At 35.9% G+C, this 72,089-nt stretch overlaps 3 protein-coding genes across 4 annotated transcripts; 2 read left to right on the forward strand and 1 right to left on the reverse strand.

Annotated features, from left to right (window-relative positions):
- The first annotated feature begins 298 nt into the window (after positions 1–298).
- LOC140813246 (ceramide synthase LOH2-like) lies at positions 299–5,810 on the forward strand. 2 transcript variants are annotated; one of them, XM_073171735.1, is made up of 7 exons: positions 299–492; positions 563–709; positions 1,874–2,082; positions 3,605–3,760; positions 4,373–4,558; positions 4,807–4,985; positions 5,403–5,810. In XM_073171735.1, the coding sequence occupies exons 2-7, from the start codon at positions 593–595 to the stop codon at positions 5,420–5,422; spliced, it is 867 nt and encodes a 288-aa protein (XP_073027836.1). In that variant the 5' UTR covers positions 299–492; positions 563–592; the 3' UTR covers positions 5,423–5,810. The 2 variants fall into 2 exon arrangements, with proteins under 2 accessions (XP_073027836.1, XP_073027835.1); XM_073171734.1 differs by having other exon boundaries at positions 299–709.
- Positions 5,811–11,849: 6,039 nt separating this feature from the next.
- Positions 11,850–12,398, forward strand: LOC140811086 (uncharacterized). The gene is made up of 2 exons (XM_073168960.1): positions 11,850–12,288; positions 12,379–12,398. The coding sequence occupies exons 1-2, from the start codon at positions 11,850–11,852 to the stop codon at positions 12,396–12,398; spliced, it is 459 nt and encodes a 152-aa protein (XP_073025061.1).
- A 1,636-nt stretch (positions 12,399–14,034) lies between these two features.
- Positions 14,035–26,126, reverse strand: LOC140811954 (autophagy-related protein 2-like). The gene is given in 15 exon segments (XM_073170091.1): positions 14,035–14,113; positions 14,226–14,422; positions 14,638–14,840; positions 15,058–15,190; positions 15,273–15,380; positions 17,561–17,674; positions 17,997–18,204; positions 18,991–19,103; positions 19,202–19,527; positions 19,530–21,141; positions 21,143–22,432; positions 22,644–22,819; positions 23,501–23,649; positions 24,120–25,171; positions 25,533–26,126. Coding segments are annotated over 15 exon segments (5,961 nt in total). The 5' UTR covers positions 25,737–26,126; the 3' UTR covers positions 14,035–14,037.
- Positions 26,127–72,089: the final 45,963 nt, after the last annotated feature.

Genomic DNA, 72,089 nt, shown 5'->3' on the forward strand with positions numbered 1-72,089 from the left:
ATTGTTTTTCCATCTAGAATTATATTTGAACGAAAATTATATTTGTTAATTTGAGATAACTGTCATTATTTCATAATAACGCGGATAAAAAAAGTCATATAAATAAATGAATATATATAATATATAGTTACGATGTATTTAGATTCATAAATGTTCATAAACAAGATGTTCAAACAATTTTAAACATCATCCAAATCTCGTGATTATATTTTTATTATTAATTATCCACGTGAACATCGTGAACATTGTATACAGGAAGGGGAAAAAATGGAAACTTTTTGAAAAAGCACACAAGGCAACTAGTAACCAAAAACAGCTAGATTTGTGAGGACTCCGATTAATTTATTCAAATACTTTGGGAATATTTCAAGATCTTCACTCTCACTCTCACTCACTCTCACTCTCACACTTACACTACTTAATTACTTATCCGCAATCGAGCTGGAACAAGATCGTCACTTGCTTTGCTGTCTACTGTTCTGCATAGTTATTGTGTGTAGATTTTGCTTCGATTGGTGTGCTGAAAAAATATGCTGTGATGATTGATTGATTGGTTAGTCAGTTCTCGTTTGGTGGAAGCGAGAATCATATTATGGAATCGATCTGGACGCAGAATGGCGTCCCCGGTGCTTATCATTTTGTCGTTGCTATCTATTTCGCTTTTGCATTTGTTACTGCGAGGTTTTTCCTTGACAGATTCATCTTTCGTGTAAGATTTCTCGATCTCGTCTAGCGGCTGCATTTTTTTGTCTGTTTCCTTTTTTTTATTGATACAAGTTGGCTCCTTCGTTCTCTCTTTTAGATAAAATCAGAGAAAAGATTTGGGATAGTGATTATATGGCAATGGTAATCATTTGCTTGGGTATGAGATTATGCGTCGTGAATTGTATGGTTCAGTGTTGTCTCACCAACCATGATTCTAGTTGAGCAATGACAAAGAGTTTAGGATATTCTTTTTTTTTTTTTTTTGTAGTAATCTTGGATATTTGCATAGTGCATTGTTATGCGCACCGACCGTCTGAGAAACTATTCCAACAAGATAAGGTTTGATGGATGGAGCAATTAGCATTTGCTTGCTTGCTTACGAAATTTTTATGACTTTCTGTCGGAGCATCTAGTTAGTACGATAATATATTCAGATTTAATAACTGTTGTCTGGTTCTAACAAAAATTGCAGTGTTTTCTGAAATGTTGCATGTTGGATGGAATGTCAGTTCTCACATCTGAAGTTGTTCCAAGATCCCAATTTAAGTCTTGAAACAAGCATACAAATGTTAAGGTAGTGTCGATAAACAGGAGGGTTCTGTTGGAAAATGTGAGGAATTATAATTTTTTAGATCTATCCCAACTACCCTTAGTGTCTCTGAATATGATTGAATGACGATGAATCAAGTACAGCCACTGCAGTTTGTGTTGGATGAGTTGTGAACCATTAAAAGTTTGGAAAGACCGTGGACTTTGCTGTTCTACTGATCATCTCAAAGATTTTGTTTTTCAGCCTAACTTCGGTTCTTCGAGTCATTTTAGTAGTCCTGTATCCTCTTTTACTACTCTAATAAGATATATACAGAACTATATGTTATTTAGCTTTTGATCACATAAATAATATGCTGTTTGCACTGAGCTTTTTGGACAAAGAGGAAAACATATCGTGTTGATTAATAAATGCTTGTCTTGGTTGTACTTAATCTACTTGTATGCCAAAGGTCGATACATGTCAAATTTGGGTACCAATAGCATTGTTATGAGCATACTAGCATCATACAATCTGGGTTGGACTAATTCTGGTAATCGCAGATAATTCTTGATGATGTTGACATCACTGCTCATTGAAAAAATGTTTCTGGTTCACGATTGATTCCATCTATTTCAGCATCTGGCGTTCTGGTTGTTGAGTAGAGGAACCCCCATGCTAAAAATAAATGAGGCTGCAAAGGCAAAAATAATGAAATGTTCAGAGTCCATGTGGAAACTAACCTATTATGCCACCGTTGAGTTTTGTATTTTGTCAAGTATCTATCAGGAATCCTGGTTCCGCGATGCAAGGGAGTACTTTAGAGGCTGGCCCGATCAAGAGCTGAAGTAAGTGATAATGTTTCATCATGGATACTGTAGCCATCTGTAGGCATTTCGCTTTCTTGTTTTAGTGATAAGAATGATAAATTTTCTGTCTTTAAAATTCTTCATGCTTTGTAAAAGGATTTTTTGTATGACATCTGCTTGATCGCAAAACGATGCATCTCTCCAGTGGTGTTATGCATGGTTCGCCAGAACGGAACGTGAACGGTGACCACCGTTCCAAAGTTCCAGGGCAAAGCGGTGATTGTTTTGTAGCGCCGTTTTTCGACGTTTTATCGGCGCTTTAACGGGAAAGCGGAACGGTTCGGTGTTTAAAAAATATGATTATGAGATATTTATGGTTCATTACGGTGTATGGTAATGGTTATTGTAGATGGTTCATTTATGGTTATGGTTATGGATTGGGGGGACATCGACAAATTCAAATGACAGATAATTATGGATCGATGAGTTACAATTGGGACTCTCAGCATGTTGGGTATGATCCGACTGGATATCAATCAGGTAGATATGGATATCAGGGTAATTATAATTCTACACACGATTCTTTTGATAGATCATTTGATTTTTCAACATCTGGTACACATGGAATTAGACATCGTGGATTTGATTATGGGTCGTCTCAGTATATTGGTGATAGATATAATGAATTTTCATCATCTATATGGCGTGGTGTTGGACGTCATGGTCCCGAGTATAGATCTTCAAGTACAGCTGATAGTTCTACTGTGCATCGTGGATTCGGATACTATAATCGTCGTGACGAAACACTATTACAAAATTAGTCATCACATTCTAATGATTTTTCGTCATCTCAATCTAATCAATATCCCTATGAACAATCAAGTCAATATCCAAATGTTCGAAATCAATTTAATCTACGAGATAGTGATGAAGAATATAACAATGATCTCGCTCCTCCGCATCACACTTCATGGTATTAGCTTTGGTATGTTATAATTTTTAGTGTGTATTTCTTATTGTGCTATTATTGTAAAATAGTTTTGTATTGATATATTAATTTGTGATAGCTTCATATATTTTATTTTTTAGTATGATGTGATTTATATTTAAATTTTTTTAACAATTTTTTGAATTTATTAATTTTTTTATACAACCGTTCCGCAACATAACATTGGAACTGGAACGGTCGTTGCCGTTCCAAGTACCGCAACCGTTCCGGCGAACCATGGTGTTATGTGACCATACCATCTGTATTTTCTGTTAATTTTATGTGATTTATTGCATGTGTTTGTGTTTAGTCTTGAATCACTGAAGTGGAGTCCAGAGATTTTGCTGACGAAACTAGTTCTCCATCAGTCTGTGACCTTACATACAAAAACTCTTCTGATCCTTGCGTACATATTTCATGGGAAAAATGTTCCTAGTCATTGCTACAAATAATCTTCACAGGACCCTAGGATTGCATAAATGTCATGATTGTATTCCTTGAGCTACAGAAGCTATAAGCTATTAATAGCAATTGCCCATTGCATTTAGATTAAAAATGGATTGATTGTTTCAGGCGTTCCCTGAAACTCATTTACATGTGCCAATGTGGGTTCTATATCTGTGGTATTGCTGCCCTCCTTACTTGGGAAACACGTCGGAAGGATTTCTTTGTCATGATGTCTCATCATGTTGTCACTGTGATCCTGATAGCTTATTCATACGTCACGAGGTATTTTTTTTTATCTATCTGCTGCTTACGATTGCTGAGGTCCTGAAATAGGTTTTTAGTTTCTAGTAGAAGGCGTCCAACAGTAACCAACTAATCAGAGACTAGACAAATGGTCGTTTATATTTTGTCGTGATCTTTATGATTTTATTGTTGTGATACTTGTTTTGCACGAGCTATACATATTAGCCAAATCAATGCGGTGTAAATCTAGATCTCTGAAAATTGAAATTACTGTTAATACATATTAGCCAAATCAGTGTGATAAAGATATCAAACTTTGATATTAAACGATAACATTGAAAGTTATGAGAATGAGTCTGTAAAAGATTAATTTAATTATGCATATTAGAGTTATAGTATTGGTATTTATCCCTATTAAAATACTTTTAAACATGAAACATCTTGTGACATCACACAAGTTACTAAAAGAAATTAGTGCTTGGATATCTGAATGGAGCGTCCAGTTTATCACATTATTGTGGATTTCCTATGTAAAATGAACAGAAGAAAACTACTTTATTAGTTAACGACACACATATACACAGAGCTACGAATGCTGATGATTTATTCTTAAAAGGAAAATTTTGACTAATTTGATTCGCACTGTTTTAGGTTCTTTCGGATAGGAGCAGTCGTTCTGGCTCTGCATGATGTCAGTGATGTATTCCTTGAAGCTGCTAAAGTTTTAAAATATTCCGAGAACGATCTTGGAGCTAGTATATGCTTTGGTTTTTTTGCCTTGTCGTGGCTTGTACTGAGGCTCATCATCTTTCCATTTTGGGTCATCAGATCATCAAGGTTGATAATTAAATTCTCACTGCAATTTTTTCTTAACGATAAGTTGAGGTCTTCTGGTGAATGAATTGCATTTTGATGGCATGCGTGTTCATGAATCTCAGGATGGAATTGAAATTTATAATTTTTAGGAGAATCATATGTGATATTTAATATTTCTAATTCGGATAAGGTGACTGTTCTAGTTTGCCTTTGCTTGGTAAGTCCATGCCTCTTTCCTCTTACCAAATTTTTTGGTTGTCATTCCTCAGCTACTATTTATGCGAGTTCTTGAGACTATCGGAGCCTTACATGATGGTGATATACTATGTCTTCAATACAATGCTATTGACCCTGCTTGTGTTTCACATTTACTGGTGGATCCTCATCTGGTCAATGATCACACGACAGCTGAAAAATAAAGGAAAAGTCGGGGAAGATATACGATCTGGTAAGCATTACGGGAAGTTGATTCAAACATATATGAACTATTCACTCGCCTGCAAATTGCATGTGAGTCTTCCCTTTGTCCCAATGCTTCTGAATTTTCAAATCCTGTTATTAGGATAAACACAAATTTGACCCCAGAAACCTGTTAAAAATGCAAGTTCCCCTTCATAGATGATGATTTTTGTCACTTGGTTGAGTTTGATCCTTGAAGTATCTTGATCGTGTTATGACTTAGATCTTGCCTTTTGGTCACACTCGACGCGCTTGACTGTCAGAAATTGTTCATATATCTCTATATTCCTCCTTGATCATATACCTACCGGATTCTAGTGTGTAGCAGTCAGTTCTTGTTTGTTCTTTAGATAAAGATTATTCATGCATGAAGATCTACTAACACTAGTAGTATATCCTTGCGCAGATTCAGAAGACGAGGACTAGTTGGAAATCACGCTCTAAGACAAATGTGTATGCTTGGTAAAATCTGCTGCATATCTTGCAGTTTTGTCCTTCTGATTTATTGGTTAAAACAGTAAACTATCCCCGTCTAGTTTATTCGGATATTCAAATTCTTGTATCATTACATAGGTAGCAACACTTCCTAGTCTTTCAGTTTTCACGTATACAATGTTTTGCAGTCCATTGTTTGGCGAAATTCGGGGTTCCCTTGATTCTTAGAGTGATGGAATGTCCATTCATTTGAGTTTAAATTTGTATCCGTTGGAATTTCATCCTTTTTCCTGTTTTGGTCGATGTTTTCATATTTCATATAAATTTGGTGTAGAATGTAAGTAAGATAGTAAATTATCTATTGTTCTCTTTTTTTCGAGTAAGTTTATCGATAGTTACTATGCCTGAAATAAATAATTCAGACACTTGGGTTATAAAATTTATCAATATCCTTAAATATTGAAAATACATTGAACGAGTAATTTGACTTGGGCAGTGAGTTTGGTACGTGAATTCACAAGCCTTGGAAATTTTTTTATCACCAATTTCTATATATTGATATTCGATGCTGTAAATTCGGTTTAATCCTTCTCACGATGAAAGTTCATGACACCAAAAAGTTGATGAATATGTCTCTTGTGAGACGTTTTCACGAATCTTTATCTGTGAGACTGGTCAACTCTACCGATATTCACAATAAAAAGTAATATTCTTAGCATAAAAGTAATACTTTTTCATGGATGATTCAAATAAGATATATGTCTCACAAAATACGACTCGTGAAACCGTCTCGCACAAGTTTTTTACCAAAGTTGATTGGATAAACATATTCTATCTTTCTTTTGAATTTGACCAACCTTCGACTTTTGGTAAGGAATTTTTAATACAACAAAACAGGGGAAAATTAATTGGTGGCCTGAAACTTATCCATAACTTGTTATTCAAATATCAATCTGGAAAAGGGGCAAAATGCAAGGTACCCATCAATTATTTAATATTAAAAAAAAACCCTCTCAATACAAAAAATACACTAGAGAATAGCAAGAAAATTTGTTATAAATTTAGGAGTAAAAAGACAAAAAAGATTGTTCATTTAATGGGAGACCAAAAGAAACACAGTGCATGGTATCTTCCACCTTTCGATGGTCATTTTCTTCAAAATTAAGTTATTGTCTTTTAGTAAATTTAAATCTTGGGAATCATCCAACTGTTTTGAAACCATTTGACTAATCCAATGAATTGGATTAACCACGTGAGGTCCACCTATTAAAGTCGATTTTTTTTTTTAAAAAAAATGGTATTTGATTTAATTATAGACAAAATTGAATGTCGAGTAGGTGTACATGACATTTTATTGTAATATTACCTCTTTAATTCTGAGAATAAAAGAAATTTATGCATGAAATATGTAAAATTCAGTTAAGATAGTAAAAAAAAAGTTCAGCAAAAAATGTTTAAGATCTACTAATTTTATCCAAATTTCATTCTCGTATACTCCACCCGTCTCATATGTATTTTTCACACAGATTAAAAAATTATCGAAAAAACAAATTTACAAATAAAATTTTCATTTTACCTTTATTTAACGAATATTTTGAAATGATATATAAAATTATTGGAATTAACTATTTAATGAATAGATATAGGTTGATGGTAGAGAATAGAGAAAATAATACTAAATATAGTTATTTGACGGTATATTGAGACAAATAAAAAGAAATCGTAGTCTTTATATTTGAAATGTAGAGGTATAATTTATTGGACAAAGCTAAAGAAAGAAGGTTTATGGTTAGCTTCCTCCTGAAATAAATCGACCCACTTAATGTGTAATCTTTAAATTTGGGGTGATATACTGTACCGTACCGAAAATCTTATATCGTATAAAATTACGGTATAAGAAAATTCATACTGTTATCCTACAGAAAATCTCGGTAAATATAACTAACATACCGATTATACCGAAATTTTACGATATATCGAGATTTCGGTACGGTATTGGTATATATCGTTTTATACCGAAAAAACAATATATTTTAAATTTTTTATAAATATATTGTTTTAAAATATTATATATTTTAAAATTTTAGTATCTTTTTTCGGTATTTCCGTATTATCCCGATATATACCAAAATTTTCAAATTGAATACCGTTACCGTACCAAAAATTCTTTGTTGTTACCGACCGAATCGAAATCTCCGGTATACCGAAAATTCTGTAAATTCAACATTTTTCGGTATGGTAATCTCGATATACCGAAAATTCGATATTTTTTCTCACTCATACTTAAATAACCCAACAGTAAAAATTAAGAAATAGACAACTCAAAAATGAAAATCTTTCGATTTCATGTTTTTTTTTGTCTATTCTAATCAAGTTTAGCTTAAAACTGTGATAAATAATCTCAAGTGACAAGTGTGTGTGTGTGTGTGTATATATATATATATATATATATATATATATATATTGTAATTAAACCTGCCTGCATGTGCAAGTTTTTGCCAGTTTGGCCAAAAGACAACAAATTAATTAAATCTATCTATATTCCCTTATTCTACAAATCTTTGCAAAATGACAAACGAGTATGTCTCTAACATATTGAAAAAAATTACTTATTGATAAATCTCAAATTTACTAGTATAAGACCAACATTTAGACTGCATTATTGAAGGCAATTAATGTATAAAAAAATTGGTAGAGTGATTATTGAGTTCTTAATTATTTTCTCCTTTGCTCTACGTGTCCTATCACGGTTATCACTTATCACCACTATTTATAGACCAACTTTATTTATAAAAAAAATATTTTTTATGATAATTCATATATATTTTTTTACTCCATATAAAATTAAATTTGACAAAAACTTGTGTGAGACGATTTCATGAGTCATATTTTATGAGAAATATATCTTATTTAGTCATTCTTTAAAAATTATTATTTTTTATTGTGAATATCGATACGATTGACTTGTCTCACAGATAAAGATTCATGTGATCATCTCATAATAGATATATTTAATTAATTGTGTGGCACAACGATGTTGCTACTTTTTACTAGTCAAATAACTTTTGAAGATATCTATAAGGAGGCGATGAACAGTCAAATTATTTTCCAAGAAATTATGGATCTTCGAGCTCTAAAAAAATCGCATTAATTAATATCACAAGGCAAGGCCCTTTAATTTCACCACTACCTTTTGAAATTGTAAGGAAAAGGAAAATTTGTCTGCGTTTACAGCGGGAAATGAGATGTTATCTTTAGGATATATATATATATATATATATATATATATATATATATATATTCAGTAAACAACACATTGATAGAGAATAATTATTTACATTTAGATGTAACATTATGATAATATCCTAAGGATAGATTGAAACTTTCGTCGAAAATAAATATATATGATTCATGAAATTAAATATATTGACTTTCCTAAAAATATAATTTTTGATCTATTTATTGACTTTTTTTTTGCTCCTAATATTTTTCTTTAAATTATAATAATGATGTTTAATTATCCTAGCTAGGGTTGCATGCATAGATCAAAGATTGTTTGACTATTTAATTTTTGAAAATGGACTCTAAAGTGTATATGTGAGGCCAGAGGCCGAAGATGGTGGGGGTGATCACCGGTGTCATGAGGTTGCACAGACAATAAGCGGCTCCTGACAAGCTTCTAGGGGAAGGGAACATAAATTAACTGATCTTACACCGGAAAAAGAGATTCCAAAAACTGTTTAAGTATGAGACTGTGCAGTTGAGGAGGACTTAAAAGATTTGATAGGTACTCATATCAAGAAGATACATCTTTTTTTCGTTAACTCGTCACATAAGAACTACAGAGTTAAGCATGGTTGAGTTGGGGAAATTTTGGCACTGGTGACCTCCTGGGAAATTTCCTAGAGTGCGTGTGAGTGAGGACATAAGCGCGCAGAAAGACTCGTCTTAATATAGTGGAGACAGTCGTCGAATTTGGGGCGTTACAGTGTATCTGCCAAATTTTTTAATGTTATATACAATCGAATATTTTGTCACACAAATAGTTTAATGTATCCCCTTTATAGTGCGCTGTACGTATATAAACTTCATCTATAATTTTTTAACCTTTTGTAAAAAAAATTAAATTTCAAAGTGATTTCATGAATGGTTTTAATAATTTATCACATTTATATTGTATTTTATATTCATTTTTTACGATACAACACTATTGATTGTCATTAAAATATATAGAATCCAAATTATGTCTTATGTGAGATGGTCTCGCGGATCTTTATTCGTTAGACGAGCCAACTATGCTCATATTTACAATAAAAATAATATTTTTTCATGGACGAACCAAATAAAATATCTATCTCACAAAATTGACAATTGAAACCATCTCAAAAGAATGGATTGCTTACATTTTAATTGGACTTCCATTGCATGTTACCCTATCCATTATTTTATAATCAAGAAGAAAGACTGGTAAAGATTCACTGGCCTAAGTCAACATGTAGTGAATGAACATAGCTTAACCATAAAGACATTTTAAATGTACTCACATGCAGTCCAACTGTACTTACAAAATTTTAATGTTGAGCATAAATTGACTTAAAGGTGAAAATTAAAATCATATATATAAATATTTAAAAGTGGAATTCCAATAACAAAATCCATTCAGAAAATATAATTCGTCGCGGTTTGGTTTAGTCAAATAATTTTTAGTCTTTATGTCCTCATTTTTAATCATTTTTCACTGATATAGAACCTGATACTGGAATTGCTTATCTATCTAATGTTGTTGTCAGTAGTGTCGCAAAAATACGACGGTCTAAAACCAAATTCTGATGACTTACATGAAAAAAAAACAAAAGAAAACTAACTTGTAGAACAAAAATTAAATTTTTTTCCCCCAATATTATTAAACCATGACAAACATATGATGAAAATAAATAGTAATTATAAACTATTCATTCTTTAAATTCAAAACGACCGCAATACACCTACAATTGAGGCCACGCTTCGCATAATAAATAAAATAAGTGATTTAAGATTGGATCCATTAGGTGACGAGCAAAATATAACTATTTTCGAATATTTTTATGCTAAAAAATATACATTTTCACTTGGTTAATTTGTATAAAATAAAATTAATTATATTCTCATAAAAATTTACGATGGAGCTCGTGATATCTTTGAAATGTTAGAAAAATGATATGGGAATCCTCATGGAAAGCACCTCCACAATTTTCTAACAAATTATAATATATGTATTTAATTAACGTTTCCATCTCCAAAAGACAGCGATAATTGAGGTCGTGCATGTTATCTAGCTTTGAACAAATTTATAATCAATGATTGACCAATCTCATAAATGTCACTTTAATTCACAGCAAACTCACACGGGTGAGTGTAGGCAATGAAAATTTGTTAAATAATAATAATAATACTAACAATAATAATAATAATAATAAAAGTATTATTTTTAAGAGTGGGTCTCGTGTGAGACCATCTCACGGATCTTAATTTGTGAGGCGAGTCAACCCTACTCATATTCACAATAAAAAGTAATACTCTTAGCATAAAAGTAATACTTTTTCATGGATGACCCAAATAAGAGACTCGTCTCACAAATACGACCTGTGAGACTGTATCACACAAGTTTTTGTCTATTTTTAAAATGCTAATTTTGTTTTATTTTTATTTATCTTCACTCTAATAATAAATGTTGGATATTTCCGCAATGGACAGATACATATGATGTAATGATAATAATCGGTGATGCATGCAACTTCTACTTTGAATTTTTTAGGTTATTTGATGGAAAAAAAATGAAATGAATAAGTAATATTTAAAACGAACACAGTTCTTTGGGATTTGGATCATCTGTCGTGGCTGAAAACACAGCATCGATGTTGTGTTCTTTTTACACGATCTCGTTTTGTCTGACGATTTTTTAAATTTATCTGACATGTCAATCAGATGACCTCGTGTAAAAAGTGCACAACAGCAGGTGTTATGTTTTCAACCACAACAGATTATCCAAATCCGGTTCTTTGATATATTAATTTTAACGTTCATTACTCCATTTTCAAAAACAGGAAACTTAAATAAATAAATTAAAGAATTGATCCAATGTATGAATGTCACATAATGGGTATAAATGAAAAATGAAGGCCCTTATTTTTGTTTTTGGTTAAAATAATTAAACATTATATTAGCCAGAAAGCCTCCCAATATGTGGTTTTGTGTGTATATATATGTATGTATTATTATATAAATAATACATGAACATGAAAGAGTGCTATTTCCTGTATATAAAGGCTTATCACATTGCATGTGAAGTTCAAGAATAGACCAACATAACAAGAAAAAGGTCCGCCCCCTCAAGTTTGCCTTAACTTCTAGCTACTGTTATTTTATGGCATGTTTAAACATGTTCAACAATGATCCACAACAACAAAATCTCTACAACATCACACCAAGAATCTCATTTTCTAACGATTTTGCCGATCAACAGCCCCCGATCAAGCTCGAAAACATCTATAGAGAGGCCCCCGTTTCCTCGGATTTCGAGTTCTCAGTCCCAAAGTACTCTATGATCTCTGCTGATGAGCTTTTTTCCAAGGGAAAATTGGTGCCCTCGAAGGAAAATTGCATAATAGATAGCCCTACTACCCTTAGAGATGAGCTTCTTATTGGTGACGACGACTACGAAAACGTATCACCAAGAATAGCCAAAGGGACGAGCCGGTGGAAGGAGAGGTTCGGTTTTCATAGATCGAACGTCGTATCCAAGAAAATAGATAAGAATATGGATCGAGGATTAGAAAGAATCGATGAATTGAAGGCACATGATAATAATGTATTTAAAGGTGAGTGAGAATACATATTTTACCTCTAATAAGATATAGAACTATATAAAATAATGTGTTGAATTTAATCTTGTTTTTTTCTTGTTACAGGGGTGTTTAACTTTAACTGATGCATGTTCCTTGATCGATCATTGGGGACTGGGGAGGAATATTTTCAAATTTTGATTGTTTTCGGTAACATTAAATGTCAGGTCTGGGATTTCTGCAGAAATTGCAGATATGTATGTGTTGTATAAATGTCTGCAGTTCTATTACTGATCTCTACGTATTAATTTGCACCTGTACTTTGTTTTCCCTGTGTATTTAGTGGTATTTTATGAATATAAGTGTTAGTTTTCTCCCCTGGGATGCATCTTTTTGGGTGATTTTTCGTGTGCAGTCAAGGGGAAATGGATAATTCAAGTAAGTGGGGAAGATAAGATTAACCCATCCAATGGTGTTTCTTCATGAAATGGATGCGATTCTTGTAAAAGTGAAAAAAATCTGCCACCACACCTCAATGTTGTAATAATAATGAAAAAAAAGTTTGGCCAAATACCCCTTTTTCATGGATATTTAAGGGCTTCTTTCTCGTGCTATGAAATTTTTTTAATCATATATAAAAAAAAATAGGTCTCACGGTCTCACCGTCTCACGAATCTTTATCTGTGAGATGGGTCAACCCTATCGATATTCACAATAAAAATTAATATTCTTAGCATTAAAAGTAATATTTTTTTATTGATGACATAAATAAGAGATATGTCTCACAAAATACGACCCGTGAAACCGTCTCACACAAGTTTTTCCAATATAAAAAAGCCATGGCCTATGAATCTTTTTGGGCTGAAAATTTTTAGTTATACCGCAAACTGGCACTTAATAATTTCGATGAACATACAACTTCATGAAATTCGAAGAAATTTTTGAAAATTCAAAGTAAAAATTTTGTCATCAACTGGTTATGTGAACGTACCGCTAGTCCCATAAAGATCATGATTCGATTAAAAAACATTTGTATTTCATTGTATATCACCGGGCTTGGCATTAAAAAAAACACCTTTAAAAGTTATAATCCTGTGGGAAATTTATCCAAATAACTGAAATAAATAGCAATACAGTGATTAAAAAAAAATATAAATTGTTACAATTGTAATCGTCACAAGAAAGTAAAATAATATTATTACAAAGCTTTAATTGAATTGTGGTGCTAAAACCTATCAATCATCACATATTCACACTACCCACAAGATGCCTTTGACTAAAAAAATCCAATAAATTGGGTGTCCTGTCTGTACAATATTTTTACATATGTACACCTGGAAACAAGAATATATATGTTAAGAACAAGTTTTTGCTTAGTGTCGATAATGTAATTTTCCGAGTAACATCAAACGAACAAGACAAAGCTTTCTTAAACTTGATATTAGAAGAGTTACTAATGAGAAGCTAATATTTAGAAGGTATTTCTGTCAACTAACAAACTACTAAAATGTCGTTATTAGTTGCATAGCCACGGAACAGAGGAACTTGGGGGTAAAAGATAGGACAGGTTTAGAAATTAGTCATTACCTTTGTATATTAGATGGTGATCTATATCCCGAATGAACAGCATGCACGTTTTGCAAGAAAATCCTCGACTCGATGAACAGATCGTTGTTGATATGAATAGAATCTCTTTTTCATCTGCTTATGTATGAAACAGTTAGGAAAATATCCAGCCTCTCAATCCTGTCAATAAGAAACATTAGAATTGTGCTTTTGTGACACCTATTGAATAGATTCCCTGGGTGGGGCTCTGCCCAAGTACTTTTCGAGTGATTCTCTTTTACGCTCTGGGTCAAGGCTGCACATCCATAATGAATCGTTATAAGGCTTGATTAATGGGATGGTAATGCAATTATTGAAACAAAATTGGCAGGTAAAAATTTGGGAACCAACGAAGAGAGATTCCGGACCTGTTCCTAAAGCCAAGAAGAGCACAATGGACTGCATGTGCAGCAGCGGAAGCAGGGGCAATAGCTGCAGCTGGAGTAGCCTGCACAGCAGTTGCCAAAGCGGAACCCACGCCAGCACCACGCTGGATTTTTTTCAAGGGAGTTTGGACAAGGGCAGAAGCTGATTTTCCTAGGCCATCAGTAATGCTTTGGCAAGCCTGTCATCACGAAATTAGTCGTATCTTGCTCAATTATACATGAGGATTAGGGAACACTCAGATAATTTTCTTTTTCAAACTAAACTGTGGGAAAATGGTAAGAAGTTTTGTGCATCTATTAATGGACAATCAAGATTTACTTACATCTGTAGTAGGTTATTCTCTTGAAACTAGACTAATTTAAAAATAAATCTAGAAAAAGTTTGATTACTAACCTGATGAATTCCTTGTTGGGCATCCTTTGGCTGATTTGATCTCACAATTGTAGAGACTCTGCTTTCTACTTGCCATGGTACAGACGGTGGAATACTTGTGAGAATATGCTCTGCTTGAAGGAGGATGTTGTGAGCTCCCGCAGCCAAATGTACTCCTAGCCCAATGGCTTCAAGCGAAATACTCCTAAGAAATGCAATAGTACCTGAATTATTAGCAGGCACATAAGAGGTGGAACATATATATAAGTTGTCTTTGATTCGAAAGGTAATAAGGTAATAATAAGCCCTAGTTCTGGGCCAAAAAATTTAAGAGAAAAACATGTAGAAGACAGACGCATGTAAACAAAAGAAAACTCAAGTTAGCCTCTTGTCACCTTAACTCACATCACTAGTCGAAGAGATGTTTTTCACAGACTTTACCTCTCTGCATTCCTTTGATTAACCTATGATCTTTTCTGTAATTCATCACAGGCAAAGACACCAACTTTGCAGCACCAGAACCAACAGCAACCAGTGACTTGATTGGAGGGAGGCCTTTCAACAATTTATGAATCTAAGGAACATGTATATTATTAAGTCTCGGTGAATTCACCATATCAGAATTCATAGAAAGTGTAACAGAGATTTTATTCAACCTGGTTTTTAGAAATATCTTCCAACCACTCTCCTAATATTGTTTCACAGACACTGTTCCAGCCATAGAGGCCAACTCCTTGCACATGTTTGAGTTGCAACTCCACATCCTGCATCAGAAGCCATTGAAGATTAAAATTTTAATTGGAAAATAAAGTGGGATAAACAGTTGGCTCTCCAGCTCATTTAGCTTATTAGTCAAAGAAAAACTAGCATACCCGGGTCCACTTATTAAACTATGACACTGCTCAAGGAGAGAGAAAACTACTATGAAGATTATGACTTTATAATAAATTCCGTGCAAACAATCAGAGTGGCAAATCTATGCATAGTCCATTATTTAAATATGCAATAGTTGCACACGAGTATATCCATTACAACACAGAACTAACCTCAAGAACCCAGTCATTTAACCGCAGTTTTAGTAGAAGTTCAAAACCATACCAAGAAATATTATAGTTTTTGGTGATTGAAAACAAGTCAAAGGGCCGCTTCAGCACCGCATTAAACAGGAACTAGGGGTAGGATAGTAGATGTCCATTTGCACGTATCTATCACAAAACTAGCGCGTTTTTTAGAATAACTTTAAAGTAGGAATTAATATGAAGCTTGATCTCTCTGATATTTAAATGAATCCGAAAGTTCTGGAGGAAATATTGCACCTATAGTTGCAAACAAGATGTAAAGTGACCTGTTTTAAAGGAAACATATTTGAAATGTATGCACCCATAGTTGCAAACAAGATTCAAAAACACATACTTATCGACAGTACAGCATTTAGACACAAAAATGTGTAAATGTGGATAGTTAAAAACCAAACAGGTAAAATGAATATGCAGATCCACGGCATCTAGAAGTTCATAACTCAATGTTTGCTGCTCATTTCTATTCGCAGAAGCCCATTACAGAAATATAGGGATACTTAGACATGGGTGAATCACAATACAGAGCATGATACTGACTCATCAATGGCAACTATCAAAAAGTCCAATGGTCCTACTCCTATCTGGGAGTCATTGTGTTTTATTTTGTTTCTTTCTTCTACTTGTTGGAGAAACATTCTTTTTAAAGCTTTTTTGTGTAAGTAGACATCTATCTATCCGAGAGTTGAAAATGTTATTAATAAAACAAAGAAACATGTCCTTGTTTGGGAAAAAGACTTGAAAATTAATGAAATGGCTAAAGAGAACAAGTACTAGATAATGTTTTTTGTGCATATTACTTCTCATTTAAGTAAAAATAATCAGCAATATGTTAATATTCAAAATAATTAAATTTTTATGATAAATGCTAAATGTGAAATATAAAAAAATGAAATAAAAATAAATCAATCAATAATATCCAAATATTAATATTTAGAAAAATCACGTGAAAAATTAAAATTTATTAACTAGATTTACTTAAAATTATAATCTGTAAATATAACTCGCTTAGAGAAAAAGTAACATAATGCAAAAAAATTGGAAAAGTGGGGAAAAAATGAAGCAGGTTAGTAAAAACAGTGAAATTTTGGTTAGGATGAAAAACATAAAAAAGATATTTTATATGGTAAAACGATAAAAAATAATATATCAGATGAGGCAAGACATGTTTTAATGTCTACGAATTTTTCAGAAATTCGTTTACACAACTAATCTAGTTCTGAACTAATCCGGTTATGCTTACAAATTTTAAAACATTTACACAAAAATATAATTTGTAAAGATAAATCACATAGATTAAGGAAGTAAAATTAATATCAATAATAATAAAAAAGCAGAAAAGCATGGAATAAATGAAGTACGTAAAAATAACGAAATACAGTACTATGAGAAACATAAAAAAAAATATATGGTAAAAACAACAAAGAGTAATACATCAGAAAAAATAATTTGGTTATGTCTATTATTATCCTCGGACTAATTCCGGTCTTTGTTTCTGAAGAAAGGAAAAAAACTGTAACAACCTGTTTATGTAGCTCTAAAATAGGAACAATGAATGACACACATCTAGGGCACACAAAACTACACGTATGTGTTAATTGTTATCTCCCATTATCTTCTAAAGTTTAGACACACCCTAATCCATGTCAAATTAGTGCATTAGCCATGCGAACACCATATATTCATGTTTTCTGAATATCAGAAACTTCGTGGATTCCACCTTAACTATACCTCATAATCATAGTTTTTCAACATCATTAATCAATCAGTTTATCTATTCACTAATTCGTTGGCTTCTTTCAATTTTGGGTGGACCCTAAAAATTAAGCTGCGGATCATTATAGATTTGAAAGTAATAAATAAATTACCTTCCAAGGAACAAGGTTAACGAGTTCAACATACTTGCCACCACTCAGAGCAGTTAAGTCGACATGGCAAGGACTATAATCAACTCGAATCAGCAAAGGCCATATATCAAATTTCTGTAAGAAAGCAAAGAATGATGAGCAGAAGTACAGAAATCAAAGAATGATGAGCAAAAGTGGTCAACATGCACAAGGCAAAGACTTGAGACCCCTGAAAAAAAGAGCAACACTGTGACCAGTATGTCACAGCGATATCAAGAGCATTAGAATGACAGCAATCAACGATGCAACATCGATTTCAGCAGAGCATATATCACATAGAGAGGGTTAACACTGCCTTTTTCCTGAGAAATACAGACGCTCAATTGTGTGTCCAGATACCTAGCTATTAAGATATAAATTCAAACTAGGCCTACTCAGAAATTATACTCAAACTTGCCTGAAAGTAAGGAAGGAATGCCTCTACACTGATGGCTGAACCCAGCAAATTGCGACTCTTCTCTGCTTGCTCTCCTGATTGATCAGAAACGGAAGGAGTACTGGGGGAAGGTTCACTCGATGAATTATTATTTCCAAAGAAGTTGATGAGAAAATCAAGTTGACTCTGATGAAGATGCAGCCGCATGGGAAGTAAAGCAATGCGTAACCTGGCAAGGATATAATGATAAGGAAAGAAAGCACCATATATGAACAATAGAGATACACACATGATTAAGATACTGTCACTCAATGCAGTTAATTCGGTACGAAATCCTGTACAGATGATTTAATGAAAAAGGGGTGCATCATTATTCATTCATCAACATAAAAAATTCATAGAATGCCTTTTAATGATTGACACATTATTAAACAAATATACACAGGAAAAGGACACTTGAGAATAATATGCTTGTGTCATTTTCAAAAGTATAAACTTACGAGTCCAGCTATGGGACTGGAAGCACAACTATCGATTGAGCAGATAATCAATCCTCAACCACAAACATTTCAGATCAGAGGGAAAAACAACTGCTTGAACACAATTCACAAAACCAAGCATGAACTAAGAACGTTCAACTTATTACAAACAATGTGACTGTTATCTCTATTTTAGTTACACTTCTTTCTTACCCTTCTTCCTCCACATCCACTTCACAAATAATTTATGAAGTCGCTTCCTATTGAAATTATCTAATTCCATGAGCATGAACATACATTTGCAGATCACAACATGCAACTTACATTTCTAAGGAGCTTTAAAGCAAATTTGTTATAAGGTAGAACAATTAAAGTTGAATTTGGTGAGGGGATGCCACATCCTCCCCCATCCCAATCCTTCCCCTCCCTTCATCTTCCTTCTATCTTTACATTCATTGATTTAAAAATTTAAAGCAACAGCAGAGTACTCATCAAAGCCAAGAAAAAAAAACAAGGAAGCGAGGGACAAAGCATACCTATTCTCTTCTAGAGGAATTGAAGGGTCTGGTTTAACAGCATCTAAACTTAGCTTCACTGCTTTCGTAGAGAACTTTCTTGGATGCTTTTTAGATCGATAATAACCAAGAACCTTAATAATTAATGAGGTTAGTTACGAATCAGATAATAATGCTAACCAAATATTTGATCAGTAGTCAGTATAATGAATATCAGTAAATTTAGTAATACCAGCTTCCAAGGTGCGTGATCACTTTTGTCATTCAGGCAGAAATCGTGAACAGTAAGAGAGAGCCGGGATGCAGATATTTCACCATCAGGATAAAAGTTGTACTCAAATCCTATCCCAGACAGTGCAAGTTCAAAGCATTTGGTCGCATCCCTTCCAGAAGTCATCACTGCAGAAGGCCGAGAGATATTCTGAATGTTGTACCAGTCAGAACCACCATACATTCTCCAAAAAATGTTCATGTTCTTGAAAATTATGCAACCCTCTGCTTTACCCACATGACCATTTTTTGAATCACTTGAAGAAGCCTCATTCTCAAAAAGTTGCTGACATTAGGCTGCTCATTCACTTTTGAAGCATGATTCTCTAGAATTCTAAGTGAGGTATCCTTGTACCACCCGCAATTTCCTGTTTGAGCCACTCCAACAGCACCAGACTTGCAATAAAACATGTCAGATGACTGGCTCTTCAAAGCTAATTCCGAAAGGGGACGTAGATCAGACAAGAAATATTCTTCTATTAACTCGGGGATCTTTTCATCTAATGATGTAGCCATGCTAGCTTCGACTCCAAGAGCCGAAATATTCCTAGTATGAAGCAGATCTGCAGTGAGATGTTCTGGATCTCCAAAACATTGTTCGCCAAAAGAAATATCAGTTGACAACGACCGAAGATGTGGCTCAAAAAATTTAGCTTGGCCATCTGAGTTTCCATCCAGCTGAAAGACATCTTCACATATTTCATCCATCAAGTTGCCTGTCCTGGGTCTATTATCTACACTTGAAGTCTGAGTGTGAGAAACTGATGGAGGAGACTCGTTACCTAAGGTCCTCTCGTCCCTGTTCTCATGTATCTGTTGAGCATTTATCCACCTATTCTCCAAGTGCACAACATGTTCTTGCACATCAGGCGCAAATAGTTTTTGCAGTTGGGCACCCAATCTAACCAATCCCAACGTTGTATCATGGCACGTGCTCAACACGATGTGTGACTCGTCACATTCTAATTCCCATGCATGGCCATTCTCACAGTTTGTCCTTAGAAGTAATTCAACATGTGCCTCTTGGGCAACTTTGACATAACCAGCCTTCCTAAGATGTTCTGCACTGTAGGTACCACTGACTAACTTAGATTCAGAAACTGTGCATAAAAGCAAACCTAGATCTTGAAGTCTGATTTTGTGCACCCCTGCTGTGCAATCATCTACACTTGCACTAGAAAGTTTCAAGGAAGATGCTGCCAATAGACAACAAACGTACAGTTCATCCATAGCTTCATTGGCGTTCATTTCAGAAGATATGAAATCTGAACTTTCACTAGCCATCAGTTTCTTCAAGTATGGTTCATAGTTTAAACCAACATCCACCAAATTAAGAACAAAAGAAGATCCACAAATTTTATCCAGACTCTTGTCACCTGCTTGATCAGGTTCAGAAAATGGTAGACTAAAGAAACAAACTATTGAATTGAACCAATCCAGGCGCCCCCCGATGGCAATGAAAGTGGCACTTCTGACATTAACTGAAGTAAAATTATGAATACTCTCTGGATCCCACAAGTTTATAATTTCTGAACCTGAAAACTTAGATGACAAAACGTTTGAACCTTCTCCATTACCTCGCCCCGTCGTCGAATCATTGCATGATATCAAGAGAAACTCTCTTTGTAGACCCTTGGTGATTGAACCCCACAGACTGCCCTGACCATGGGACACCCAAAGGAAACTGGCACACCTTATTCCTCCGATATTTGACACAGAAAGTAATTCAAACTTGTCCACTTGGAGTATTAAACTATGCCAAAAACCAGGAAGTTCCTTAAGTTCAGAGTACTTAACATCACATGCTGGTTCTATGTTAACAGAAACTGTTACAGAGCTGCACTCCACTAAAAATGATGTTTGCGATGTAGAATCCTCTTCCCCTGTATGGACTGGATCAGGAAACAATGCATGCAAAATGCTCTATCACTTGAGTTAGTAGTCCACATATGTTCTCGTACTGATGTTTTCCTAGATCAATGGTGATAGGAGGTAATTGTGCATGGAAAAAAAATGCAGAGCTCGACCTAATCTCTTGTCGACAATGAGTATCAAAATCAGTAATATCCTTAACAGTGGTTACTGAGGCAAACTCAAAACCTTTTCCATCAGTGTTATCTTTACTCCTTGCATTCTCCGCTGGACAAGCCAAAAGCCTGGCCTTCTTTGCAATCCAAGGACCAGTCACAGCACCCTCCTGCCAAAACATACAAATGAGAGGCAGATGACCTGTTCCCTTCATACCAGAAGCGATCTTCTCAACAGCAAATCTGGGCTCCTGCCTGTAGGTTCCACTTCCAACACTCTTATCCATGAAACTTGAGGTGATGTAAAACAGATGTAAGTTACCTAAATACAAATACAAGGACCATGACGCAGCTATAACATCTCTCTTGTTTGGACTTGCCACAGGCTTTGGCCTAGCAGACTTATTCTCCTTCCCTCCAATATTTGATGAAACAATGTCAAAAGCAATAAACTGCTCACTACATAGGTAACTGCTAAAATCTTTATGCCCTCTGAGAGGGAAACAGAGAATAATTCTAGCATTTGGAAAGAATATATTACCCTCCACACTTTTCTTAGTCATAATGGATCCATGTTGAAGTGAAATCTTTCCTTGATCACCCAGAGGTGAAGGCCCGTATTTTTTACTTTCTGATTTCAACACAAAACCACTCTCCATGGCAGTTTGTTCGACACAATTTGCCATTTCATTAAGAAAATCTAACATCATATTGATTAAATCAAAGTTCACCCAGAAAATAAAAGGTGCCAGCTTTAAGGAAAAAGATGTTGGTCCCAGTAACAAGCCACCAGAAGAACCCGAGTTCACTGTGACATGGCACTGACTGATGCCAGAGGTCTGAAGCAACTTTACACTGGCGTCCTTGCCATGGACATTATTTCTATTTGATATGTGACTACAACTATTGCTGTCCTGGATACTCAATGAAATATCAACAAAACAACCACTGCAATGATCTAATCCTTGATCTTTGCTCGACTTTTCAAAAGTCCGGAGTGCACTTTGTACACCATCTTGTGTTTGTTGGATCAAGGAAATTTCACTTTTGGAGTTTTCATTACAACAACGGGCCTCAAGACTCACCGATTCATTCTTGGAATACAAGTGATCAATTAGTTGGATATGGTGCACAGTCGATTCAAATTTCATTTCCCGAGGACATACCTGTAAACCTTGCAATATATTTATGTTAAAGCGGTAAAATATTGAGAAATCAAGTTCATCACATATTATAACTAAAGTACAGCAAGAGAATTTCTCATAAAAATAAGTTAAAAATATTGCGATCCAAATGTAATTACCTGGAAGACAACCAAGAGGTCCACCAATTGGGCGCAAAAATAAGTTAAAAATATTGCGATCCAAATGTAATTACCTGGAAGACAACCAAGAGGTCCACCAATTGGGCGCACACACAACGAATATGAAAAGCACCATTGCCCTCATCATTCTTGATTTTTGAGGGCTCTTTCTGGTCTTCATCAGCAAAAGAAAAAAGAAGGGATAATTTTGAAATGCTTGCATTAAAATTCGTTTCAACATGTTGTTGCTCTGCACCAAGGTGGAGAGAAAGCTATATCAGTTTCTATGATAAATACAAAAATAACAAAGTAAAATTTAACAGGCATTTGCATATGAAGAAAATGTAAAGAAACTAAGGTACATACTTCAATTATGAAAACAAATTGGAAGGCACACTGGTAGAAGAAAAAAAAATCCAAACAAGGTGCACTCCACAACATAATCACTCCATAGCCTCATATGAGTGTGTATAAAACAACGAGTCACTTGCTTAATAAAGAGTTTGCAACAATAAGATGATCCAAGTGCCACTGTTTTTATAACCACCTATAGAAGAGTGCCTATTCACTCCACTTATATTCACGACATTAATGAGCAGAGCACAAATACGGAGAACCAATAGTGCTATCATCTCTATCATGAGTAATTAGTTGATAAGGGAATGCTTGGCAAAGTTAACACAATCATTCACTAAAATAAATTCACCAACTACAAACCCACCAAATATATAAATTAACATTATTCTTTTGTTCACCAAATGGCACACCACATTTCACTACCCGATTTCTTAGCTCACCCACTCAGCCACAAGAGGAGTAAGCGATAATGGAAAAAATGGTGAAATAAAGACTAGTTTTAAATTCTATAAAATTGTATCATATGAATTTAAAAAGTGTTAAAATATGAAGGTATGAAAAGTAAAGTGCATACCAAGAGCGACATGTAACGATCCAGACGCAAGGTTGGAAGCAGCAGTTATTGCACTAAACACAGAACAAGTCCAATTCCACATGCCACTGTTCCCTAAAGCTGATTGTGAATTTCTTAGGCCATCAAAACACTCAAAAAACTGGTCCACGCTGTCAAGAGATGAATAATACATAAGGAAAGTGTTTAACATGGACTAAACTATTGAAGACAAGCAAACATATGATTTGGTGACCAAAAAGCTGACATTTATATTCTCAATGAAAAACTATAATGAGATTATTTTAACAGTACATATTATAAACAAAAGGACACAAGACTTCTCAAATACTACACATGATAGAAATCACCTACTAATTGCATTTTCTAATCAAGGACACATGAAAATGATCAGATGAGAAGGTTGAAACTATGGTGATTGGTCCTCTCACGGTTCTGATTTTCCAACTAACAAAGAGTCTGGAGACGAAAAATCAATCTTAGGTTTGATAAGGACAATGTTCGCCTCCCACTTTCTCAATTGATCTCTTTTGTCTGTTCCAGGCTCATAGATCGTTTTGTTCAAGAATCATTAGGTTGAGAAAAGATTATACAAAACTTTAAATGCAAAGACAGATACTACCTTGCTCCAAAGTCTGGTTCTTCGTCATTTCGAGGTTTCTGGCTTTTACTCACCCAATCCGATATAAGATGGGACTCCGATAGCAGAGCATTTGCTGGTTCTTTCTCCATCAAGCAGAAGTTACCAGCAAAGCCTTCATTACTTGATATCCCCTTGTCAGGAGTTATGCAATGGCTTGGAGCTGACGAATTGTTCGGCAGTCCACAATGATTACGGTCTTCGCATTCTTCGCCAATATCTTTGAATAGGCCCCACAGAAAGATGAAGCGTCTAATGGTGCTAGGTTGAAGTCTTAATTCAAGAGGCTCAATGTTAAGATCTGCATCCACTTTGCAGATATCTAATGAACCATTTTTCCAAGGTATACTTAGTTTAAGATTCCCCGAAAAACCTCCCTTTTCTCCAGAAACTATTGTAGTCATGGAATCAGATGAACAGTGTCCTGAAAACCAGTCAACAAGATGTGTTTCAGTGAGAACTTCAGGAGGTGACTGATGGTCAAGACCGTCCATATGAAGTAATTCAAGAACCGCTCCCTGAAATTTCACGAAGTTTGTTAGTTGACTGAAGCCAAGAAAATTATGAACTTTGGTGGAACTGCCAGAAGAAGAATCTTCAGAGATATGTGTTCCACATTCTACTTCACCAATTCGAAGTACCAATATTCGGTCTAATCTTTTTTTATTTTCTTCTTCCAGAAGTGGATCGAATGCTACAATTAGCTTCTTAATTTGCACATGAAAACTGGATAGCAACCACTTCACCATTTTGGCAATAGTTTTAACTCCTTCATGAACATCTACAGCAACATTTGTCAGCTCATTGTTCACAACTTCATTTTCTAGCATGTTAGAAGCATTGCTGAAACTAGTATGGTCATTTTTTGTGTCTCTGCAACTTTCGCGTTTATCTTCAGAAATCTTCGCTCTCCGTGGAGCAAGAACGACCTCAAGTTCACCCACCTCGATTCGACAACCACCATTCTTCCAAGGCATAGTCACCTTCAGCGATCCAATGGAACCCTCTTTCACAAAAACTGGTGCTGTCCCGAACTGAAAAATACCAACAGTCAATAGCAGTACAGTCATTCAACTTCTTCATGCATCCCTGACTTTAACTCGTCAAAACAAAAGCCAGATCCAAATTCGTGGGCATCTCACTGACACAAAACGTAAGTACTCAAACTTTTCCAGGATCATTCAAAATTAATGATTACATTCAATTAAAGCAGATTCCAGTAACAAACCAGCTTCAAACTATATCATACATGATCCCATAAACTACATATCCCTCTTAAAAGCAGAAAACCAAACCAAATTCAGTGCGATAATTGAAAAACAGTACAACACTCTTAACAAAGTATTCAAAACAATAGAAATAAGGTATTGAACGAACAAATTATATTGCCCCTACCTTATGGTTTATATAATCGACATTTAGCGCAAGATCGGTGAGCTGAATAGTTCCTGCTCTGAGCTGAACATCAAGCTGGTTAAGATCAATATCCCCCAATATAAACTGCCCCAATTTCTTCTTTAATAAGAATTTACAAAGACGTTTCACCGCCCAGCGAGAGAACATCGCCTCAGCGGATTTGGCGATATTCCACGTGAACATCTTCCTTAATAATCTACTCGCAACTCGCTTCAAACCCTTTTGTTATTTCGTAAAAAATTAGGGTTTCACCCAAGTATACGAACAGCTGAACAAGAACTTTGCTTATGGAGGCTCCAGCCTCCATGAAAGCAATACTCAGAAGATAGAAATCAACACCGATTAAAAAAAAGATTCAAACTTCAGATAAATTTTCCGGGATTTCGGGGATAAAGCTTGAAATCAAATCGAGGTTACTTGTGTTTCGGGGGAACCCGTGTTTGGATTTGGGTCTATGATTGATTATCCAAGGTTTCGTGCAACGGTAATTTGATTGGAAATCAATTCTGATTGTTGTTTGCCTTAATCTCTACCAACGTTGACTCGTAAATTTCTGTTAACTGGGAAGCATAATCTTGGATGGCTTTCGTACATTGTGCTTGGGAATTTGTACGTCCAATAATATTTTGTCTGATAAATTAGTCTAAAATTGCGTACCATGCTTGGTTTTAACGTTTGATCGGCTAAATCATTGAAATTTGGTATTCATACAATTTAGTTTTTTTAAGTTCGATATTTTTTTTTCGGAATATTGATATGACACAACGTTCGATAAAATTCCGTAAATATATATATATATCAATATGGTATTTAAAAATAAAATAATAATAAGCAATTTGTATTAATATAAAACTCTAATGACTAATGTTTTAACAATATTGAATTTCCATCGGGCCTCCCATTTTTGTGTTGTTAAATTTATATTGTTTTACACATGTTTCTTGACATATCTCAAAGTAGACTATGGTATATTATTACAATGGACACAAATGGAAAATATTTTAGTTTCGTCTAGTATTTTTCAATAGATTTGGACTTTCCAACCACCATATAATATAATATATATCCCAATCGTCAATAATAAACATTTTGTTGGCTTTGCGTTTTAGCTTTATTATTATTATTATTATTATTTGTAGACAAGTTGAATATAAATAGTTGAATGTGAATGTGGATTATTTTTTTGACACGTTTAATTAGCTTGAAAGCTTTCACGTTCAAGATTTACATTTGTCAAATTTGAAGACAAATGTAATTGAAAATTGGCTTCTCTTGTTCACAAGCCAGATAGCTATATAAATATTGCTCTCCTCCATTAGTTGAATACATGCATCTCAAGTTCTATTTTTCTACTATATCATTTATAGCATTTAAGTGCTTATTTATATAATATTTATGAGGTATTTGTTCTCATATTTTAAAAAGTGTGTTTTCTTTGGAAAACTGCGAGTGATTTTATACTATAAAATATTATATGAAATTTTTTTCATCTTACTCGAGATTTTTACCCTAATAATTTTTAAGAGTTTTCTACGTAAATATCGATATCCAATTTTATTCTTTATTATCATATTTTTATCTCAAGATGTCCGCAGCTGATATCAACAAATGGTATCAGAGCTTTGGTTTAAAATTTATTAAATTCTAAGTATGCTATGTGGTTGCAACATAAACTGATCTTTCACATCAGAAAATATTTTTTGAGATTTTTTTATTAAAAAACAAGATTATTTTGTCCAGTCTATTAAATTGTTATAGACATAATGATGGGCATGTACGAGATAACAAAGTTCAATGTGAGCAATTTAATGCTGTGGAAAATAAAGATACAAGCAATTAAAAGAAAAAAGAATTGTTTGACAGCTATTGGAGATAGACCGAAGGAAATGACGGGCGATGGAAAGTGAAATAAGATTAATGATAATATTGTTGCCGATTTACACTTGGCTATAGCAGACAAAGTACTTTCAAGTATCTCAAAGATAAAAACGACAAAAGATATTTGGGATATTCTGACAAAAATGTTCGAGGTCAAGTCACTGCACAACAAGATTTTCCTAAAGAGAAGGCTTTATACTCTTCAGATGGCGGAATCCTCATCGATGACTTACCATATCAATACAATAAATATTATATTAGCTTCTACTTCAAAGTCAACCAAATTCATATGATAGGATCGGTTAGTGACTAAAGAGTGTTTAGAAGGGGGGGTTGAATAAACACTTCTACGAATTTAAATATTCTTCGAAAAAGGTAGTTCAGTTTTATTACAAACTGAACTAAGTATCCCGTCGGTCAATAACAATCAGTTAAACTGAATAAGCAGTTGCGGAAAGTAAACTGATTGAAAGATAGAGTATCTAACTGAAAATGAAAAACTGAAGTAAAGACAACACAATATGTTTCTGGATGTTCGGAGATTTGAATAACTCCTACGTCACCCCTTCTATCTCAAAGATAGGATATTCACTAAAAGACTTTGATCGAGTACAACACTTGTACAGACCCACTTCAGTTAGGACTTATCTACTGCATAAACTGAAACTCTTAGTATAATACAATGATCTCTGTGAGTAACTGAACTTAGCACTTATTGAATTATCAATATTACAGAGTGCTAGTTTGCTCAACTTGTAGCCTTGATTGCTACGAATAAATCTAATAAGAGTGAGCTGAGATTTTGACAGAGTAATAGCAAGTTTGAGATTGATAGATCGTCGTCTTTCTTCAACTGCTCTTTAGTCATATTTATAGACTTGTCTTTCAACGGTAACTTTGAATTTATGTATCCGTTGATTGCCACTTCATCATTTCTTGGACAGTGTTCTTGATTGCCACTTCATTATTGATTGTAAAACGGCGTTTTAATTTCAATAGCCGAAATACGTTGTTCTATGCGGTGCGGCTTTCCATATTCAGTTGCTGTCTGATATGTCTTTCTGTCTGTTGAATGATCTTTCCCGAGGTATCTTTAGTTGAGAGACTTTAATATTTTCGGCTGAATGTTTTAACTGATCAGTTTGTGTCAGCTGATTTCAGTTGATAAGTCCAGCTGCCGAATTTGCTTTCGCGTATTAGTTGATTTAATCGATTGATTTATGTTTTGTCAAACTCCAGAATTTAGTTTCCAACAATTTCCCCCTTTATGGTGTTTGACAAAATCAAGAGATTTAACTCAGCTCTTTGTTGATAATAGATTACGCAACTGAATCATAGAATAGCTGGGTTCCTTGTAGATAATATAAAGTCTGAGAAAATGATATCAGTTGATAATAATAGTCTGATTAATTCTTCAACTAATTCTTCAGCACAACTGAATCATAAAATAACTGGACAAATGATATCAGTTGCTTCAGCTGCTTTCCCCATTTTTGTCAAATACCTCCATTTTGTCTGAGAGCTTTCTAACATTGATGGATAGAAGTTTTACATCTGATGAGATACTTGTGGCCATAGTAGTGAAGGAAGTCTGCAGTAATTCTATCTGCTTTGAAACGAAGGTTTCCAGTCGCCCAATTCTTTGACTGTTTACATCCTGATTTGTAGAGAAAGAGTTGACTAGTCCCTTCTTCAGATCCTTTACAGTTTGGATAAGAGAGTCCATATTGTCTTGAAGTTTATTCAGTTTCTCTAAGTTGGATGCATGTGAATGGTCCAGCTTTAGAGTGTGAGATAGTTGTGTGTTCTGAATTTTGGAGATGGTAGAGATCATTTGCTCCATATTATTCTGTAAGTGCTGAACTTCTTCCAAGATAAGTTCAACATCTGAAGAAGATGAAGGAGGAGACTGATAAGATGTTCCTGGTTCTTTAGAGATGTGCTCAGAAATGACCAAAGTTTGATCAGTTGAGACTGATTCAATAACATTTTGAACTGAAATATCAGTTTCATTTATTTCTCCTTGAACTGGAATATCATCAGCAGTGATTTCATCTAGATCCTGAGGTGGTGAAGGAGGGTTCTGTTCAGCAGATGATAAAAGAACTGAAGTTGGTGCCTCTAAAGGATGATTGATTAAAGTGTCTGGCTCATTAGTGGGGTGAACCGGATCAGTAGATAGATCAGGTTGTACAGATTCTTTTAAAGCAATAGTGACCTCCGGATTGATTTGATCAGCAGAGTGATCAACTGTAGATATTTCCTGAACGACTGACTGAATGACTTCATCAATGTTTCCCAATTTCAGCTCAGCCTCAGAATACATCTTAGGAATATTAGTTGTAGGCGCTGTCTCGGATGAAGATGGAGCAATTGATGAAATACCTTCTGGTTGAGATGAAGAACCAGCAAGATCCGTGACTAGGTTTGCAACTGAATGGTCAGCTGGAGCTTCTTCAGCAATTTTTTGAGACATCTCTGGGATGATCAGCTCTTGACCCATTTCCCAGTCTTTAATTTCTGCTTGCAGTGTTATCAGATCTGTTTCCAATTGAGCATAGACTGCTTTGTCGTTGAATGCAGTTGGACTGAGGGGATTAAAGTTTTGCCTGAGTTCAGCAACTATTTGCTGCAATTTTTGTTCCCGAGATAAGTCAAAGAAATATTTCTTCCTTTGCAAAGCTTGCTGAATAGAGGAAGCCTTAACTGTTTTTAACACTAGTCGTTCTAGATCAATAAATCTTTTCAACTTGGATTTATTGCGCAGTTCCTTAGCAAAAACATTAACTCTGAAATTGACCCATTCCTCAAAAACTTGGTGCTTCTCTGCTGCAAATGTATTGACTTCTTGCCAGATGAGGTCAATGTGAGTCTGAATTGCATTTGAGGGTCTGGGTTCTTCTTGAAGTTTACTCTTGCCCTTAGAGTCACTCAAAATGTGTGGGATAGTTAATCCTGATGTAGTTGCGTCAATATTTTCTCTGAGTATTATTCCGGTGGGTCTGGCAAACGGCAAAGAAGAGTAAGGTGAGATACTAATCAGTGGAGCTTTGACCCCTGGAAGTTTTGATGATTTGCTGGATGCAGTGATGTTTGACAGAAATGAGGATAATGGTAACTGATCCTCAGTTAAGGATGCAACTGAAACTTCCTTTGAGAAAACATCCTGGATTGGCTGTTGAGCTCCTGTATCCATTACCTGATTAATGGATGTGGGTTTAACATGATCAACTGATTTGGTCTTCAGTGTCCTTGGTTTCTTGACAATTTGAAGAGGTAGAATCTTCTGACTATCAGGATCACTGAGAGTCAGTTTGCGTTTTGACTCTTTCTTCTTTGTTAAGTTCTTGGCAACTTTGACTGATTTGGGAGCAGCCTGCTCCATCCCAATTTCCTTCTTGATCTTGATGAATTTCTCAGGAGAAAGATCTAATTTGGTTTTTGATGGTAGAATGTTTTTAGCATTGAACACCTTGAATCTTGATAATCTGTCAGAATCATCAGCAATTAACCCTTGGTTTTTCAGCAGATAACTGAGATGGACAGCAAAACCTTTGGATTGCTTAGCAGAAGAGAACATGTTCTTCAAAATAGTGAATAGAAGATGCTTCCAGTTGATTCGTCGTCCAGTCATGATTACTGTGATGAGTTGAAACTTTTCCAGAGTCAGAGCAGCAAAGGACCCAGCCTTCGCCAAAAGCCCTTTGGCTACAATGTCTGCCAGCAGTTGCACCTCGTGCTTTAACTCCTTCTTGGGATCGGAAACTTTGATTTTCCGTCCATCTGCAGAGAGTAAAGTTTGCATCTCTTCGATTTCCGATGCTTTGATCTCAGAAATTTGTGCTAGCCCATCAGAAGGCAGTAAAAACAAATCTCCAAAATAATCTTCAGAGATGATCATTAGTTTGTTATTGATGGTAGCAGCAATGTTTTCATCAGAATTGATGAATCCTGTTGAATAGAAGTCGTGAAGCTCTTTGGGATAAATTTCCTGAGCGTAGAGACCCAAAAAGGGTTTTAAGCCTGCTGATTCCAGTTGCTGAAATACTTTCTTTACATCAGCGTCTGTAATGGACATAATTGAGTTGAAGTTGATAGCCATGGCGTTCAAAAGATGTGCTGGAATCTGGTTTGCCATTTGAAAGTGTTAGAAACTCTGATATCTCTCAAGATAAAAATTAAGAGAAATGAGAGTTCTTTAGAAAGATAAAATGCTCGTAAAGGAAAACTGAAATGAAGCGGGGAATAGTACTAATGTTGTGACTGTTTGAATTTTCGGACACGTGTCAGTCCAGTAAAATTTTTGAGTAAAAATATGTGTACGTGTACTGTAATCGTGTGTGTAAAATAATGAGCGGTTAAAAATGTATACACGTTATAAACTGAAATTCATCATGAATTAGCAGACAGACATGTCATTTGATGTGGAATATAATAGGTTTAATTATTTAACTTTCATGAGAAGATTAGTTGAATAATCAACTTGAACGAGCAGTCAGGAAAAACTGATTCCTTTCAGTTGAGAATTCACTAACAACTGTCTTCTCAGTTAACTTCTTAAACCTTCATTCCCCCTAAATAGATGCATTAAATAAAATAATCCTGATTAAGAAAATCCCAAGGCTTGGTAGTGTAATCGTCTTTTAAAGGAGTGTCCTTTCATCTTCTTTGACCTGACCTATAAATAAGAATAGAAAAGTTAGTCACAAGCATCAGCAGAAAATACTCAAAGATAAATGGCAGGAGCAAGTAGTTCAAACGTTGATCCTTTTTCGCTGGAAGCACAGAAAGCTGTTATAGAAGACAAAGTTTTCTAAGCTAGTCTTCCCTACTAGGAAGAATTACAGGAGCTCGAGCTCCTGTACAACTCAGGAAGGGTTACTTCGTTCAGGCGGATGGCCCAACTGAGAGAAGTGCGAGAGCACTTAAAGATTTCTGCAGAGGTGGATGCCTTCAAGGAAGGCCATCTTTATGAGCTGATGCTGCGCAAGGAGTTGGAGACTCTCAACAGCATCGTTTCTTCACACAGTTTCTGCAAAACTTCGTCCTCAGCACTAGCTGTTTGGATGAATATGTGGATAGCTAGTGTGAAAGAAACTTATGATAATGTAATCCTTTCAAATATTTATGGATGAATAAAATATTTATTGTATCGTTTTGTTTTATTTCTTCACACAATTATCTGTTATATGATCTAATGAAATGCTAACAGTCATCAGTTTTGATAAGTAAACAAATGAACTGATGAAAAACTAATTTTCATAAGTTGATAATGAAACAACTAATAAAATTCAAACTGTTATCAGTTGACAATGATCAACTGATATCTTAAATGTCCTCGGTAAATGTGAGAGACGCTTTAATTGACTTGTGATTCTTCAACTTCTTCAACACCTTTTTCTTATAAATGAGATGATATTGATAAAAATGTGATTCCACATCAGTTCAAAACTATTTAAACATGTCTGATTCTGATGCATGCAGTAGCACTCACGTTCATGTGACTGATCAGTCAGCCCCTCGCTTAACTGAAATTAAAAGAAAAATGGAAAGATATGTCTTTCAGAAGGTATTGACAACCTGGGAAAAGATTTATGAGTTGAAGATGGTGAGTGACAGTGTTGTCATTCCTACTCGTGCTCAGGAGGCAAGAGCACTGAAATACCTTGCTCGTTTTGAGGTTAGGCATGTTAATGATTTGGTTGAAGACAAATGTCTTTTAGAAGCAATGCTATGGAAGGAGTGGCATGTTATTGATAAGATCTCAAAGTCAAGGGCATTTGCTGGAGTTCGAATTTATGAGTTAAAAGATTGGGTTAGGGCATGGCTAGATACAGTTGGATCTATGATTTCTTCTGTAAATTGGGAACGTTGGTATTCTTAGTGAAATATTATTCTCAATTTGTTGTGTTCTTATTTTCTGCACTTAATTCTATTAGTGAAGTTATATTACTAATAATATCTTAAGATAAATCAATTAAACCAAGAATATTTCGGAAATAAGAAAACTTAGCCTCTGGTAATGGTTTTGTGAAGATGTCTGCTGCTTGTTGTTCCGTTGAGACGTATTCTAATCTGATGTTCATTTTCAGTGCACGATCTCTGATGAAATGATGTCTGACATCTATATGCTTAGTCCTGGAGTGAAGAACTGGATTGTATGTAATAGCAATTGTACTCGTGTTGTCACAGAATATTGGTGATTCCTTTGCATCAACACCATAATCTTTCAGTTGTTGCTGAATCCAGAGTAGTTGGGCACAGCAGCTTCCAGCAGCAAGATATTCTGCTTCAGTTGTGGAAGTTGCTATGGATGTTTGCTTTTTACTAAACCAAGAGATCAGTCTGTCTCCAAGAAACTGACATGATCCACTTGTACTTTTCCGATCAAGCTTGCATCCTGCATAATCTGCATCTGAATAGCCAACTAAATTGAAAGATGAGTCTTTAGAGTACCATAATCCAACATTTTCCGTGCCTTTGAGATATTTCAAGATACGTTTGGCAGCAGAAAAATGTGATTGCTTAGGATTAGCTTGAAATCTTGCACATATACATACATCAAACATAATATCAGGACGACTAGCAGTTAGGTACAATAAAGAACCTATTAAACCTCTGTAAAGTGTCGTCTCAACTGATATTCCCCCTTGATCAATGTCTAATTTAACTGATGAGCTCATTGGAGTGCTTGCTGCTGAACAAGATTCCATGCCAAATTTCTTCAGCAATTCCTTGGTATATTTGGTTTGACTGATAAATGTTCCTGAATCCAGTTGCTTCACTTGTAAACCAAGAAAGAATGTCAGCTCACCCATCATGCTCATCTCGAACTTATCCTGCATTAACTTGGAAAATTTCTTGCATAATTTGGGGTTAGTTGACCCAAAAATAATGTCATCAACGTAAATTTGAACAAGTAAGATATGATCATTTTTCGAAAATTTAAACAAAGTCTTATCAAATGATCCAACAGAAAAATCATGATCAGTTAGGAATTTTGAAAGGGTTTCATACCAAGCTCTTGGAGCTTGTTTGAGACCATATAACGCTTTGTTCAAATAATAGACATGATCAGGGAAGTTATGATTGACAAAACCTGGAGGTTGTTCAACGTAGACTTCTTCCTGCAATTGGCCATTTAGGAATGCACTTTTCACATCCATTTGATAGATTTTAAAGTTCTTGAAGGATGCATAGGTAAGAAATATTCTGATTGCCTCCAGTCTTGCAACTGGTGCATATGTTTCATCATAATCAATTCCTTCTTCTTGTCTATATCCTTGTGCCACTAGCCTTGCTTTGTTGCGCACAACTGAACCATCTTCGTTCAGTTTGTTTCTGTACACCCATTTTGTACCTATAACAGTTTTAGAAACTGGTCTTGGAACTAAGTTCCAGACATTGTTATGTAGGGGTGTGCAATCGGTCAGAACCGAACCGACCGAACCGAACTTTTCGAAAACCGAACTGACCGATTTTTGTTTTGGAAAACCGAACCGACCGAATTTTGAAAAGAAAACCGAGAAAACCGAACCGATAAAATTTCGGTTATTTCGATTTTCGACCGAAATAACCGATTTTTTTATTAAATAAACTTTTTAAACATATTTACACAAAACTACAACTGAATTTAATACATGATTCAAATATACAGAGATAATCAATTCACCAATGGCCAAAAAAGAAGCAGAACAAATATTACATCCCTGCATTACAATATTACATACCATGACCCAATTTTACCATTAGATTCAAAATGGTCCATGTACTAGAAACAAGCAACAATCAACAATCTGCTGGTAGGAACCAGCTAGGAAACATTTTGAATCAAAATACAATTCACAAAACAGAAAGAGATAAAATAACCACATCATCTCAAGATCAAATGAGATGAGCTGAAGGAGATTTAGCAGAACCAGAAGCTTTTAGAATCTCCATTGTTACAGCCAACAGATGGAGCAATCCTCGTTCCTCTCAAAACAAGAACCAACCAATCTGCTAGAATGAAACTAAACAAGTAAGTAAGTACACTTCCAAGTTAGATAAAACATTCACAACATATCATTGATATTTAATGTAATTTACCATCCCTTTATGTGGTCGCCGACGACGAATCCAATGTAATTTTCAACAATTCTGGAGAAAAAAATGAGATACAAGTTAAATAAGTCACTAAATACACATTTTAGAATGAGAAAGAAAAAAATAATATGTTATTTTAAAAGAAATAACTAACCGATATCAAGTTTTTCTACATCTTCTAAAATTTCTTCAACATTGATTGGGTTTGGACGTAAACGAAGCCAATCTTCAGTACAAATAAGGCTTTCTACTACCTTAGGAGTCAATGAACTCCTAAAACAATCAAGTATCCGACCACCGGTGCTAAAAGCGGATTCTGAAGCACCTGTTGATATTGGGATGGCTAACACATCACGTGCAATTTGAGCAAGTATAGGAAATCTATGATGGTTTTGCTTCCACCATGCCAAAATGTCAAAAGTTTCACAATATTCCTCAACCATTTCATTAAGATACTTGTCTAGTTCCGACATGCTGCCATCACCATGAAGTTGAGCTTTTTGCCTCTTGTATTTTGCAAGGATTGATTGTCTTCTCAAATCCATTTGACTCACATTTTTTGGCTCCATGTCACCTGATTCTTGAGTAGATGACTCTTTCAAGATACCACCTTTAGGCTCCATCTTCTCCTTGTAATTTTTGAACAAAGCAAGTAACATGTCCTTTACCATCTTTGCTACTCTTGCACCCTTTTCATTTCCATACAATTCAGCCAACATAAATTCAACGAAATCCAATTTATGCCTTGGATCAAGCACCACCGCAATATAAAGCAACTTATTCACCTTCTCAGGTTCTCCCCAATACTTGTCAAATTTCTTCCTCATTCTCATCCCCATTGCATATACATCTAAATCATCACTTTCTTGCCACTCCTTCAATATAGTATGAATAGAACTAATCTCGTGTGCAAAAGTATTAGAAGTGACATACAAAGAACCTGAAACTTTTAATGTTAGATCATAAAAAACTTGCAATAAAGATGCAAAAATCCTAACATTGTTCCAATCTACACTTGTTGGCCTTCCATCACAAATTTTAATCTCTTTTTTTGGTTTGCCATCTGGCCCAAGTATCACACCTCCATCACCATCAACAATGTCACTCCACTCTTTATATTGAAGATCTAACTTGAAGCATACATCTTGTTCATCAAGTCTATCAAAAGCTCTTTCAAATTTTTGAGTTACATTCAACATCAAGAAAGTTGAATTCCATCTAGTAGATACATCCAAACACAAAGAATTCTCGCTTTCAATTTTTTCAATCTCTACACATTCTTTGAACTTGATTAATCTGGAGGGGGATTGTCTAACATATTTAACTGCATTCCTGACCCTCGACACAGATTCATTTATCTCTTTTAATCCATCAACAACAATCAAATTGATTATATGAGCTACACACCTCATATGAATGTATTCTCCCTTCAAAATAGTAGAATCCCAATTAGCCATCTTCTTTTTGAAATTATTTACAGCCACATCATTTGAACTTGCATTATCAACTGTAATTGTGAAAACTCTGTCAATTCCCCAACCCCTCAAGCAATTCTCAATTGCTAAACTAATTGCCTCACCTTTATGACTTGTAATTGGACAAAAATTGATAATTCTTTTGTGTAACTTCCAATCTTTATCAATAAAGTGGGCTGTTAGACACATATAGTTGATGTTTTGAATTGAGGTCCATGAATCAGTGGTCAAACAAACTCTCTGTGACAAAGTATTCAACAAACTTTTCAAATTTTCTCTTTCAATTCCATATAATTCAACACAGTCACGTGCAACACTCCATCTTGAAGGAATTCGAAACTTTGGACATGTAGTGGCCATAAATAATTTAAAACCATCTCTCTCTACAAATTTGAAAGGCAATTCATCCATTATAATCATTTTAGTCAAAGCTTTTCTACATGCATCCTGATCAAATTTCCAAGAACTCAAGCTAACCTCACCCTCTATTGCACCTGCCTGTAAACACAGTTGTGCTTGATTCATTTCAATGGCATGAGGATGTTTCTTACATGCATTCAAATGAGATTTCAAGCTTGTAGTTCCATTCTTGTACGGGTCAGAAAAAAATTCCTTCTCACAATAATTGCATTTGGCTTTCTTTTCATCATCTTCATTAGTAAATTTTGTGAAATGATTCCATACCTCACTTCTTGATTGAACAGGTTTTCGCTTGGTTGCCTTTACTTTTGAATCAGCACATGTTTTTGTTCCCACTGAAGGTTGTCGTACTGAACAACTACCATCAACGTCCATATTTGAAATATTTTCTTGCATTGATACCTACTGGCCAAAAATTAATTCAAAACCAAAAATTAATTCAAAACCCAAAATAAACGTCATGGAAAGCTTATAAATCTGCAGTAATAAAATTCTACAAACGTTATATCATTATTTAAGTGGATTCCCAATATCTCCAAAATAAATGTACACCAAACAAAATAAACTAAGTTCTCATCTACACAGCCAGACCCTCTGGCCAAATATATCTTAGTAATAGGCATGATATTTTTCTAGGGGTTTGCATATAATATGGCACTTCCAACTTTTACTTTTCACCTTCACTCGTTTAAATTCACAAATCTCATTTCTTAGATTGAAATGGCCAAATATTTCTCAAGTTTACAAGACTAATACAAGGTAGGAAGTGTCTGAATTCGAAAGTTGGATAAACCCAGCTCGGTTTTCAAGTTCAATTCGCCACATGAATGTTGAGTATGTTAAAGGAAACTCACTGTTGGAAATCATGATTAGTAATTTAGCATTCAGTATAACTACTCTGGTTTTTATAGAAATTTGTTGTCAAAAATAACTTTACAACTACAAGGTAGGAAGCAACAGAAAAAAGAACAAGTTCAAATTATAATCATTATTCAAATTTTCTTTTAATCGATTCATCTCTTCCATGCGTTAAATATTTTTTAAACATCTTATTTTCCTTCTAAAAACTTTAATTTCATCATTTTTTTCCTAATTTCACATTACATACATATCTATGTAAAAACTTGGTAAAACTTGGAAAGTATGCACCCGAAAAAACGAATAAAATAGATTAAGGGCAAGAACTAAATCATCACAGCTCCAAAAAATTTCACCCAGAAATCGATCATTACTAAATCTGAGACCAGGGAAAAAAATAAAATTGATTAAATAACTTACTGTCTCTTGAAGGGTAGAGAAGTATAATAGCGGTTGGGAGAGGGTCTGGCTTATAAACAAACAGAATAATCTCCCAGGCAGCGGCTGAACTTATTCGATGGAAGTTTTCATGAGAGGTTGAGCGTTGAGGTCTTGAGGATGATGGCTGAGAGGCTGAGAATGATGAGCTTGTACGTTTGAGTTAGGGCAACCAACAGAAATAAAAAGCCCAATAGAATTTGATTTATTTCAATAGGCCCAAAAGATATATATATATATTATATATATATATATAGATATATATATATATATATATATATATAAATTCGGTTTTATCGGTCTAACCGATATTTCTCCAAAAAAACCGAACCGAACCTACTAAACCAATGAAACCGAATTAATAAACCGAACAACCCGATTACGCCGATTAAACCGAACCGAATTTCTAAATTTTTTCGGTTTTTTCGGTTTTCTCGATTTGACCGATATTTTGCTCACCCCTATTGTTATGAACAAACTGATTTAGCTCTTCTTGCATTGCATTAATCCAATTAGGATCAGCAAGAGCTTCGTCAGTTTTTGTTGGTTCTAATTGAGATACAAAAGCTGAATGAATAAATAAATTGAGCATCTGATTTCTTGTTCTTACTGGATCAGATGGGTTACCTATTACCAGTTCTGGAGGGTGTGATTTCTTCCATCTAAGTTCAGCATTTGTTGCTTCACCGTCAGCAAATTCTTCGTTAGGTAACTGAATGTTCTCAGTTTCAGTTGGAGCTGATTCAGTTGTTAACTGATGCACATTAGTTTGCTCCACTAACTGATTGTCAAGATTTGCTTCCAATTCAGCTGGTTGATCCAATATCTCAGGTTCAGGTGTATGAAAGATATTTTGATTATTACGACTTTCGTCTGAGTCATCATCTTCCAGACTGATATCTGTAAATTGATTAGCTAGCTCAACTTGATCAGTTGGCTTATCAATTAGTGTCGTTTCATCAAAATCAACATGTGCAGATTCTTCAACATTTAAGGTTTTCTTATTAAATACTCTGTAAGCTATGCTAACTGATGAATATCCAAGGAATATTCCTTCTGCAGATTTTACATCGAATGCTTTTAGATAATTTTTACCATTGTTATGAATAAAACATCTACAGCCAAATATTTTGAAGTAAGTGATTATGCTTTTTCTTCCATGCCAGATCTCATATGGTGTTTTCATGTGATTTTTATTAATCATTGATCTGTTCTGAGTGTAGCATGCAGTGTTTACTGCTTCTGCCCAAAATCTTTGAGAAATAACAGAATCAGCAAGCATTGTTCTAGCAGCTTCTTTAAGAGTCCGATTCCTTCTCTCAGCTACACCGTTTTGCTGATGTGTTCTTGCTGCTGAGAGCTCATGCTTGATTCCAGCATTTTCTAAAAAGCTTGAAAGTGTTTGATTGATGAATTCAGTTCCTCGATCAGATCTGATTCGATCAATCCCAACTGATTTTTCATTTAAAAGTCTTTTGAAGAGTTTAATCAGTTGTGCAGCCGTATGGTCTTTGGATTTGAGAAATATAACCCGAGTAAATCTTGAAAAGTCATCTACGACCACCAAGGTGTATTTCATTCCCCCTAAGCTCATGACTGGTATTGGACCAAAGAGATCCATGTGCAATAATTCTAAGCATCGGGATGAAGATTTACAGCCTTTGTTTTTGAAAGAGGATCGTACTTGTTTTCCATACTGACATGCTGAGCAAAGTTTTTCTTTTGAAAAATTTATTTTGGGCAAACCAGTTACAAGTTCATGCTTACTCAGATAGGCAAGGGATTTAAAATTTAAATGATTTAACCTTTTATGCCACAACCAGTTTTGAGATGATTTAGAGCCAATAAAGCATACTGGTGTATAAGGTTGATCATTCCAGCTGACTTTGTAAGTGTTTCCACACCTTTTGCCAGTTAGAATAATCTCTTCAGTTGAGTTTTTGACTGAACAAGAGTGTTTGTCAAACTGAACTGAGAATCCATTATCGCATAACTGACTAATGCTTATCAGATTATACTTAAGATTCTCGACTAATAAAACATCATTAATGGTGAAGTTACCATGGATAAGCTTACCCTTACCCACAGTTTTACCTTTGGAGTTATCTCCAAAACTGATGTTTGGACCAGTGTATTTGACCAGTTGAGATAATAAATTTGAATCTCCTGTCATATGTCGTGAGCATCCACTGTCCAAATACCATATTGATCCAATGCTTGTACCTACTATCTGCAATCAAACACAAAATAAGATTGTGGTACCCTTTTCTATTTGGGTCCAAAGTTGATTAGTCCTTTAGGAATCCAGACTTGAATCAGTCTAACTGACCGTCCTGTTGCTATATTCCATATGGTCCTTCCTTGTCTGTGTGTGCTTGGTGTATGGTGTGTGGATGATACAATATGTGTTTTACCCTTTTTCAACTGATTGTTCAACCGATATCTTTTCTGAACTGGCTTACTGTTGTAGTAGTTTGAGTAGCCATTTGAATATTTTCTGCTGAGAGTTTTTAGTTGCTGACTCCATGAGTCAGTCTCACCCTTTGGATTATATCCAATGCCACATCTCTTGCCTTTATTCATATTCTGAGATGGCTGTTCAATCAGTTTACTCGGCTCTGCTTGTTCTTGTACCATAACTGATTTTACAAAGTGAATATATTTCCCTTTAGTTCATATTCAGTTTTGGTTGAGTATCTTGGGAAGACGAATCATCTTTACTACAGAATCCTAAACGAGTTTTATCATCAACTGATTTCTGAGAATTCTGTATATTAGTTAAAGTTTTAGATGATTTGTTCCAAGCCTGAATAAGCTCATTGTGCTTTGAATTTTCAAGCAACAATTTTTGAATCATTAATTGATCCCTGCTTCTTTCATTACTGAGTTCAGCAATCTCCCTTATCAGACTCAACATATCAACTGATTCATCAGTTTTTGTTTTATTGTCTTTGGGATCATCTTGCTTTGCTCTGGTTTTTTCAAACAATAAAGCAAGCTTTGATACTCACTGACCATGTCATGAAGAGTTGAGATGAGTTCTTCTCTTGTAAAATCAGTTGAACTAAAATCAAATACCTGCTGATGGCTTGATTGATCTTCTATGTTATCAGCCATTAGACATTTTACTTCTTCCTCATCCTCACTAGAACTGCAAGAACTTTCTGGTTCTGACTCTTCGCTGTCAGTTTCTGCCCATTTGGCTTTGCTATCTTCAGCTAGGAGTACTTCATGTTTCTTTCTGTAAGGCTTCTTGTCGTCCTTAGATCTCCTCTTATGCTCATACACTTTCTTCTTTCTTTCAGTTGAGGCTTTATTGTCCTTTTTAGGCTTGGGACAGTTAGCAATAAAGTGACCCGATTTGCCACAGTTGTAACATACATTAGATTCTTCTCTGAAGTTGTTTCTTTGATAATTCTTCTGAAAATTTCCTTGATTTTTCCTCATGAATCTTCCAAATTTCTTAATGAATAGTGACATAGCATCATTGCTCAGTTGATCAGCAGCTTTCTCAACTAAACCAGTTGGTTCACTTCTAACAGCAGTCAAGGCAGTAGTTGCTGCTGGGGTAGATGGTTCTCCTTCTCGAGTTTGAAGTTCAAACTCATATGCTTTCAGATCAGCAAATAAATCATGAAGTTCAACTTTGTTCAGATCTTTGGATTCCCTCATTGCCATAGTTTTGACATCCCATTCTTTGGGAAGTCCTCTGATTACTTTCAACGCTACTTCTTTATTTGTATACACTTTTCCAAGTGCATTCAGTTCGTTGATGATACAACTGGTTCTTTCATCATATTCGTGCATTGTTTCTCCCATCTTCATTCTGATGTTGTCGAACTTCTGCACAGCAACTGAAAGTTTGTTTTCTTTGGTTTGTTCATTGCCTTCGCAAAGTTGAATTAACTTCTCCCAAATTTCTTTGGCGGTTTTGCATATTTTGATTTTATTGAACGTTACTTTGTCCAGTGTCTTATACAATATGTCTTTTGCAACATTGTCTAAATTTGCCTTTCTCTTGTCCTCAGTAGTCCACTCATCTCTGGGCTTTTCAATTTGGTGAGGTGCCCCTTCAGTAATAGCAACAGCTGTGTTTGCTTTCAAAATCTTCATGGGTCCGTCGGTTATAACGTACCACATGTCATCGTCTTGTGCAGCTAGATGAGCCTGCATTCTGATTTTCCAATCATCGAAATCTTCTCTGGAGAACATAGGAATCTTATTGAATGAGGACATAGTGATCAGATTGAGTATAAATAGTCTTTGATAGGATATGCCCTGCTCTGATACCACTTGATAGGATCGATTAGTGACTAAAGAGTGTTTAGAAGAGGGGGTTGAATAAACACTTCTACGAATTTAAATGTTCTTCGAAAAAGGTAGTTCAGTTTTATTACAAACTGAACTCAGTATCCCGTCGGTCAATAACAATCAGTTAAACTGAATAAGCAGTTGTGGAAAGTAAACTGATTGAAAGATAGAGTATCTAACTGAAAATGAAAAACTGAAGTAAAGACAACACAATATGTTTCTGGATGTTCGGAGATTTGAATAACTCCTACGTCACCCCTTCTATCTCAAGGATAGGATATTCACTAAAAGACTTTGATCGAGTACAACACTTGTACAGACCTACTTCAGTTAGGACTTATCTACTGCCTAAACTGAAACTCTTAGTATAATACAATTATCTCTGTGAGTAACTGAACTTAGCACTTATTGAATTATCAATATTACAGAGTGCTAGTTTGCTCAACTTGTAGCATTGATTGCTACGAATAAATCTAATAAGAGTGAGCTGAGATTTTGACAGAGTAATAGCAAGTTTGAGATTGATAGATCGTCGTCTTTCTTCAACTGCTCTTTAGTCATATTTATAGACTTGTCTTTCAACGGTAACTTTGAATTTATGTATCCGTTGATTGCCACTTCATCATTTCTTGGACAGTGTTCTTGATTGCCACTTCATTATTGATTGTAAAACGGCGTTTTAATTTCAATAGCCGAAATACGTTGTTCTATGCGGTGCGGCTTTCCATATTCAGTTGCTGTCTGATATGTCTTTCTGTCTGTTGAATGATCTTTCCCGAGGTATCTTTAGTTGAGAGACTTTAATATTTTCGGCTGAATGTTTTAACTGATCAGTTCTCAACTGATCAGTTTGTGTCAGCTGATTTCAGTTGATAAGTCTAGCTGCCGAATTTGCTTTCGCGTATTAGTTGATTTAATCGATTGATTTATGTTTTGTCAAACTCCAGAATTTAGTTTCCAACATCATATCATCAACTTAGCCAACAATATCCATATGAAATCTTTAAAATCCAACGATGTCTTAAATGTGGTTTTCGGATAAGAAAGTCAACGCAAGAATAAGGAAGATAGGTTGGTAACTTCGAAGCAGGCAGAAGCTTTATTGAAGGAGATTTATGGACTGTGACTCCAGTGGGAGCCAAAGAAATGTGGCCAGTACTTCAGGAGGTGAAATATTATTCAACGAAGTAGCAACAAATGCAGAAGGTAGACACAGACTTTGTGACACATTGATTATGGATTCAGGAGTGACATGACATATGACGTCTCGGAGAGAATAGTTCGATCGGTATGTACTAGTCTCGTTAAGATATGTATTCTTGGAAAATGATCATGCCTTGAAAATCGCTGAGATCGATAATATCAAAATAAAAATGTTTGATGACACCATTTGCACCATACAGGAGGTACGACATGTGAAAGGGCTCACAAAAAATCTTTTATCCTTGGGACAATTGGATGATATTAGGTGCAAAACTCATATCGAAGACGGAAAATTTTGCTGCAAATATGTATGTACTTTTGGGATAAACATACAAAGAGGCGGAACAAGTTGTTGCATCGATTGGTTAATGAGAATAATTAATAGTGTTATGGCATAGAAAACTCGGGCATGTATTAGAACGAGGGTTGTTCTTTCATAAGGGAAGCTGTTGTCGGAGCTTAAAAAGTGTCTTTACCTTTTTGTGGTTATTGTGTTACTGGTAAACAACATAGATTAAGGTTTTACACTTCCACTGTCAAAAGCAAAATCATATCGTAGCTGATTCATTCGGATGTTTGTCAAGTACCGATTGTATCCCTAGGAGGAGCGAGATAATTTGTCTCATTCATTGATGATTTCTCTAGGAGATGTTGGGTGTATCCAATCAAAAAGAAATCAGATGTTTTCCAGATCTTCAAATATTTCAAAACGCGGGTTGAACTTTATTCAAAATAGAAAATCAGTTGTTTGAGAACTGACAACGGAGAAGAATATACTAATGACAAATTTGATGATTTTGCCAACGTGATGACATCAAAAGATAGATCGCGACGGTTTACGCACCTCAACAGAATTGAATGACGGAGCAGATAAATAGAACCTTATTGGACAAAACAAGAGTCATGTTGAAAACCGTGGGTCTAGCCAAATTATTTTGGGCAAAAGCAGTCAAAACCGCTTGTTATATCATCAATCGTTCTCTTTCAATGGCAATTGATCTGATGACTTCGATAAAGATGTAGACTGAGAAGCCGACTGATTATTCTCATTTTCATACATTTGTAAGTCATGTATATGTTATGTACAATTAGCAAGAAAGATTGAAGTTTGATTTCAAATCCAGAAAATGTATCTTCTTAATTATGCTATGGAGTAAAGGGGTTTCGCTTGTGGGATCCTATTATCCACAAGCTTGTCATCACCAGATATGTTATCTTTGAAAAAGTTAAAGTACAAGGAGACAAATGCACACTAAATTTATAAACTACTATAATTCAAGTGGAAAACAAGACAGATGAATATCAAATTTCTTGTGAAGCGGTACCGGAGCTTGAGGAACAAAAACATGTTGAGTCTGGGGTTTCCAAAGTGAGGCAGTCGACTCGAGAGAGAAGACCACCGGGTTGGTTTTTAGATTATGTCACTGAAACAATATTCTTTATGTCTATTAACAGAGGATGACGAGCCATCAAGTTTCTATGAAGCTACGCAAAACTCATATGTATCCCTTTGGATGACAACAATGCAAAAAGAATTGGAGGTATTAGACAAAACAAAACTTGAGATCTTGTTACACTACCACGAGAATGAAAATCATTGTGTAACGACCCATTACAGGCCTAGTGGACCGCCCATACGGCCCACTGCTCCGATCGACCCAAGGCTATCCCGATCTTGGACTCCCTCAAAGGGGTCTTTTCCCTCACGGGCTTTCCATAGACGTCGTACGGGTTATTCATAGGATCTCCCCTTCCCTACCAAGGGGTTTCTTTCGCCTCCCCAGGACTCGATCCCATGACCTATAGGATAAGTACATAGATATCAAGAGTCCTGGTACCAATTGAGAAAACTATCAAAATGTATTTTCATTAACTCCTGTGGGTAAATTAAGAAAAAATATAATTTGATATTTTAACCTAATTAGTTATATAAATATAATAAAAATTCCTGTAGGGTAAAATTTATTATGTTTATATAATTAATTACAACCGATGTCCATTATGTGATCCAAATCTACTTAATGCATAATTTTTCATAATTAAGGATGTTGTGGCTATTCCTCAATTATTTAAAATTATACGGTTGACCGGACAAAATTTTGGCTTTACTTAATGTTTTATATAATAATTATTTCGCAATCAACACTTTCCAAGAGCGCTCCCAAGAAAGATAGGTAGGGCTAAGGCCCTTTAAATACCTAACTCCTAGTCAGAGCAACTGTAATGCCCGAGATTTAATTATTATAATCAGACGTTGATTAATTGGCAAGATTAAGGTTGTAAGAACTCAAATGAACCGTTATGCCGAGACCGAGCGTCGTTACATAAGTAGCCAAGGATTTGGCCAGAACCCTCGGCGCTCGAGCGGTAGAAAAGCACCGCCCGAGCGCCAATGCATCGCAAAGTATTGTTCGGACAGAATGTCTGGCGCTCGAGCGGCAGAAAGTTACCGCTCGAGCGCCAGTGTGTAATCGCCGAAGCTTGGACAGAAGGCTCCGCGCTCGAGCGGTAAAGATTGACCGCTCGAGCGCGAATCATGCAGAACGAAATTGTGCCACTTGCCCTGATGCATGCGCGAGTATATATATAGATATATATATATGTAACAAACAAAAATCTTCAGAAAGAAAATCGAGAAAGGTCCCTGGGTATGTGTTGAAAATCCTTACGCCTTTTGCGAGAAATCCGTCCGTCCGATTTTGAATCCGACTTCGGTATTGAGTTCCTATCGACGTAGGTTACAACTGGACGTAAGTTTTACTACGTTTTGACATGTTTTGAAATTAGACTATTGTTAGAATTGAATAGGATTCATATATGATGTTCTGGTCATGTTAGACATCATAGAATCGAAGTCAAATTGAGAAACAGACTGCTTATGAAATTGTTATGATTTTTGGATTCGATTTGACTGAGAATTCATATCATAACTGTATGGTTATTGAGATTATGACTGGTATCGACATTGATTATGAATTCGGGTATTATATCTGTGATGTTCGGACTGACGGGGTTATCGAGACTGTATTGTTATACCGTCGAAACATCAGTTAATTGATATTGATCGGATTCAGTAGCGATTTCGATTATATCGTGATATTGTCGATATGGATTAGATTGTATCTTGATTTGATATCGATCAGCATATATTTCGATTTGAATATTGATCAGAACAGGTATTGAATTGAGTTGTATATTGATATTATATCTGTTCGGTATTGTTATTACCAGATTGAGAATGGACCGAGATAGAGTCGGGAATTCTTCTTCTTCTTCAGAGCGAGGAGATAAAGGTATAAATTAATGTTGAGTTGGGATTGAACAACTCGAGTAAGGTTTGACTCGAGTTTCCCTAAATCACATACTTTATTTTATTGCATGGATATTTGCATTAAATTGACTTATGTACTTGTTCTCTTGATATTAGATAACAGGTATTAGACAAGTTATCTTGTGACAGAAGTGCCGGATAGTGGTGGTATCGCCACGGCACATTGCACGATGTCTCAAGATAGGATATTAGCGATAGAGCTACAGTCCTTGACGGTTAGGTCAGGACACTGGATGTTTGGTTATATCGAGTAATGGAATCTATTACGGAATTCGATATAGGAACACCATATTTGGTTATATCGAGTAATGGAATCTATTACGGAATTCGATATAGGAACACTATATTTGGTTATATCGAGTAAAGGGTATTGGAATTCTTCTATTACGGAATTCGATATAGGAATACCAGGGCACTGGTTATATCGAGTAATAGAGATTATGGTTCCATCCTTTACGGAATTCGATATAGGAATACCACATCTGGAAACCGGGATCCCTAGACTAGGATTGAGTCTAGTCTGAATGATGTAGCTACGAGTATTGTCGACAGTTTGATATTGATTATGTTCCTGATATTGGTACATGCTTAGAATAGGATTTATTCTAGATATTGAATTATGTTCCTGATTAGGGTACATGTTTAGAATATGATTTATGCTTGTTATTGATTTATATCCTGATGTTGATATAGGATATGATTTTTGTTATATGCTCTTATATGATTTATATGATTGCATGTATACATGATTTATACTGGGATATTTATATCTCACCGGAGTTATCCGGCTGTTGTCTTGTCTGTATGTGTGCATGGCAACAGGTGGGATAGGAGCGGGGTCAAGAAGAGAACGAGGCTGGACTAGATAGCGTGGAGATCCGGGCTTCAGAAGCAACTTAGGATTCAGCACTGATATGTAGTTGAACCTAGTTGGATTATTGTAAATGACATCAGATTTGTATGTTCATGTTTAACATGTAATTGGATTTTAACTACATTACGTTTCCGCTTTGCATTTTAAAAGAAAAATTTTTAGACCCTGTTTATTATGAATGATTTAATATTCCTAAAGATGATTAAGGAATGGATTAGCGTCCGGGTCCCCACAACAGGTGGTATCAGAGCTGATAGTTCCTTTAGCGATAGATCCTTTAGAGGAAGACAGTCAGAACTGATAGATCCTCTAGAGTGAGATAGCAGAGAATGAGCGGGCTAGATTAAATTTTCTTTCCTTGCATGTCTGTGTTAGCATGAGATTGATTATAATGTTGATTTGCATTGTGGGTGCTAGCATGAGGTTATGTGTTACTGCTTTGAGATACATGCTTACCTGATTACTTGATTTAGATTGGTATTATGTATCATTATATATGAATCAGATCTGATTCCTGATCAGCAGTAAGATGATCAGAGAAAGATTAGAACAGATTGGTTGTACTGGGTTACTAATGGTTTTGGTAATCAGATATAGCTCCCCGAAGAATTTCGGAAAGAGGCAGTACTTCGTATGATCAGACAGATATATCAGAACCTCAGATAGATGTGTCAGAAACTCCGATGGAAATCAAGTTGAGAGAATTTCAGTTACTTCAGCCGCCGATTCTCAGCGGTATTGAGACATCGGAAGAATGTCAGCACTGGTTGGATGACATAGAAATACTGGTTGATTTACTTGATTGTACCGATGAACAGAAAGTTAAATGGGTAGTTTATCAGTTACGAGAGACTGCCAGAAATTGGTGGATTATGATTAGAGGCATCTTAGAACTACGTGGTATTGTGATCACGTGGGAAGTATTTAAAACTGAATTCTATCAACGATTTTTCTCAGTTTCATACCGGGAGGACAAAAGAGCAGAATTCGAGAATTTGAGACAAGGTCAACTGAATGTTGAAGAATATGTTGCGAAATTCTCTACGCTACTGCAATTTGCTCCCCATTTGACGGGAAATGACGAAGCTGTAGTGAATCAGTTCGTCAGAGGATTGAATTCAGAGATAGTTGCATTGATGAACATGCAGCAACCTTATCATTTTGCTGATGCCTTGAGGAAAGCAAAGAGGGCGGAGGCGAGTCTGATTAGACAGCTAGGGAGGTTGTGCATGAAGCCATCCCAAACCCAGCAATCCTCTCTTCGATTCGATCGAGGCAGTACGAGTGGAAAGCAAGATTTGCTGAAAGCTCGAAAGAAGTCATTTAAGAAGTTAGGAAGTGGTTCCTCGAGTTCCAGTAGTTCTAGTCCAAGATATACTGGAGTGTATTGCAGGAGTTGCGGTGGGAGACACCCCACAGAGCAATGCCAAGGAGTGTCTAGTAGTTGCCATATCTGCAGACAGCGAGGACACTTTGCTAGAGTTTGTCCCCAGAGAGGTCCTCGAAGATTTCAGGGGGCTGGACCATCTGGATATGGTGATCGAGGGACAGATCCAGGTCACACTGGGTAACATAGTAACAGGTACTATTCTTTATGATTATATTGCATATGTATTGGTATGTACTAGTGCATTTTTAGGAATACCTGTGATTGAGTAGCATGGAGGTATGCTGTATCTGTTGGGTCTGTTTGTACTGTAGTATTGATTCCCTTACTTGTAAGGCAACTGTTATTAGCCGAGATTTCTGTATATGTTGTATACTACAGTAAGATGAAAATGGAATCGAGTTCGATTATGATGTACTTGTGTTTTCTGATTTGAATGCATTATTGACATTTATATGCTAAACAAGTACAGACATATTGCAGAACTGGTTCCAGAAATGGTAAGATGTAGATCAGAGATGACTGATCAGTGGAGATACCACAGTAAGGATTATAGATTTTAATTCCTTTGATATCTGTATTGTATATGACTCGATTAATACAGAAAGGAGCAGATTGCATCCTTATGTATTCAGTAGACCCACTGAAATCGAGCCTAGCATTGGCAGATTTGCCAATGCTGTATGAGTTGGCTGATGTTGCCTAGATTGGATTTCAGATTTGATTTATATCAGAAAGATAGATTCAGAATTGAATTACGATCTAGTATTGTTTGTCTGTTAGATTCAGTACAGAATGATATTTAATATTTAAAGATTTGTTGAATATTGAGAGAACGGAGATTATTGTATACAGAAATTAGTCAGATAAGAATTCCGCTTGAAACAGATTGTATTCAGAATATGCGATATCTGGAAGTAGTATACAGATTGATCTGATACAGTTTAGATTAAGATCAGTGACAGAGCACGATATCGATGTCAGAAAGATCAGAAATTTCAGAAAAGTCCGAGATGAGATATAACAGTTGATCAGAATGACATGAAGATATTGACCAGAAATCGTTGTTTTATGAGTTCCCTGAACTCACTAGATTGTTATGAACCGTTGAGATTATATACAGTTCAATTGTATCCGAGTTAAATTCGCAAGTTACGGCAGTTCAGAAATGAAAGCAGAATATGTCAGAATGTTTCAGAATTGTAAAACAGAATTGACATTGAGAATCAGAGCCGAATACCAGGTAGGTATTTCTTCTTTAATTTATATTATTAACTGATTTAGTTGTGCCGAATCAGATATCACGAGTAGTGTCAGACATGCACAGTGATAGATTCAGTTTTCATTCGGATAGCAGACAGTTTTGATATAAACAGATTAAATCAGTTGTAACAGAATTTGTATGGAAATGTTGGCAGAAATTATACTGATATGTCTGACTTAATAACAGAATAGGCAGAAAGATAGGAATCAGAAGATTATTACAGAATTTGAATAATTCTGAATAGAAATGGGATTGTATTTCTATGGCGTTAGTAATGACATTACTGCCATTTTTCTTCAGATGGTAAGATAATATGATTATGATTGACAGATTGTTCAATCTATATCAATTAGTTTGTACCAGATAACGTACAAACAGAACCAGATGACACAGATTGATGTCAGAAGAATGATCAGAGTCAACAGAATGTTGAGATAGAGTAGATCAGAATGTGATTTTCTGGTTGATTTTGTACTTGTGATAGAGTGTATCATGAGTTTCTTCTTAGATTGTGTTACAACTGGCAGACAGTCAGAATGTATTGTACAGATCGTGAAAGATTTTGGTAGAGCTATATAGTGCTGGATGTTAGCACTAATGGATATGACTTATTATCACTGCGTGACAATACCTATCAGCTTATCAGATTGGTAATGAGATAGTTACAGTCAAGACAGTTACAGTGAATACTATAGATTTCTATTTCTTTGGAAGAGAATTCGAAGGAAGATAAAGATAGTTCAGAATGAACAGATTTAAGAAACCAGCATCAGATGATGATGATTGGTATTTGAGGTCGAGGATTGAATATGTCCTAGATCGAGAGCAACAGATTGCTGATAGTTGGCTGTGTGGAATTATTATACACTATGGATTGGTTTATACGGATGTTGTATAACCAACATGACAAGATTGATTCTGTCAGAGTTAGTTTAAGCACTATTATGACGGTATAGTTCATAAAGTTTTATTCCAGATTTGACATCAGAGGTTGACACAAGAAAGAGATTTCAGAACGGGTTCATTGAGATGAGTTTTGATTTATACTCTGTTATACATTTCTTCTAATATATCTGAATTGAATGCTTGCGAGTTCGAGGACGAACTCAGATCTAAGAGGGGGAGAAATGTAATGCCCGAGATTTAATTATTATAATCAGACGTTGATTAATTGGCATGATTAAGGTTGTAAGAACTCAAATGAACCGTTATGCCGAGACCGAGCGTCGTTGCATAAGTAGCCAAGGATTTGGCCAGAACCCTCGGCGCTCGAGCGGTAGAAAAGCACCGTCCGAGCGCCAATGCATCGCAAAGTATTGTTCGGACAGAATGTCTGGCGCTCGAGCGGCAGAAAGTTACCGCTCAAGCGCCAGTGTGTAATCGCCGAGGCTTGGACAGAAGGCTCCGCGCTCGAGCGGTAAAGATTGACCGCTCGAGCGCGAATCATGCAGAACGAAATTGTGCCACTTGCCCTGATGCATGCGCGAGTATATATATAGATATATATATATGTAACAAACAAAAATCTTCAGAAAGAAAATCGAGAAAGGTCCCTGGGTATGTGTTGAAAATCCTTACGCCTTTTGCGAGAAATCCGTCCGTCCGATTTTGAATCCGACTTCGGTATTGAGTTCCTATCGACGTAGGTTACAACTGGACGTAAGTTTTACTACGTTTTGACATGTTTTGAAATTAGACTATTGTTAGAATTGAATAGGATTCATATATGATGTTCTGGTCATGTTAGACATCATAGAATCGAAGTCAAATTGAGAAACAGACTGCTTATGAAATTGTTATGATTTTTGGATTCGATTTGACTGAGAATTCATATCATAACTGTATGGTTATTGAGATTATGACTGGTATCGACATTGATTATGAATTCGGGTATTATATCTGTGATGTTCGGACTGACGGGGTTATCGAGACTGTATTGTTATACCGTCGAAACATCAGTTAATTGATATTGATCGGATTCAGTAGCGATTTCGATTATATCGTGATATTGTCGATATGGATTAGATTGTATCTTGATTTGATATCGATCAGCATATATTTCGATTTGAATATTGATCAGAACAGGTATTGAATTGAGTTGTATATTGATATTATATCTGTTCGGTATTGTTATTACCAGATTGAGAATGGACCGAGATAGAGTCGGGAATTCTTCTTCTTCTTCAGAGCGAGGAGATAAAGGTATAAATTAATGTTGAGTTGGGATTGAACAACTCGAGTAAGGTTTGACTCGAGTTTCCCTAAATCACATACTTTATTTTATTGCATGGATATTTGCATTAAATTGACTTATGTACTTGTTCTCTTGATATTAGATAACAGGTATTAGACAAGTTATCTTGTGACAGAAGTGCCGGATAGTGGTGGTATCGCCACGGCACATTGCACGATGTCTCAAGATAGGATATTAGCGATAGAGCTACAGTCCTTGACGGTTAGGTCAGGACACTGGATGTTTGGTTATATCGAGTAATGGAATCTATTACGGAATTCGATATAGGAACACCATATTTGGTTATATCGAGTAATGGAATCTATTACGGAATTCGATATAGGAACACCATATTTGGTTATATCGAGTAAAGGGTATTGGAATTCTTCTATTACGGAATTCGATATAGGAATACCAGGGCACTGGTTATATCGAGTAATAGAGATTATGGTTCCATCCTTTACGGAATTCGATATAGGAATACCACATCTGGAAACCGGGATCCCTAGACTAGGATTGAGTCTAGTCTGAATGATGTAGCTACGAGTATTGTCGACAGTTTGATATTGATTATGTTCCTGATATTGGTACATGCTTAGAATAGGATTTATTCTAGATATTGAATTATGTTCCTGATTAGGGTACATGTTTAGAATATGATTTATGCTTGTTATTGATTTATATCCTGATGTTGATATAGGATATGATTTTTGTTATATGCTCTTATATGATTTATATGATTGCATGTATACATGATTTATACTGGGATATTTATATCTCACCGGAGTTATCCGGCTGTTGTCTTGTCTGTATGTGTGCATGGCAACAGGTGGGATAGGAGCGGGGTCAAGAAGAGAACGAGGCTGGACTAGATAGCGTGGAGATCCGGGCTTCAGAAGCAACTTAGGATTCAGCACTGATATGTAGTTGAACCTAGTTGGATTATTGTAAATGACATCAGATTTGTATGTTCATGTTTAACATGTAATTGGATTTTAACTACATTACGTTTCCGCTTTGCATTTTAAAAGAAAAATTTTTAGACCCTGTTTATTATGAATGATTTAATATTCCTAAAGATGATTAAGGAATGGATTAGCGTCCGGGTCCCCACAGCAACGTTCCTCAGGGAGACCCGTGGCTAGTCAAGACAGTTTAAACCGATCTAGATCATGTTTTCTTACGTTACCTAATAATTATTATTCAACTTAATTATCCACATTTATGTGAATTTTTATAAGCCAATTTTTCGTTTAATATCTTTATATTCACATTTTTACTTAATATGAACAAATAATTTCCCCATTAGTTTTTCTCTTCAATCAGAGTAGTGATAAAGTGAGGATCACATTTACGATAAAATGTGGGCTACTCATCAGTTTTTCTCTTTTATCAGAGTAGTGATAAAGTGATGATTATTTGTTCATTTGTGAACATCTAAAATATTTTATAATATTATATTCACATCTTATTTGATATGTTCATTACAAATTATAAACAACTCAATATAATTTAATATGAACATAATGTGAATATTGATTTACCAAAATATTTTTAAATACAATTTGCATTTAAAAAACTTTAAAAATAAATGCAAGTATAATATTAAATTTTCATGTACAAATCAAACACTTATCTATAATATTTGAGATTATATTTAACATGCAAAATAATTTCTAAACATATATTAGAAATTAAGTTGATCTTTGAATTATTTTAATGTGTACAAATTATCTAACCAAATACTATATGTATACAGAATTATACATATAATTTAATTACACATTAATTATTTATTTATTATTATTATTAAAAATAATAAAATATATATATATATACACATATATTTTAACCGACACATGCATAATCAATATATGTGGGTCTCTCATATAATATATTTTTTTAAATAAAATAAAATAATATAAACTGCATGCATTTAATTCTTCACGTGATATGCTTATCATATTAAATTCTTTGCAGCGGATGCATTAGATTTCCATTCTTTTATATCAACATCATCTTCAACCTTTCGTTAGAAAATTTTCTGAAACTTTCGTATTAAATTTTTCTTCTCTCAAAAAATTTTCAAAATTCAGAAAACTGTATATTTTTATTTTCAAGGTACAACCGAGAACAAATTCTCAGGTAAGTTTCTTAATATTGTATGTTCGCCCTTTAAATTTTAAGTTTCTTACGTAAAACTTAAAATTCTTTTCCCAAAACTTCATGATATGAAAACAAATATTTTCAAGGCAGGGGTATCATGGCTCTGATACCAAATGTTAGAATTTTTCTCAAAATCATGTTTCTACGTATATATAAACATGATATATAATATGCAGAAACTTAATCAAGAATTACCTCCGACCATTGAAATTTTTTGATTTCTTTGCTTTTCCTTTGATCGATGTCTTCTAAGCACTCCACCCTCTCGATAGATGGTGTATATTTCTTATGAGGTGTGTGTGCTTAGGGATCTCAATCGCTCTATTTATAGGCGTTTTCTCATACCATCGATGAGTGTATCGGGAGACGAGATTCAGAAGAAGAAACGTGTACGCATCTCAATTTTCTAAAGTTGAGGCTGCGTACGCAAGTTTCTTCAAAATATGTAGGCGATGACCGTCGTCAATTCATACACGATACTTCTTTTAAACATGTGTCATATTTTCTTACATTCTCTTCTTGTCTTCAACTTGTGCAAATTTCGCCCTCCTTGTTTCATTAGTAGTTTTGTATTCATGTGAAAGCATGACTAGCATATCTATCCGATCACGTAAAAATCCAACACTCGAGCCCAGGTCTTCAAAAGATTTAAGAGTTTTGTCCCAGTGCTGCAAATTGTGAACAGAGAACGTGATACTAGTAGATTTTAGAGCATCGGCAATCTTCGAGGTTTTGAAAATCGCTCCATTAACTAGCTTACGGTCAAGGCCCTTCATAAGATGATGATGAAGAAACATTTTTTTTGCTGCTACATAGTTGATAATACTTCATTTTAGCATGTAATGGTAATTCCGAGTCAAGAATTAGGCTATTCACGTAAATCATGATATCCTCAAATCTTTTTACCTCTTGGAACTTAACAGATTCTGAAAACTTGATGCCTTTTGTGGGGACCCGGACGCTAATCATGTTCTAAATCATAATTATGACTAATTAATCAATTATAATAAACAGGGTCTAATTTTTTTTTTTAAAATTACACAGCGGAAACATAATGTAATTAAATTCAAATTACATATTAAACATAGCATACAATTATTGTATAATCCACAATGATCCGACTAGGTTCAACTACAAGTCAGTTCTGAATCCTACGTTGCTTCAAAGCCCGGATCTCCACGCTATCTAGTCCAGCCTCGTTCTCTTCTCGACCCTGATCCTAGCCCACCTGTTGCCATGCACACATACAAACAAGACAACAGCCGGATAACTCCGGTGAGATATAAATATCCCAGTATAAATCATGTATACATGCAATCATATAACCAATATAAAAGCATATGTCAAAAATCATATCATATATCAAAATCATGATATCAATCCATAACAAGAATAAATCATATTCTATACATGTACTCTAATCCGGAACATAATTCAATATCCAGAATAAATTTTATTCTAAGTATGTATCAATATCAGGGACATACTCCATATCAAGAATAACTCCTATTCTAAACATGTACCAATATCAGGAACAACAAGGAATATGAACCATATTCAGGAACATAGTCAACATCAATAAATATAAATCAATATAATTGTCACTCAAACTCGTGACTCCACGTTTTAGACTAGACTCAATCCTAGCCTAGGGATCCCGGTTTCCAGATGTGGTATTCCTATATCGACCAACAGTAATAGAAAAGACTCCAGTTCTATCCACGTCGATATAACCAAACATCCAGTGTCCTGACCTAACCGTCATGGACTGTGGTCCTATCACCAATATCATGTCCTGTGACAAAGTGCAATGGGCCAGTGACGAGTCCTCACTATCCGGCCCTTCTGTCACCAGATGAAATGTCTACGACTAAGCCTATCCGCTTACGACTCAAGACATACATTGTCTATAAATCCATAGACCAAAAATATCAATCGTATTCAATTGCAAATATCAATGAAATAAAGTAAAGTATGTGATTTAGGGAAACTCGAGTCAAACCTCACTCGAGTTGTGCAATCCCAACTCAACATTAATTTATACATTTATCTTCTCGCTCAGAAGAAGAAGAAGAAGAAGTCCCGACTCTATCTCGGTCCATTCCCAATCTGGTAATAACAATACCGAACAGATATAATATCAATATTCAATTCAATTCAACACATGTTCTGATCAATATTCAAATCGAAATATATGCTGATCGATATCCAGTCAAGATACACTCTATTCCATATCAACCATATCACGATATAATCGAAATCACTACAGAATCTGATCAATATCAATTAACTGATGTTTCAACGGTATAACAATACAGTCTCGATAACCCCGTCAATTCAAACATCACAGATATAATACCAGAACTCATAATCAATGTCGATACCAGTCATAATTTCAATAACAACACAATTATGATATGAATTCTCAGTCCAATCGAATCCAAAAATCATAACAATTCCATAATCAGTCTGTTTCTCAATCTGAATTCGATTCTATGATGTCTAACGTGACAAGAACATCATATGTGAATCCTATTCAATTCTGACAATAGTCTAATTTCAAAACATGTCAAAACGTAGCACAACTTACGTCCAGTTGTAGCCTGCGTTGATAGGAACTCCGTACTGAAGTCGGATTCAAAATCAGACGGGCGGATTGAAATAAAAAGGCGTAAGAATCTAGAGCTTCCCTCGGTTTTCTTCTTTCAATCTGAATAAATGTTTGTATGTGTATATATATATATATATATATATATATATATATATATATATATATATATATATATATATATATATATATATATATATATATATATATATACTTAATTCGTGCATGCAAGGGCAAGTGGCATCTTTTCGTTCTGCATGACTCGCGCTCGGGCGGTAAGAAACTACCGCTCGAGCGCGGCAGTTTCTGCCCAAGCATTTTCAACTTGCACCCTTGGCGCTCGAGCGGTAATATTCTACCGCTCGGGCGCCACATCTTCTGCCCGAGACACATTTCTGTTGAACATTAGCGCTCGGGCGGTCAAAAACCACCGCTCGGGCGCCACACTCTCTGCCCAACTTCCTCGAATTTCACATGTAGTCTTATTTTCGTGTCCCGATTAATCCTTTCATAATCATATCAAATTATATATCAATAATTATAGATTACTAGGATTAAATTTCCGGGCATTACACCTTTAGAGGTAACTGAGCATAAATTATTACAATGCTTCAGGGGAAGCAGACAATCCTAATTTAGATTTGATGTACTGTTCTCTTGATGGTTGTTTTACGAAATACAATCTAGATCATATTCTTCCTATAGAGCTATGCCAATTCTCGTATTTTCTGCCATTTGATCAAATATGTTCTTGTTATTATTTCGGACTAGCGAATTGTGATTTCTGCCTTTAACAATTTGTAAACAATCTAGCAAAAATTATGACAAGAATGGCTCACCAGTATAAGTGGATGTTGGAGTACCGTTTTCTTGCACCCAAGGCGCAACATAAGTTGAAAAATTTTAATTTCGATGTACGAAACATTCCTTGTGCATCGTTTAATTATAATATTCATAGGATGCTTAGAATGGTTTATCTTTGTCTATTTAACACTTACATCAAACTAGTCCAAGATTAGTGGAGTTGGTCCTTCTTGTAAATCCCTACAAACAATTCTTCCTCTTTTGGTCGCATAATCAAATCCACGATCGGAGACTGGATTTTTGTTTAGATTACAATAGAGATTTTACACAATTTTGCATCGAGACTGGATCATCGGAATTTCACAGATCTTGTGGCGGCGTGGCCGTGAATTTTTTCTTGTTAAAAATTGAGGTGGTTGATCCCATTAGGATTCTTATTTTCATTAATTAGATAAAATTCTCATGTTCATACAAAGTCAACTCTTGATAATGCATAATATATACTAGCTATTTTGTATACGCACTGAGTGTGTGTACAATTTTTTTTATAATTATCAATAGATTAAAGTGAAATTTGATAATTTATCAAGGGACTAAAGTGCTATTTGTATTGTTGTAATTAAAAAATAAAAATAAAAACAAAATTGTAATATTAGTATAACATAAGGGCAACATTGGAAGAGCAAAAAACAGACCAAGACACCATTTTTGTCTACATGTATATTTGTATGTATATATTTACTTTAGTACATCTATACATACATATACATATAGACATATATGTAATATTAAATAACCATTATTTAATTTCTTCGTTATTTGTTAATAAATTAATTAATTAATTCCAATAGAATATAAGTCCGACCGATAATCAGACAGCGCTGATATAACAATGGCACATATATTATTTATGTAATGAAAATCGAAAATTTCAAAGATCAAAATTTTCATTAATCTATATTTGATGGCTGCCAGTTTTGTGAACTCGTTCACCAGAACAGAAAGTTTCACTCTCATCACTTAATTAACAGTTAAGCTAACTTCCACATCTTTCGTAATTTGGAATTCGCTTATAACTCCTTTATAAGCAATCTATTTGATCTTCATCGAGCTACAGTTGCCAAATTCAACTCCTTGAACTTGATTATCTCAATAGAAACACAGAATCCGATACTTATGTGACTCTCACTGGTTCAGGCATACAGCTAGCTGTGGGTTCATGATTTCGTGTGATTAAGAATAACATTTATTTTTATAACAGCTTACTTTAATTAGCATCATTCTTTTCATCAACCCTTGATCAAAAATGTCAGAACTCAAAGCTGATTGCACCAGCAGATCATGGTAAGAGCATCTAGTAGTATCGTCTCATGATCCCCCTATGTATCACTGATAGTGTCTGCAAGAACCTTAAATTATGGTTAGATATAATACGATATTTTCAACTCATATATCCCAATAAAAATGCAATCATTGATCTATCGAGAATTGCATGTAAATTCGATAACGATGTGATGTATCTTTAAGTAATAATAGTGATATCACATGTGCAAGTAGGAAAAGATCTTTCCCTAAAACACATTTCTTGCTCTGAAAATCATCCAGCTAAGGAGCATAACATATTCCATAAACCAAGAAAAAAAATTGAAATGGAAAATAACATGTAAAATGCCATAAAAAAACATACATAGATATCTAACTCTAAGAAGATACAGAGCTTTTTTTTATCGCTTCTATCTCTAAACTTGGCCATTAAGAGCAGAATCGAGGGGGTGAGCAGGGGAAAATAGCAGAAAAAAGCTTTAAATACCTAGGATTCTGTATTAGTTTTCAGTAGCATATATCTTGCACAACCACTCTTAATCAATACTGAACAAAAGGTAAATCATTCAACCACATACTGAATACTCTCGCGCTAGTCTATGAATGCAAGTTGCACCCAAAGCATCCGGGCTGAGGGCCTCGTCTGGACATCAAACCCGCAAAATCTTAGCTTTCTAAGAACGTCCTAAGTCTATTAGCCATATCCAATACGCTAATACTAGTAGAGTCGCTGTGGGACGACCAACATATCCAAGTACGGTCGGCCAATATTTTGAATGCACGGATCACCAATGTCCGCCTTTTCCTTCAGTTCTTCCAATACTAGTGTACATGAGCGATCATGATGGTCCAAACTCTAACAAAAGAGTTGAAATTCATTAGTTATCCCACGCTTACTTGAGAAGCCGTTAGGAAGACATAACAACCCTTCAAGAAATACTCGAATAAAACGAAATGCTAGCACGAAAAAGATTCAAGAGAACTGAAACAAAGGTGACAGAGCATTCTTTAATTTAGCTTGATGAAAAAGCTACATTTGAAACATCTGACACGGAGCATTCATTCACGAGGTTTGGTGAAGAAGACGAAGGATATCATTTCCATGGATAACCCAAATAAGATATTTGTCTCACAAAATACGGCCCGTGAAACCGTCTCACACAAGTTTTTGTCTTTTTTAAAATATATGTCGAGCAAAATGAGCCTTTCGATTTTTAAAAATCTAATTAAATTATAAATTTAAAAAATATTGTATAAAATTTAAATTTTATTTTAGTTTCTTAAAATAATTTAACTAACATATATTAAAATATATTTTATTAAATAATTTGCTTATATCTTGTGATAAGCAAAATGTGTGTGCGATTACTTATAAATGTTATATATTTTAAAATACTTTCACAATGGTTGGTTATATATATGTGTCCTAAATTTAGAGTGGAGAAATATTATGTTGGAAACTTAATTTCGGGTGTTTGACAAACTAAGAGATTAATTTATTGGAATAAACTGATCACACTTAAATCAACTGAGTTGCCTAATTGAAGATTAATGTGCAGTTTATTGAAGGCAACTGAAACCAGCTGAACTGAACTTACAAAGACAACTGACTGATCAGTTAGAAACTGATCAGATGACATATTCAGTTGTGATCTTACAGCTAATCACTCAGCTGTACACGTCATCAGTTGAAAAAGACATTCAACCGACAACAGTACAAAGCAGACTGCAACTCGTAGTGAAACACCGCATTTCAGAGTTTACAGTGTACGAATGTCAGAAGAATATTGACGTGGCAATCAACGAATATAAATATTCAAATATTATTTATTGTTACCGTTGAAGAGAAGCCTGTAAATAGGTGAGAAGAGCAGTTGAGAAACAACTTTAAAATCAACACGATATATCTGTTCTCTCAAGCTTGTCGTTACCATGCTGAAATCATTAATCTTTTTTGAGAATAAAAAAGCTCACACTTATCAGAATCATTCATAGCATTTGAGGCTACTTTTCGAGCTTAGAAGCACAAATCATTGTATTGTGTATTTTGATCTAAACTAGATCAGGTGTGCTAAGTCCAGTCGAAGAACTGAGTGATATTTAAATAAACTAAGAGTTTCAGTCTTGGCAGTGTTAAGTCCAAACTGAAGTGGGTCTGTACAAGTTTTGTATCGATCAAAGTCTTTTAGTGCATATCATATATTTGTGATAGAAGGGGTGACGTATGAGTTATTCTTTCTCCGAACATCCATAAATCTTCGTGTTATTCTTTCAGTTATTTATTCTATCTTTCAGTCAGTTTATTTCCGCAATTGTCATTGACTGAAAAGATTCCTAAGTTTCATTTTGCCACAAAACTGATACTTCACTCGAAAATGATATAAAATTCGTGAGTGTTTATTCAACCCTCGTTTAAACACTTTTTAACCAATCAACCGATCCTAACATATTATATTTAAAATAAAAACTTAAATTTTTATGTAAGTCTATATCTTTATATACAATCTGAAAAACATTCTAAATTTTAATTTTATCCCTTTAAAGAACTTTTAAATATACTTACTATTCGATAAATACAGATTTATCACATGCTCATGATCCGTACGTATCATAGTATTTTTTATTAATTTATTTTTAACATAGTATTGCAACATGTTCATGCATCGAAGTTTGGTCAAAAAAATAAAGATTACTTGTGGGTAGTAGGGTAGGGGTGAGCATTCGGTCGGTTCAGTTACCGACCGAACCGAATTAGTGATAAGCACGAATTATATAACATTTTAGGGATTTTATTTTGTCGTATTCGTGTTTATCTGGCATTTTTATTCCGAGTTTTGCGCTTATTTCGTCTCATTATGGCTATTTGCAGGTTTGACCAAAAGAGGGTGAAAACCAAAGAAGTGAAAGAAATGTCAAACTCCGCAATGCCACGTCAGAAATACCCGGAAGAATAGGAAGAAAGCATGAACCAAACACAGACCCTTACACGGACCCCGTGTAAGGGTCCGTGTCATTCAACCACAAAAGAAGAATTTTTCCGAAGAGACACGGACCCAGGCACGGACCCTGGAGACAGGTCCGTGCCATTCAGTTGCAAGATGCAATTTACAGAGCCTCGACGGACCCCTTGACGGACCCCTACACGGGGTCCGTGTCTTTCATCACCCGAGAACCCAACTTACAGTATGTGGACGGATCTCCAGACGGACCCCTGCACGGGGTCCGTGTCAGTCATTCTCGAGAAAGAAAAAAAATCCAGAGCCTACACGGACCCCTTTCCGGATGCAGGCACGGGGTCCGTGTGTGCAATATCAGATCGAGATTTTGGCGAAGATTTGCTCGAGATTTAGAGGAAGAATAAAAGGGAAAATAGAGAGAAAGAATAGGGTTGTTGAATTTCTGGAGAGAGCAGCCGACTTCTGAGCCAAAAGAGGAGATTTCATACTTGTTGAAGAAGGCAACGGATCGGGGAGAAAATCGAGGGAGAAACCAACGCGCTTCACACGCATATCTGCGCGCCATCGCTGAGATTTTCTCGTCTCTATTAATTTCTTAGTTTTATTCATGAATTCAATTATTAATTTTGATTTTAGTTTTGAATTTATGGAGTAGTTTTCTTTTATGATCGGGACCACGATAGGAACAAACGATTGATTTTTGTTATTCATTGAAGTGTTTGATTTATAACATTGTTCTATGTTATTGATTAATGTTTGCATAAATTTCGTGCTTTTAATTTGGCCAATTATTTGCATGTTTGTTGTTTAATCTTGACTCGAAAGAGAATTGATTAAATTTAGCTTCAAAAATATTAATTAACACGCGGTTAAACCGACTAGAAATAGTATTCGGTTTCAGTGTGCGATTTTAGGCGACAGCTGTGATTCTTTCGTTGATGAATGCGTTTTTGGTTAATTAAATTCAATTAGAAATAGTTGGATTGTTAAATGAAAATAGGATTATAAATTCTAGAACTAGATTTATAATTAATATAGAGAGTCGCATCGTAACAACAAATGATCTATAGTTAAATGATTCCATTGCATGATATTAATCAAAAGTCTGTTACCGTCGTGTGTCCCGGTCATTCTATTTAAATTTGAAAATCCCAAGTCTGAAGCATCTCTGATAATTGATTCAGTCATTAAATTAGCATAAATTTGCTTACAATTTACGTAGTTGCAATAATAATCAAATCATTCATTAGTGTTTGCCTAGATTGAACAAAATAATTGAATCTTAGTAATTAAATAATAGTCTCTGTGGGATCGATACTTGGACGTCTGTCCAATTACTATAACGTGACCTAGTCCGCTTGCTAGAATTATTCCCAACCGAAATCTTCGGTCAAGTTTTTGGCGCCGTTGCCGGGGACTATTTATTTGATATTAGGATAAATTATTTGTTTGAGACTAGGCTTTTACTCTTAGTTTAAAATTTTTTATTCTTTCTTTAGCATTTTAATTACTTTAGTTTATTCTACTTATTCTCTCTTGGAGTTTAAATCGTGCACTTAAAATTTTTGATTTCAGGGGTTAGCTCGTGTTATATGAGCCGTGCTCAAGACGTCAAGAATCTAGTGCCACTTGATCTTGAGATTGAAAGCACTCTCCGCAGTATCCGCAGAGCTCGAAGGAATAACAACTTGACTCTGGAATTTGAATCTGAAGCAGAACCTGATTTGGACCATAAACCAGAAGTTGAGGAAATGGCCGGGGAAGAGGATAATCGCACTCTGATGGAGCTTCATAGGCCAGCATTTGGAGGGTATGGTTCTAGTATCATCCGCCCTACGATTCAGGCAAATACATTCGAGCTGAAGCCAGGCATCATCCAGATGATCCAAATGCAAGTAAAGTTTGGTGGAGCACTATCTGAAGACCCCAATGCACATCTGGAGAATTTTCTGTCAATCTGCGATACGATCAAGTGCAATGGGGTGAGTACTGATGCCATTCGACTCAGACTATTTCCATTCTCCTTGCAAGGAGAAGCTATGGAGTGGCTTCGCGACCTTCCAGCTGGTTCTATCACTACTTGGGATGGGCTAGTTGAGTTCTTCATGCACAGGTATTTTCCCCCTACTAAGATTACACAACTGCGAAATGAAATCACTTCATTTAGACAGAGAGATGGGGAATCACTGAATTCAGCATGGGCGAGGTTTAAAAAGATGTTGAGAATGTGCCCGAGACATGGTTTTTCAGTAGGCCAGCAGGTGGAGACATTTTACTATGGGGTAGATCCTTCTGTGAGATCTATGCTTGATGCGGCAGCAAATGGGAGTTTATACAGGAAAACGCCAACCGCAGCGCTCGAAATCATATCTAATATGGCCGAGAGCAATGTGGGTTGGCAAGACAACCGCAGGGAGAAGAAAGTAGGATTCCTTGAGATGGATGCTTTGACAGCGATTACAGCGAAACTTGATGGATTGACACATCAGATGTCACAGTTACAAGCGCAGAAGTCAATACCAGTCAAGTCAGTGAATCAGATCCAAGGAAATGCTGAAATAGTTGGTGGTCCATCTTGTGACATGCCATTCATGCCGGATATGCCTGGTGAGGAAATACAGTGTTTTGGAGGGGATTCAGTAAATTATTTGGGAAACCAGGGGCGTCAGCAAAACAATCCATACAGTTTCTCGTATAATCCAGGCTGGAGGAATCATCCAAATTTCGGGTGGAGACAATCAGAAAATGTTGTTATGCCACTACAGTTTAATCCTCCACAACATCCTATGCAGCAAAAGCCTCCTCAACAACCACTTAAGCCTCCACAAGGTGTTGGACCCTCTATGCCACCCGGTTTCAAGCCACAAGATGGCAAGTCAAACCTTGAGGACATGCTTGCAAAGTACATAGCAGGAAATGAGATGAGATGGCAAAATCATGATGCCATGATGCAAAGAGTGGAGACTCAACTAGGGCAGTTAGCGACACAGATGGCTACACGAGCTCCGGGTTCACTACCTAGTGACACGGAAAAGAATCCTAAAGGTGTCAATGCAGTCACGGTGACGTCTCCCATAAAGCAGGAAGTGATCGATGTTGAAAGTGATGTGAAGGAGAAGAGGCCATTAAATCAAGGACCCAACGACGCAAGGGAGAAAGGTAAGTCTCTAAACTCGAACTCTCATATTGATATAAATTCACTCCCTTTTCCCCAAAGAGCTAAGCAACTGCAATTGGATACTCACTTTTCAAAATTCCTTGAGATTTTCAAAAAGCTACACATAAATATCCCATTTGCAGAAGCTTTAGCTCAAATGCCCGCATATGCAAAATTTCTTAAAGAAATCTTATCAAACAAGAGGAAATTGGTTGACTTTGAGACAGTTAAGCTTTCGGAGGAATGTTCTGCTATTTTACAAAATAAATTACCTCCAAAGCTTAAGGATCCAGGTAGTTTCTCTATCCCCTGTACCATATGAACTTCATTTTTTGCTAAGGCTTTGTGTGACTTAGGTGCAAGCATTAACTTGATGCCTTATTCATGTTTTGAGAAGCTAGGGATAGGTGAAGTGAAACCAACTACAATTTCTCTACAGTTAGCTGATAGATCAATTAAATTTCCTAGGGGAGTTGTAGAGGATGTGTTGGTGAAAGTCGACAAGTTTATCTTTCCAGTAGATTTTGTTGTGTTAGACATGGAAGAGGATCGTGAGATTCCTCTTATTTTGGGAAGACCATTTTTAGCTACTGGGAAAGCTCTGATAGATGTACAAAAGGGTGAGTTGGTGTTGAGACTGAATGATGAGAGTGTGGTGTTTAATGTTTTTCAGTCCATCAAATATCCTAATGATAAATCTGATTGTTTTAGAATTGATGCTACTGACGAGCTTGTTGAGTGCAGCTGGCAGGAATTGATCGGTGAAGATCCTTTGGAGGTCTGTTTGACTGATTCACGTTCAGAAGAGTTGGAGAATGAGGATATTAAGGAATACATGCTTTATCTGGAAGCAGGCAGACCGATTTCGAGAACGGTAAACTCTAGGATTGGGGAGCTTGGGCATGTCCCGAGACCTTTAAGGTCATCCATTGAAGAAGCCCCAATCTTAGAGATGAAACCTCTTCCTTCTCATTTGAAATATTTATTTTTGCTTGATAATGATAAACTGCCAGTAATTGTCTCATCTATTTTGACAGGTTTGGAGGAAGAAAAGCTGCTGCGAGTTCTGAGGGACAATGTCAAAGCAATAGGTTGGAGCATTGCAGACATCAAGGGGATCAGTTCATCCATGTGCATGCACAAAATTCTGATGGAGGCTGACCACAAGACTTCTACCCAACCTCAAAGACGACTGAACCCAGCTATGCAAGAGGTGGTAAAGAAAGAGGTGATTAAGCTACTGGACGCAGGTAATATTTACCCGATTTCTGATAGTAGGTGGGTTAGTCCAGTGCAAGTAGTTCCGAAAAAGGGTGGGATCACTGTTGTCAAGAATGAGAATAATGAATTGATCCCTACTAGAACTGTTACAGGGTGGCGTGTTTGCATTGATTATAGAAAACTTAATGACGCCACCCGTAAAGATCACTTCCCCCTCCCTTTTATTGATCAAATGTTGGAAAGGTTAGCTGGACATCCTTTTTACTGTTTCCTGGATGGTTATTCAGGTTATATGCAAATTCCTATTGACCCTGAAGATCAGGAGAAAACCACTTTTACTTGTCCTTATGGGACATTTGCATATAAACGAATGCCATTCGGTCTATGTAATGCACCAGCAACCTTCCAACGATGCATGATGGCAATTTTCCATGATATGATTGAGGATTTCATTGAAATATTTATGGACGATTTTTTTGTATTTGGCTCTTCATTCGATACTTGTTTGATTAATTTGTCTAAAGTTTTGGAGAGATGTGAGGAGTCAAATTTGGTGCTGAACTGGGAAAAATGCCACTTTATGGTGAGAGAGGGGATAGTGTTGGGGCACAAAATTTCTGAAAAGGAGATTGAGGTCGATAAGGCTAAGATTGAAGTGATAGAGAAACTCCCTGCCCCAACAAACATCCGAGGAGTGCGTAGTTTTTTAGGACATGCAGGGTTTTATAGACGTTTTATCAAAAAAATTTCCTGCATTTCTAAGCCACTGACCAATTTACTGATAAAAGATGTGAAATTTGATTTTTCTGATGAGTGTGTGCAGGCATTTCAGGTCCTGAAAAAGAAGTTGATCACCGCACCAGTGATGATAGCACCTGATTGGGGGTCACCATTTGAGGTGATGTGTGACGCAAGCGACACCGCTCTAGGGGCAGTATTGGGACAAAAGAGAGAAAAATGCATTCATGTCATCTACTATGCTAGTATGACACTATCAGCTGCCCAACTGAACTATGCCACTACAGAAAAGGAGCTTCTTGCCGTGGTTTTTGCTCCTGATAAGTTTAGATCGTATCTGATAGGGAGCAAAGTTGTCGTGCATACTGATCATTCAGCCTTAAAATATTTGATGGCTAAAAAGGACGCAAAGCCAAGACTGATTCGTTGGGTCCTTCTGTTGCAGGAATTTGATTTGAAGATAATCGATAGAAAGGGGACAGAGAACCAAGTTGCAGACCATCTCTCGCGATTGGAGAATCCAAGTACAGGTAATGAAATTATTCGCGATGATTTCCCAGACGAGCAACTGTTTGCGATCAACAGTCTACCATGGTATGCCGATTTTGTTAATTATCTATCAAGTAAGTTCATTCCTCCCCATTTTACATACCAGCAAAAGAAGAAATTCTTCTCAGATTTGAAGTATTATTTGTGGGAGGATCCTTATTTGTTTAGAATATGTGCAGACGGTATAATCCGTAGATGTGTTCCCCAAGAAGAGGTAAGCGAAATTTTGTTTCATTGTCATGCTGGTCCGGCCGGAGGCCACTTTGGGGCAACTAGAACTGCGTCCAAAGTCCTCCAGTCTTGTTTTTATTGGCCTACTTTGTTTAAGGATGCGCATGAGTATGTTACAAAATGTTCAAATTGTCAGCGCACAGGTAATATCTCTAGAAGACATGAAATGCCTCTTAATAATATTTTGGTATGTGAGATATTTGATGTTTGGGGTATAGATTTCATGGGTCCGTTCCCGGTTTCTTTTGGGAACAAGTATATATTGGTGGCTGTAGACTATGTATCTAAGTGGGTGGAAGCACTTGCATGCAAAACTAATGACTCTAAGGTGGTTGTTCAATTTTTAAAGAAAAACATTTTTTCACGTTTTGGAACACCTAGAGCCATTATTAGCGATGGGGGTACTCATTTCTGCAATCGTCAATTCGACAGTCTGTTGGCAAAGTATGGGGTCCGACATAAGGTGGCTACACCTTACCATCCCCAGACTAGTGGCCAAGTCGAGGTATCAAATCGAGAGATTAAGCGCATTCTTGAGAAGACTGTCGGTGCTTCAAGGAAAGAATGGTCTAGCAAACTTGACGATGCACTGTGGGCGTACCGCACTGCATTCAAAACCCCCATTGGCATGTCTCCTTTTAAACTGTTGTATGGGAAATCGTGTCACCTACCTGTTGAACTTGAACATAAGGCTTACTAAATTTTTGAATTTTGATGCTAAAGCCACAGGTGATGATAGAGTGCTGCAGTTGAATGAATTGGATGAGTTTAGGTTGGAGGCTTATGAGAATGCCAAGCTTTACAAAGAGAAAACAAAACGCTGGCATGATCAGAACATTGTCAGTCGAGAATTTGCGGTGGGACAACATGTTCTATTATACAATTCTCGACTGAAGTTGATGCCAGGTAAGTTGCGTTCACGGTGGTCCGGTCCTTACACCATCACGCAAGTTTTTCCATACGGGACAGTGGAGATCGCTAGTGAGGCAACTGGAGCTTTCAAGGTGAATGGACATAGGCTGAAGGTCTATCATGGTGGTGCCATACCCGATGAGCCGACCAGAGTGGATCTGCAGGATCCCAACTGAATCAAGGGAGTACAGTCAGGCTATCGACTCTAAATTTAGCGCTTACTGGGAGGCAACCCAGTGTTTAATCTTATTTTTCTTTCTTGTTTTAGTTTATTTTATCTGTTCTAGTTTACTTTCTTTTTGTTTTTCTAGCATTGCTCGAGAGCTCATCTCAATGAATGGTGGTGCAGGTAATTTATCTACTGGCGGTGGAATTTATCAGGTGTGGGAGAATTTATCAAGGCGATCGATTTTCAAAATCTCGCACAGACCAGGGAAGTTTCTGTACAATTCTTGCATCTTGTGCGCTTGATTGAGTTTAAAATTTGAGTTCTAGATTTATAGAATTGTACATGCATGGTATAACATTTGGGTGTGGGTAGTATATTTGATTTTAAAAATAAAATAAAATAAAATAAAATAAAATAAAATAAATTTTTGACATTGAAAAATTCGATTCTTATACAGTAGGTCCACGGACCCGTTCCCGGACCCCTACACGGGGTCCGTGTTGCCCACTTCCAAACATGCCGAAATCCAGTAGGTCCACGGACCCTGCTCCGGACCCCTACACGGGGTCCGTGTCTGTCACTTTCCACATAGCAGAAATCCAGTAGGTGCACGGACCTCTACACGGACCCCAGCACGGGGTCCGTGTCCCTTATTTTCGCGTCATATCAGAATAAAATCGCGATTTCTGCTACCCAAATCCCTACATCCCCAAAATCGAATCAACTCCCGTCGCCTCCCTTGCACCACCGCCGCAACTCTCCGTCGCCACCTCTCACGTCATCATCTCTCACATTATCACCTACTCTAGCATCCTCTTGAGCACCTCACCACTCCACTTGCACTTTCCTACAACACACACCACCCCACCTCATCCCGACGCCGTCGCCAACCACCGCCGGAGCACAACCCTTCGCCGAGTTTTCGTCATCACCGTCTTCAAGTTTCTGGTAAGACTGGCTCAACCTTTTCGCCATTGGTGATTGTCCACATTGGGATTTCGTGCCATCTATTCGCTTATTGTGTGGGTCTCCATCATCGGTTATTAGAGTACCGGATTAAGCTTGTTGGCGGCCTGTTATATCTTCATTTTGGTTTAGTTTTGGGACTGAATGCTTATTGGAGGCTATTGACCGTTGATTGGGGCGTTATTTTCTAATTCTTGAGTTGGTGTGGATTTGTGTATTCTTTGGTTGCTTGGGTGTTGTTCTATTTCATTGCATTAGGATTCATTGGATCGATTCATATTGGTGTGCTCTGTTTGTTGGGGTATTTCGGATTGGCTGATTGAATTTTTGATATTGAATTGTTGGATTTATTGTGCTTGCATTGTTAGAGTGAATTGATAATGCCTCCTCGCAAGTTGACTGGCAAGCGTGCACGCAGCGTTGCTTCCTCCTCGTCTGGGTCTACCAGATTATCTTTTGACGCTTCGAAATTTACGAGTCGGGCGAACTTCGACTGGTACTCGGCCCTTCACGGGAATTCTGTCATCGTGGAGAGATCTATTCACCCACGTATCGATGCCGAGGTGCCACTCCGGGCAGAGTTTGATAAATTTGGGTGGGGACCCCTGTTGGACATAGCCGGGCCATACTACCCTGATCTGGTGTGGCAATTTTATGCCAATTTTGAAGAAAAGGACAAAACCGGGTTGACATCGATCCGTACTTACGTAAAGGGCATCCCCATCGACATCTCTAGTGATTATCTGGCCTTAATTTTGGGCGTCCCAAATGATGGCCCTTGGGTAGTGTTCAACCAGATCGATTTCTTCCACTCCGACAGCACGTACCGGATCCCTGACGCTCGGCACCGTCTCCGGTACGTCACATCTCCCACCAGCTCCCGTCTCAGTGTTCTTCCGACCCGCCTCCCGCTCCTTGATCGACTGATCTGTTATTTCACTGGTGCAAATATAATTCCGTGGAAGGCTGGAAACAATG

The sequence above is a fragment of the Primulina eburnea genome, chromosome 14, assembly GCF_022965805.1.
Source record: "Primulina eburnea isolate SZY01 chromosome 14, ASM2296580v1, whole genome shotgun sequence".
Lineage (NCBI taxonomy): Eukaryota > Viridiplantae > Streptophyta > Magnoliopsida > Lamiales > Gesneriaceae > Primulina > Primulina eburnea.

What these genes read in the sequence shown, in the direction of transcription:
- LOC140811086 (XM_073168960.1), top strand. Translation starts at nt 11,850, where the DNA reads ATGTTCAACAATGATCCACAACAACAAAATCTCTACAACATCACACCA. An exon ending in TGATAATAATGTATTTAAAG is followed by an intron (nt 12,289 to 12,378) that starts GTGAGTGAGAAT and finishes TTCTTGTTACAG; the next exon opens with GGGTGTTTAACTTTAACTGA.
- LOC140813246 (XM_073171734.1), top strand. Translation starts at nt 593, where the DNA reads ATGGAATCGATCTGGACGCAGAATGGCGTCCCCGGTGCTTATCATTTT. An exon ending in TGGCCCGATCAAGAGCTGAA is followed by an intron (nt 2,083 to 3,604) that starts GTAAGTGATAAT and finishes TGATTGTTTCAG; the next exon opens with GCGTTCCCTGAAACTCATTT. An exon ending in CGGGGAAGATATACGATCTG is followed by an intron (nt 4,986 to 5,402) that starts GTAAGCATTACG and finishes ATCCTTGCGCAG; the next exon opens with ATTCAGAAGACGAGGACTAG.